Raw genomic sequence first — 72089 nt, 5'->3', positions numbered from 1 at the left:
GTTATGTCTAAAGTGTGCCAAGAATGAGACTAGTGAGGGTGGGCAATATATACCTCACCCATTCCTGGCACCAGAACAGGGACTTACTGTATATATTTGTATCACACAGAAGACAGGGCATAGTATATTTTATTAAAGAGTTACTGTATGTTTAATAGGTATATGTACTGATAACCTGTATATGAACTGTGGGATTGCCAAATCATGGATTCCATGCGATTCCATGCAAATCGGCATGCAATCCCAGCTGCGACCGCTACGTTCTCAAAAAGCTGGACTTAGAAACTATTCTGGCTCAAAATCTCTGAAGCCGGCTCACATCTATTCTTCACAGAGCATCTTTGAATTTGCCGCTGATGATTTGGCACATGGAATCTCCCGTCCTGATTGGCTGCAAGGTCCCTTATGGGTTTCAGGGTCCCATTTACAAACCTCTACAGCCTATCAGAGCATGGGAATTCTCCTACCAGCAAATTACCGATTTGCCGGTATTGTAAAGCCAGATGGGCACCTTTTCTCAGTCTGCTGGCACCAACCTGGCACCTCTGTCTCTTAGCATATTGAGCCCACCCGCTGTAAAGGCTCCACAGAGTCTTGGGTCTGGCAAATGGTGGCCGGATAGCCCTGTGTTAGCCCAGGATGCGGGTACTCAAGCAGAACTGCAGAACCACTCCTGTTCTAACACCTTGGCATCCCTGAGTCTTTCAAGTCAGTCCTCCGCATAGACCCATAGGCACCAAGCTTGGTAGCCACCTGGTCCCTCGGGACCCAGGACTCAGAAATCCCACAGTTTATTTACAGGATATCAGTACATATACGTATTAAACATAACTCTTTAATAAAATATACTGGTCCCTGTATCTTGTGTGTTACAAAGGTGTAAGTCACCGTTCTGGTGTAATGGATGGAGTAAGGGGGTACACTGCCTACACTTACTAGCCGCATCCTTGCCACACTCTAGAAATGGCTTTAAAACGTCTACACACAAAAAATCACTCACAGCTTCATCATATAGCTGGAGCATCCCCTGAACCCCTATACAAGATTCAGGGTACCTGGGCATGTACCTGGGCATCCCCCATTATACTAGGGGCCCCTGTATGTTGCAGAGATACATTAACCCCTTCATGTCCCATTTACCTTGTATGGATCATGCTGCACAGGAATCCTGGTGGTGAGTCGCAAGAATGTTTTCAGGGTAGGAGTTTGCCCAGAGCAATGTGCTTTGATATATCTGAGAATCTCAGTTGATTCCCGGATCCAGCGTTGGGGTATCTTGTAACTTTGGAACCTCGCTACATAGCCACATTTTGTAAAGACTTTCTCCGGCAAACCCGCCCGAAACTTACAGCCTAGAAATCTCCTGATCCCAGCACCCCGAGAAAGGCAAAACACAGGAAAATCTTTAATGTTGCATAATTTCCACACAGTCACAGTAATGCATCACCGACATCTAGGTCCTGACACTCTAGGACCTCAAAACTCGGGGCAGTGGTAACCAAGTGGGCTTAACCTTTATTAGTGAGCCTGGTTACCCCTTCACCGTCACAGAGTATTTTGTATCACAAGGAATATCCTGTCGGGAGCGTCCATCAGCATTGCCATGCTCGCTGCCTTTCCTGCATATAAAAAAAAACATGCTCCCAAATACATACAGATGCAGCGGCCGTTATTCAAATATTTTACGCGTTGTATACCTCAGAATACCTATGTCATGGCGCGTGATTTCTTCCAAACTTACCGAGTGTTGACTCGTTTTTATCAAGTGCAGAAAATGGCATTTTAGTGTTCTGGTTTTTAAACAACTGGAAATTCACACAGTAGCACAGTAGCACAGTACTGTACACATTGCAAATCATTCATTTCTGCCACGCATACGCAAAGAATTGCACCCAAAGAAATCATAATCCATGATCTTAAAACAAATCAACCGCGGTAAACACAGGCGCGAACACCGCTTGGAATACAGCAGAGCACACGAAAACGGCTCTGTGAAATGTTCGAATAACGGCAGCTGCTTCTGTATAAAAAAACCCACCCCCCAAATGCATATAAAATGCTCCACTCCCCAAATACATATAAAAGAAGACTCCCACCCCCCAAATATATAGAAAAGATGCCTCCCATCCTTAAATACAGTACATACAAAAGAAGTCCCCATCCCCAAATACATAGGAAAGACACCCAGCCCCCAAATGCATATTTTAAAAAACACCCCCAAACGCAATTAAAAAAACAAACCATGCTCAAAATACATATTTAATTAACACCCCCAAAATACATAGAAAAAAAGGCACCTACCCCCAAATACATAGAAAATACAATTATTATAGAAGTCTTGGAAGCGAAACAGTTGAAAAAAATGCATTTAATGATTTGATTTATTTTTAAGTGACAGGTAATTATGTAATTACCCAAATCTAATGAAATCAAATACATTATCAATCTACAGAATGTCTTAATTATATATTGAAAAAGAGGACACAAGATGATTTGAATAAAATTAAATAATAACGTTGTGATCTCTGTCTTCAACCAGCACATCTTAATCATAAGACACTCACAAGGCCAGAAATTAATTGAATTAATATCTACAGTTGAAGGTCAATTACATTTTCTAAATCAAACAACAGAAAATTAAATCAGATGCTTTTTCACTCTGTTTGTTCATTATATTCTGAAATAATCTTACCAAATTCTGTATTTAAAGCAGGCAACCTATACAGGTATACAGGAGAACGAGAAGCGAAATTCTAAAGTGCCCTGTATCATCTGGAATACCACGTAAGTATTAATCACATGAAATATATATGCTATTGATTGTGAATTGTATCCACATTAGGTCAAATGTAATCCATCTATACTTAAATGGTAAAATTGTGTATGACTATGCTCTAAAGCTGTTCAAAACTCTATCAAGCTGAATACATTACTGATGTTGCTATAGGCAGACACTATAAATTAGTATTACAGGCTAAATTAATTAAAGTCTCCCAGTTGCCAAATGTGGGAAATTTGGATGATAAATAAGAACCAAAAAAAGGAATATCATAGAAAGCAATGGGAATTTGTCCTAGCAGCGACTATACTGTATGAGAATATGGTACACAGTAATATAGAGTATTTAGGTGCTAATTCAATTTAGTCCAAAGCTGTATTTTGTACTAATAACCTACTCATGACTCTAGATTTAAAAAATCTGGGCAAATGTAGGAAAATGGACTAACAAGCAATTTCTTTTGATGTAGATGCCTGAATAGGGTATAGGAAATCGTTATAGTACATTGTGTGCATTATGGGATCTTAGTTAAGAAACCATGTGGCTTATTCTAAACAGATCAGACATCAATTTAATTTAATTTCTAAACTTAACATGTATGAAAAGAATATCTATTGACGCTATTGTAGAGAGCTCATCAAAATTGCCACAGGCTGTCTGGCGAAAATATCTGCTGATGTTTAAAAAAAATATTGTGTACTGTACTGTAGCATCCTAAATATTATATAAATGAGTAAAAACGATCACAAAACATTAATATTATTATTTTTTTAACAGATTTCAAGAACCAAAAGATGTTTCTAAAGGCTCTAGCTTTACTGGCTTTTGTATCTATTGCCTGCCTTGTACCACTTGGACAAGCTAAAAAGTAAGATTTTCTTTCCCTGATATAAATGCTAATTCCTTATTCTAGTTATTCTTTTTTTTGTTTGTTTTAGAGTGTACAGTATATATTGTTGTAGGGACGTGTTGAATTGATTTCATTAAATTGGTTACTCTGTGAAGTGTTTTACAATATACAGTAATAGTTTCCCAAATGCAACCAGTAAACACAAGCCAATATATATTTGTCATATACGGTATTTGGTTTGATTTACTTATATGTTCTCAGAACGTCCTCACAATGCATGGAATACTGTACATGTCACCAGGTGATAATGCATTTTCTGACAACTTTTCTCTCTTCATCTATAGTGAAGTTGAAAAACAGAATCAGTTAAAGAGGATGGTAGATTTACTTCATGAAATACAAGCTCTCAGTGAAAGAGACATCTCTGAGGAAGCCTATTTGAGGGAAATCAGAGGTTTCAGAGATGTTCTCAAAGGTGCTGCAAAAGAATTTGTTAAGACTGTTGCTGGTCAAATAGCCAATGGAAAGAGATCAACTGAAGAAGAGAAAGAGATGAAGAGAGTGGAAAATGTACTGCGTGATCTAAAATCTATGGATCTCTCACAACATGCATCTCAAAGGCAAATCAGAGGATTCATGGACTTGATAAAGGGTGCTGTTAAGGCACTAATTAAAACAGTGGTCTCAAACGTTGCTCATCAGTAAGAGAGAGTTTGAGATCAGAGATATGCAATAAAAAAGCCTTACATATTGAGCGTTTCTCTCCTTCCTGGTCCAAGTTAGACAGGTTATAATATGATGAGAGCAGTCTAACAAAATCAGTGCATCTCACCTTTCTCAGAATCCACATTATGATGTAATTTATTGCTTGTGAATCTTTTTGGAAATGGTTGGCTTTTATTTAGCATTTTCAAGAATTATCTTGAATTAGTAATATTGTCAAGTCCAAAAATTATACAGCTAGCAGTGAAATATTTTCATGTATGTATGATTCCAGAACAATAAAAACTAAATGCAATAAATCACCTGTGCTTGTGTTGTTTTTAACATGAATGAATAACAAGAAAGCTTTGCATGTTATATCTCTGTTTCTTGATTACAGTAAACGTATTACGAAAATTACTTGCATACAGTATACTTTAATAACAAATTTATGAATTTTCATAATTCATGACGGATATAGATTGTCAGAGGGGTCTATTTTACTGGTAGTGGTTAATTTAGACAAGTACTACAATTTTAACATAGATCTATGTATGTACAGTATATGTTTATATAGAGCCAACAGTGTACTAACAAATCAGATAATACAATACAGAGAATTATAATACAATAAGTGCCACAAACAAATTCAGTCAATTGGCTTGGAAATTCCTATACTGAGAGGCGGGTGAACTATTAAATCACATTCAAATTTGCTTCAAATATAGTGTTTATTAACAAACAAAACTCACAGATTGATTTGAAAAAATATATGACAAAAACATACTAGCAAATGTTATTAGCATACTGTGACGGGAGACCAGGTTCATTAACACCTTTTATACCGGGATCATATGATTGAGCAAAAAAAAGGAGATAAAATAAATTGTAATTTATTCCAGGAAAAGACATACACACAATGGATCACAATATGCAATAGAAAACACACTTGCTGGGGATCTGGGCTAACAAACTAAACTTTCCTAGTCTAAATGGCTACAAAATTCAGTCTGTACGAGCGCTCTTCAATGACCAGGAGGTACTCACAAATGTCCTGGAACTCAATTCAGCATGCAGTTCCAACCGCGACCGCTGCGTTCCGTTCTCAGAACTTGGCCCCTGAACAGCAGGACTTAGAAAATTTCTCGCCTTGAAATCTTTGAAGCCGGCTCGTGTCTATTTCTCTCAGAGCATCTTTTTGGGATCTTGAATTTGCCGTTGGTGGTTTGGTGCTTAAAATCTGAGGTCCTGATTGGCTGCTAGGTTTTTTATAAGTTTTGGAGTCCCATTCACAAAACACTAAAGCCAATCGGCGCGTGGGAAGTTCTCTGCCAGCCTATCACCGATTTGCTGGTATTCTGAAGCCGGATGGGCATCAATTTCAATTCTGCTAAGGGGCATGCACCAACCTGGCACCTCTGTCTCTTAGCATATTGAACCCACCACTGTGCCAGGCTCCTCAAAGTCTGGGGATGGGGAAATGGTGGCCGGATAGCCCATTGTTATACCAGAACAAGGGTACTGGAGTGTAACTCCAGTACCCCGCCTGTTCTAACACGTTGGCAACCCTGAGGCTTTCAAGTCCAGGAACGGAGCAGACACAGTTGCATCACGCCTGGTGACACACTGGTCTCTCGGAACCCGGGACTTGGAAATCCCACAGTTCATATACAGGTTACAAGCATATATGAAAAAAGGAAAAAGGTGCGCTACTAAAATTAATTCTTACAAGTGAAAAGGGAACACTCAGTCTATTTGAATGCACACACACTTACAAGTGAAAAGAAGTGATTATACAAATGTAAATACAACCAAAACCCACACAACATATGGAGCGTCTGCAGCCGTCACAGGGGGTGGCTCAGCACCCCTAAGCACTGAAGAAAAAAGAGAAAACACAGCGCACAACGCTCATCGTGAAGAGTGAAACACAAATGTATATTAATAACAGTTAAAGGTTCTGCGTACATCGGGTTAAAAACAAACAGGCATGGCATGTGGCATGGCAAGGATTACCGCACACTGGAAACACAGATCAAGATGTTGGCGTCTGGGTCACTTCTCGTCAGCGGCAAGATGATTAAATTCTACCGATAGTGAATAAAGAAAAGTCTCTCACAACATGGCACATCCAGTTCTCCGTGACTGTGTGCAAATTATGTGACATTAAAGATTTATGTGTATTTCGCCTTTCCTGGGAAGCTGGGACCGGGAGATTTCTAGGCTGTACGTTTCAGGTTGGGTTTGCCAGAGAAAGTCTTTACAGAATGTGTCTACGTATCAGGGTTACAGAGTTATGGGATACCCCAGGAGTTGGGACCGGGAATCGAGTGAGATTCTCGGATGCAGCCAAGCACATTGCTCCGGGCAAGTGCTAACTCTAAAAATGTTATTACGACTCACTGCCCGGATTCCTGCTGCAGCATCATCCAGACAGGGTAAATGGGCACGAAGGGGTTGATGTATTCCTGCAATCATACACGGGGTCCCTAGTATAAAGTGGGGTCCCAAGTATAAGGAAGGGTGCCCAGATATATGCCCAGGTACCCTGGACCTGGTATAGGGGTTCAGGAGGTGCTCCAGCTACTGTAAGTGACAAAGCTGAGAGTGATGTCTTGTGTGTAAAAGTTTATAGGTTATGTCTAAAGTGTGCCAAGAATGAGACTAGTGAGGGTGGGCAATATATACCTCACCCATTCCTGGCACCAGAACAGGGACTTACTGTATATATTTGTATCACACAGAAGACAGGGCATAGTATATTTTATTAAAGAGTTACTGTATGTTTAATAGGTATATGTACTGATAACCTGTATATGAACTGTGGGATTGCCAAATCATGGATTCCATGCAAATCGGCATGCAATCCCAGCTGCGACCGCTACGTTCTCAAAAAGCTGGACTTAGAAACTATTCTGGCTCAAAATCTCTGAAGCCGGCTCACATCTATTCTTCACAGAGCATCTTTGAATTTGCCGCTGATGATTTGGCACATGGAATCTCCCGTCCTGATTGGCTGCAAGGTCCCTTATGGGTTTCAGGGTCCCATTTACAAACCTCTACAGCCTATCAGAGCATGGGAATTCTCCTACCAGCAAATTACCGATTTGCCGGTATTGTAAAGCCAGATGGGCACCTTTTCTCAGTCTGCTGGCACCAACCTGGCACCTCTGTCTCTTAGCATATTGAGCCCACCCGCTGTAAAGGCTCCACAGAGTCTTGGGTCTGGCAAATGGTGGACGGATAGCCCTGTGTTAGCCCAGGATGCGGGTACTCAAGCAGAACTGCAGAACCACTCCTGTTCTAACACCTTGGCATCCCTGAGGCTTTCAAGTCAGTACTCCGCATAGACCCATAGGCACCAAGCTTGGTAGCCACCTGGTCCCTCGGGACCCAGAAATCCCACAGTTTATTTACAGGATATCAGTACATATACGTATTAAACATAACTCTTTAATAAAATATACTGGTCCCTGTATCTTGTGTGTTACAAAGGTGTAAGTCACCGTTCTGGTGTAATGGATGGAGTAAGGGGGTACACTGCCTACACTTACTAGCCGCATCCTTGCCACGCTCTAGAAATGGCTTTAAAACGTCTACACACAAAAAATCACTCACAGCTTCATCATATAGCTGGAGCATCCCCTGAACCCCTATACAAGATTCAGGGTACCTGGGCATGTACCTGGGCATCCCCCATTATACTAGGGGCCCCTGTATGTTGCAGAGATACATTAACCCCTTCATGTCCCATTTACCTTGTATGGATCATGCTGCACAGGAATCCTGGTGGTGAGTCGCAAGAATGTTTTCAGGGTAGGAGTTTGCCCAGAGCAATGTGCTTTGATATATCTGAGAATCTCAGTTGATTCCCGGATCCAGCGTTGGGGTATCTTGTAACTTTGGAACCTCGCTACATAGCCACATTTTGTAAAGACTTTCTCCGGCAAACCCGCCCGAAACTTACAGCCTAGAAATCTCCTGATCCCAGCACCCCGAGAAAGGCAAAACACAGGAAAATCTTTAATGTTGCATAATTTCCACACAGTCACAGTAATGCATCTCCGACATCTAGGTCCTGACACTCTAGGACCTCAAAACTCGGGGCAGTGGTAACCAAGTGGGCTTAACCTTTATTAGTGAGCCTGGTTACCCCTTCACCGTCACAGAGTATTTTGTATCACAAGGAATATCCTGTCGGGAGAGTCCATCAGCATTGCCATGCTCGCTGCCTTTCCTGCATATAAAAAAAAACATGCTCCCAAATACATACAGATGCAGCGGCTGTTATTCAAATATTTTACGCGTTGTATACCTCAGAATACCTATGTCATGGCGCGTGATTTCTTCCAAACTTACCGAGTGTTGACTCGTTTTTATCAAGTGCAGAAAATGGCATTTTAGTGTTCTGGTTTTTAAACAACTGGAAATTCACACAGTAGCACAGTAGCACAGTACTGTACACATTGCAAATCATTCATTTCTGCCACGCATACGCAAAGAATTGCACCCAAAGAAATCATAATCCATGATCTTAAAACAAATCAACCGCGGTAAACACAGGCGCGAATACCGCTTGGAATACAGCAGAGCACACGAAAACGGCTCTGTGAAATGTTCGAATAACGGCAGCTGCTTCTGTATAAAAAAACCCACCCCCCAAATGCATATAAAATGCTCCACTCCCCAAATACATATAAAAGAAGACTCCCACCCCACAAATATATAGAAAAGATGCCTCCCATCCTTAAATACATACAAAAGAAGTCCCCATCCCCAAATACATAGGAAAGACACCCAGCCCCCAAATGCATATTTTAAAAAACACCCCCAAACGCAATTAAAAAAACAAACCATGCTCAAAATACATATTTAATTAACACCCCCAAAATACATAGAAAAAAAGGCACCTACCCCCAAATACATAGAAAATACAATTATTATAGAAGTCTTGGAAGCGAAACAGTTGAAAAAAATGCATTTAATGATTTGATTTATTTTTAAGTGACAGGTAATTATGTAATTACCCAAATCTAATGAAATCAAATACATTATCAATCTACAGAATGTCTTAATTATATATTGAAAAAGAGGACACAAGATGGTTTGAATAAAATTAAATAATAACGTTGTGATCTCTGTCTTCAACCAGCACATCTTAATCATAAGACACTCACAAGGCCAGAAATTAATTGAATTAATATCTACAGTTGAAGGTCAATTACATTTTCTAAATCAAACAACAGAAAATTAAATCAGATGCTTTTTCACTCTGTTTGTTCATTATATTCTGAAATAATCTTACCAAATTCTGTATTTAAAGCAGGCAACCTATACAGGTATACAGGAGAACGAGAAGCGAAATTCTAAAGTGCCCTGTATCATCTGGAATACCACGTAAGTATTAATCACATGAAATATATATGCTATTGATTGTGAATTGTATCCACATTAGGTCAAATGTAATCCATCTATACTTAAATGGTAAAATTGTGTATGACTATGCTCTAAAGTTGTTCAAAACTCTATCAAGTTGAATACATTACTGATGTTGCTATAGGCAGACACTATAAATTAGTATTACAGGCTAAATTAATTAAAGTCTCCCAGTTGCCAAATGTGGGAAATTTGGATGATAAAAAAAGAACCAAAAAAAGGAATTTCATAGAAAGCAATGGGAATTTGTCCTAGCAGCGACTATACTGTATGAGAATATGGTACACAGTAATATAGAGTATTTAGGTGCTAATTCAATTTAGTCCAAAGCTGTATTTTGTACTAATAACCTACTCATGACTCTAGATTTAAAAAATCTGGGCAAATGTAGGAAAATGGACTAACAAGCAATTTCTTTTGATGTAGATGCCTGAATAGGGTATAGGAAATCGTTATAGTACATTGTGTGCATTATGGGATCTTAGTTAAGAAACCATGTGGCTTATTCTAAACAGATCAGACATCAATTTAATTTAATTTCTAAACTTAACATGTATGAAAAGAATATCTATTGACGCTATTGTAGAGAGCTCATCAAAATTGCCACAGGCTGTCTGGCGAAAATATCTGCTGATGTTTAAAAAAAATATTGTGTACTGTACTGTAGCATCCTAAATATTATATAAATGAGTAAAAACGATCACAAAACATTAATATTATTATTTTTTTAACAGATTTCAAGAACCAAAAGATGTTTCTAAAGGCTCTAGCTTTACTGGCTTTTGTATCTATTGCCTGCCTTGTACCACTTGGACAAGCTAAAAAGTAAGACTTTCTTTCCCTGATATAAATGCTAATTCCTTCTTCTAGTTATTCTTTTTTTTTGTTTGTTTTAGAGTGTACAGTATATATTGTTTTAGGGACGTGTTGAGTTTATTTCATTAAATTGGTTACTCTGTGAAGTGTTTGCAATATAATAGTTTCCCAAATGCAACCAGTAAACACAAGCCAATATATATTTGGCATATATTTGGTTTGATTTACTTATATGTTCTCAGAACGTCCTCACAATGCATGGAACACTGTACATGTCACCAGGTGATAATGCATTTTCTGACTTCAACTTTTCTCTCTTCATCTTTAGTGAAGTTGAAAAACAGAATCAGTTAAAGAGGATGGTAGATTTACTACATGGAATACAAACTCTCAGTGAAAGAGATATCTCTGAGGAAGCCTATTTGAGGGAAATCAGAGGTTTCAAAGATCTTCTCAAAGGTGCTGCAAAAGAATTTGTGAAAACTGTGGCTGGTCATATAGCCAATGGAAAGAGATCAACTGAAGAAGAGAAAGAGATGAAGAGAGTGGAAAATGTACTGCGTGATCTAGAATCTATGGATCTCTCACAACATGCATCTCAAAGGCAAATCAGAGGATTCAAAACCATACTAAAGGGTGCTGCTAAGACACTAATTAAAACAGTGGTCCCACTGCTACCACTGCTAATCGGTAAGAGAGTGATTGAGATCAGTGATATGCAATAAAAAAGCCTTACATATTGAGCTCTTGAACAGGCTTCTCTCCTTCCTGGTCCAAGTTAGACAGGTTATATGATGAGAGCAGTCTAGCAAATCAGTGCATCTCACCTTTCTCAGAATCCACATTATGATGTAATTTATTGCTTGTGAATCTTTTTGGAAATGGTTGGCTTTTATTTAGCATTTTCAAGAATTATCTTGAATTAGTAATATTGTCAAGTCCAAAAATTATACAGCTAGCAGTGAAATATTTTCATGTATGTATGATTCCAGAACAATAAAAACTAAATGCAATAAATCACCTGTGCTTGTGTTGTTTTTAACATGAATGGATAACAAGAAATCTTTGCATGTTATATCTCTGTTTCTTGATTACAGTAAACGTATTACGAAAATTACTTGCATACAGTATACTTTAATAACATATTTATGAATTTTCATAATTCATGACGGATATAGATTGTCAGAGGGGTCTATTTTACTGGTAGTGGTTAATTTAGACAAGTACTACAATTTTAACATAGATCTATGTATGTACAGTATATGTTTATATAGAGCCAACAGTGTACTAACAAATCAGATACACAATACAGAGAATTATAATACAATAAGTGCCACAAACAAATTCAGTCAATTGGCTTGGAAATTCCTATACTGGAGAGGCGGGTGAACTATTAAATCACATTCAAATTTGCTTCAAATATAGTGTTTATTAGCAAACAAAACTCACAGATTGATTTGAAAAAATATATGACAAAAACAAACTAGCAAATGTTATTAGCATACTGTGACGGGAGACCAGGTTCATTAACACCTTTTATACCGGGATCATATGATTGAGCAAAAAAAAGGAGATAAAATAAATTGTAATTTATTCCAGGAAAAGACATACACACAATGGATCACAATATGCAATAGAAAACACACTTGCTGGGGATCTGGGCTAACAAACTAAACTTTCCTAGTCTAAATGGCTACAAAACGCAGTCTGTACGAGCGCTCTTCAATGACCAGGAGGTACTCACAAATGTCCTGGAACTCAATTCAGCATGCAGTTCCAACCGCGACCGCTGCGTTCCGTTCTCAGAACTTGGCCCCTGAACAGCAGGACTTAGAAAATTTCTCGCCTTGAAATCTTTGAAGCCGGCTCGTGTCTATTTCTCTCAGATCTTCTTTTTGGGATCTTGAATTTGCCGTTGGTGGTTTGGTGCTTAAAATCTGAGGTCCTGATTGGCTGCTAGGTTTTTTATAAGTTTTGGAGTCCCATTCACAAAACACTAAAGCCAATCGGCGCGTGGGAAGTTCTCTGCCAGCCTATCACCGATTTGCTGGTATTCTGAAGCCGGATGGGCATCAATTTCAATTCTGCTAAGGGGCATGCACCAACCTGGCACCTCTGTCTCTTAGCATATTGAACCCACCACTGTGCCAGGCTCCTCAAAGTCTGGGGATGGGGAAATGGTGGCCGGATAGCCCTTTGTTATACCAGAACAAGGGTACTGGAGTGTAACTCCAGTACCCCGCCTGTTCTAACATCTTGGCAACCCTGAGGCTTTCAAGTCCAGGAACGGAGCAGACACAGTTGCATCACGCCTGGTGACACACTGGTCTCTCGGAACCCGGGACTTGGAAATCCCACAGTTCATATACAGGTTACAAGAATATATGAAAAAAGGAAAAAGGTGCGCTACTAAAATTAATTCTTACAGGTGAAAAGGGAACACTCAGTCTATTTGAATGCACACACACTTACAAGTGAAAAGAAGTGATTATACAAATGTAAATACAACCAAAACCCACACAACATATGGAGCGTCTGCAGCCGTCACAGGGGGTGGCTCAGCACCCCTAAGCACTGAAGAAAAAAGAGAAAACACAGCGCACAACGCTCATCGTGAAGAGTGAAACATAAATGTATATTAATAACAGTTAAAGGTTCTGCGTACATCAGGTTAAAAACAAACAGGCATGGCATGTGGCATGGCAAGGATTACCGCACACTGGAAACACAGATCAAGATGTTGGCGTCTGGGTCACTTCTCGTCAGCGGCAAGATGATTAAATTCTACCGATAGTGAATAAAGAAAAGTCTCTCACAACATGGCACATCCAGTTCTCCGTGACTGTGTGCAAATGATGTGACATTAAAGATTTATGTGTACTGTATTTCGCCTTTCCTGGGAAGCTGGGACCGGGAGATTTCTAGGCTGTACGTTTCAGGTTGGGTTTGCCAGAGAAAGTCTTTACAGAATGTGTCTACGTATCAGGGTTACAGAGTTATGGGATACCCCAGGAGTTGGGACCGGGAATCGAGTGAGATTTTTGTGAGTGAGAGACATTGCTCTGGGCAAGTGCTAACTCTAAAAATGTTATTACGACTCACTGCCCGGATTCCTGCTGCAGCATCATCCAGAGAGGGTAAATGGGCACGAAGGGGTTGATGTATTCCTGCAATCATACACGGGGTCCCTAGTATAAAGTGGGGTCCCAAGTATAAGGAAGGGTGCCCAGATATATGCCCAGGTACCCTGGACCTGGTATAGGGGTTCAGGAGGTGCTCCAGCTAAGTGACAAAGCTGAGAGTGATGTCTTGTGTGTAAAAGTTTATAGGTTATGTCTAAAGTGTGCCAAGAATGAGACTAGTGAGGGTGGGCAATATATACCTCACCCATTCCTGGCACCAGAACAGGGACTTACTGTATATATTTGTATCACACAGAAGACAGGGCATAGTATATTTTATTAAAGAGTTACTGTATGTTTAATAGGTATATGTACTGATAACCTGTATATGAACTGTGGGATTGCCAAGTCATGGATTCCATGCGATTCCATGCAAATCGGCATGCAATCCCAGCTGCGACCGCTACGTTCTCAAAAAGCTGGACTTAGAAACTATTCTGGCTCAAAATCTCTGAAGCCGGCTCACATCTATTCTTCACAGAGCATCTTTGAATTTGCCGCTGATGATTTGGCACATGGAATCTCCCGTCCTGATTGGCTGCAAGGTCCCTTATGGGTTTCAGGGTCCCATTTACAAACCTCTACAGCCTATCAGAGCATGGGAATTCTCCTACCAGCAAATTACCGATTTGCCGGTATTGTAAAGCCAGATGGGCACCTTTTCTCAGTCTGCTGGCACCAACCTGGCACCTCTGTCTCTTAGCATATTGAGCCCACCCGCTGTAAAGGCTCCACAGAGTCTTGGGTCTGGCAAATGGTGGCCGGATAGCCCTGTGTTAGCCCAGGATGCGGGTACTCAAGCAGAACTGCAGAACCACTCCTGTTCTAACACCTTGGCATCCCTGAGGCTTTCAAGTCAGTACTCCGCATAGACCCATAGGCACCAAGCTTGGTAGCCACCTGGTCCCTCGGGACCCAGGACTCAGAAATCCCACAGTTCATTGTCAGGATATCAGTACATATACGTATTAAACATAACTCTTTAATAAAATATACTGGTCCCTGTATCTTGTGTGTTACAAAGGTGTAAGTCACCGTTCTGGTGTAATGGATGGAGTAAGGGGGTACACTGCCTACACTTACTAGCCGCATCCTTGCCACACTCTAGAAATGGCTTTAAAACTTCTACACACAAAAAATCACTCACAGCTTCATCATATAGCTGGAGCATCCCCTGAACCCCTATACTAGATTCAGGGTACCTGGGCATGTACCTGGGCATCCCCCATTATACTAGGGGCCCCTGTATGTTGCAGAGATACATTAACCCCTTCATGTCCCATTTACCTTGTATGGATCATGCTGCACAGGAATCCTGGTGGTGAGTCGCAAGAATGTTTTCAGGGTAGGAGTTTGCCCAGAGCAATGTGCTTTGATATATCTGAGAATCTCAGTTGATTCCCGGATCCAGCGTTGGGGTATCTTGTAACTTTGGAACCTCGCTACATAGCCACATTTTGTAAAGACTTTCTCCGGCAAACCCGCCCGAAACTTACAGCCTAGAAATCTCCTGATCCCAGCACCCCGAGAAAGGCAAAACACAGGAAAATCTTTAATGTTGCATAATTTCCACACAGTCACAGTAATGCATCACCGACATCTAGGTCCTGACACTCTAGGACCTCAAAACTCGGGGCAGTGGTAACCAAGTGGGCTTAACCTTTATTAGTGAGCCTGGTTACCCCTTCACCGTCACAGAGTATTTTGTATCACAAGGAATATCCTGTCGGGAGCGTCCATCAGCATTGCCATGCTCGCTGCCTTTCCTGCATATAAAAAAAAACATGCTCCCAAATACATACAGATGCAGCGGCCGTTATTCAAATATTTTACGCGTTGTATACCTCAGAATACCTATGTCATGGCGCGTGATTTCTTCCAAACTTACCGAGTGTTGACTCGTTTTTATCAAGTGCAGAAAATGGCATTTTAGTGTTCTGGTTTTTAAACAACTGGAAATTCACACAGTAGCACAGTAGCACAGTACTGTACACATTGCAAATCATTCATTTCTGCCACGCATACGCAAAGAATTGCACCCAAAGAAATCATAATCCATGATCTTAAAACAAATCAACCGCGGTAAACACAGGCGCGAATACCGCTTGGAATACAGCAGAGCACACGAAAACGGCTCTGTGAAATGTTCGAATAACGGCAGCTGCTTCTGTATAAAAAAACCCACCCCCCAAATGCATATAAAATGCTCCACTCCCCAAATACATATAAAAGAAGACTCCCACCCCACAAATATATAGAAAAGATGCCTCCCATCCTTAAATACATACAAAAGAAGTCCCCATCCCCAAATACATAGGAAAGACACCCAGCCCCCAAATGCATATTTTAAAAAACACCCCCAAACGCAATTAAAAAAACAAACCATGCTCAAAATACATATTTAATTAACACCCCCAAAATACATAGAAAAAAAGGCACCTACCCCCAAATACATAGAAAATACAATTATTATAGAAGTCTTGGAAGCGAAACAGTTGAAAAAAATGCATTTAATGATTTGATTTATTTTTAAGTGACAGGTAATTATGTAATTACCCAAATCTAATGAAATCAAATACATTATCAATCTACAGAATGTCTTAATTATATATTGAAAAAGAGGACACAAGATGGTTTGAATAAAATTAAATAATAACGTTGTGATCTCTGTCTTCAACCAGCACATCTTAATCATAAGACACTCACAAGGCCAGAAATTAATTGAATTAATATCTACAGTTGAAGGTCAATTACATTTTCTAAATCAAACAACAGAAAATTAAATCAGATGCTTTTTCACTCTGTTTGTTCATTATATTCTGAAATAATCTTACCAAATTCTGTATTTAAAGCAGGCAACCTATACAGGTATACAGGAGAACGAGAAGCGAAATTCTAAAGTGCCCTGTATCATCTGGAATACCACGTAAGTATTAATCACATGAAATATATATGCTATTGATTGTGAATTGTATCCACATTAGGTCAAATGTAATCCATCTATACTTAAATGGTAAAATTGTGTATGACTATGCTCTAAAGTTGTTCAAAACTCTATCAAGTTGAATACATTACTGATGTTGCTATAGGCAGACACTATAAATTAGTATTACAGGCTAAATTAATTAAAGTCTCCCAGTTGCCAAATGTGGGAAATTTGGATGATAAAAAAAGAACCAAAAAAAGGAATTTCATAGAAAGCAATGGGAATTTGTCCTAGCAGCGACTATACTGTATGAGAATATGGTACACAGTAATATAGAGTATTTAGGTGCTAATTCAATTTAGTCCAAAGCTGTATTTTGTACTAATAACCTACTCATGACTCTAGATTTAAAAAATCTGGGCAAATGTAGGAAAATGGACTAACAAGCAATTTCTTTTGATGTAGATGCCTGAATAGGGTATAGGAAATCGTTATAGTACATTGTGTGCATTATGGGATCTTAGTTAAGAAACCATGTGGCTTATTCTAAACAGATCAGACATCAATTTAATTTAATTTCTAAACTTAACATGTATGAAAAGAATATCTATTGACGCTATTGTAGAGAGCTCATCAAAATTGCCACAGGCTGTCTGGCGAAAATATCTGCTGATGTTTAAAAAAAATATTGTGTACTGTACTGTAGCATCCTAAATATTATATAAATGAGTAAAAACGATCACAAAACATTAATATTATTATTTTTTTAACAGATTTCAAGAACCAAAAGATGTTTCTAAAGGCTCTAGCTTTACTGGCTTTTGTATCTATTGCCTGCCTTGTACCACTTGGACAAGCTAAAAAGTAAGACTTTCTTTCCCTGATATAAATGCTAATTCCTTCTTCTAGTTATTCTTTTTTTTTGTTTGTTTTAGAGTGTACAGTATATATTGTTTTAGGGACGTGTTGAGTTTATTTCATTAAATTGGTTACTCTGTGAAGTGTTTGCAATATAATAGTTTCCCAAATGCAACCAGTAAACACAAGCCAATATATATTTGGCATATATTTGGTTTGATTTACTTATATGTTCTCAGAACGTCCTCACAATGCATGGAACACTGTACATGTCACCAGGTGATAATGCATTTTCTGACTTCAACTTTTCTCTCTTCATCTTTAGTGAAGTTGAAAAACAGAATCAGTTAAAGAGGATGGTAGATTTACTACATGGAATACAAACTCTCAGTGAAAGAGATATCTCTGAGGAAGCCTATTTGAGGGAAATCAGAGGTTTCAAAGATCTTCTCAAAGGTGCTGCAAAAGAATTTGTGAAAACTGTGGCTGGTCATATAGCCAATGGAAAGAGATCAACTGAAGAAGAGAAAGAGATGAAGAGAGTGGAAAATGTACTGCGTGATCTAGAATCTATGGATCTCTCACAACATGCATCTCAAAGGCAAATCAGAGGATTCAAAACCATACTAAAGGGTGCTGCTAAGACACTAATTAAAACAGTGGTCCCACTGCTACCACTGCTAATCGGTAAGAGAGTGATTGAGATCAGTGATATGCAATAAAAAAGCCTTACATATTGAGCTCTTGAACAGGCTTCTCTCCTTCCTGGTCCAAGTTAGACAGGTTATATGATGAGAGCAGTCTAGCAAATCAGTGCATCTCACCTTTCTCAGAATCCACATTATGATGTAATTTATTGCTTGTGAATCTTTTTGGAAATGGTTGGCTTTTATTTAGCATTTTCAAGAATTATCTTGAATTAGTAATATTGTCAAGTCCAAAAATTATACAGCTAGCAGTGAAATATTTTCATGTATGTATGATTCCAGAACAATAAAAACTAAATGCAATAAATCACCTGTGCTTGTGTTGTTTTTAACATGAATGGATAACAAGAAATCTTTGCATGTTATATCTCTGTTTCTTGATTACAGTAAACGTATTACGAAAATTACTTGCATACAGTATACTTTAATAACATATTTATGAATTTTCATAATTCATGACGGATATAGATTGTCAGAGGGGTCTATTTTACTGGTAGTGGTTAATTTAGACAAGTACTACAATTTTAACATAGATCTATGTATGTACAGTATATGTTTATATAGAGCCAACAGTGTACTAACAAATCAGATACACAATACAGAGAATTATAATACAATAAGTGCCACAAACAAATTCAGTCAATTGGCTTGGAAATTCCTATACTGGAGAGGCGGGTGAACTATTAAATCACATTCAAATTTGCTTCAAATATAGTGTTTATTAGCAAACAAAACTCACAGATTGATTTGAAAAAATATATGACAAAAACAAACTAGCAAATGTTATTAGCATACTGTGACGGGAGACCAGGTTCATTAACACCTTTTATACCGGGATCATATGATTGAGCAAAAAAAAGGAGATAAAATAAATTGTAATTTATTCCAGGAAAAGACATACACACAATGGATCACAATATGCAATAGAAAACACACTTGCTGGGGATCTGGGCTAACAAACTAAACTTTCCTAGTCTAAATGGCTACAAAACGCAGTCTGTACGAGCGCTCTTCAATGACCAGGAGGTACTCACAAATGTCCTGGAACTCAATTCAGCATGCAGTTCCAACCGCGACCGCTGCGTTCCGTTCTCAGAACTTGGCCCCTGAACAGCAGGACTTAGAAAATTTCTCGCCTTGAAATCTTTGAAGCCGGCTCGTGTCTATTTCTCTCAGATCTTCTTTTTGGGATCTTGAATTTGCCGTTGGTGGTTTGGTGCTTAAAATCTGAGGTCCTGATTGGCTGCTAGGTTTTTTATAAGTTTTGGAGTCCCATTCACAAAACACTAAAGCCAATCGGCGCGTGGGAAGTTCTCTGCCAGCCTATCACCGATTTGCTGGTATTCTGAAGCCGGATGGGCATCAATTTCAATTCTGCTAAGGGGCATGCACCAACCTGGCACCTCTGTCTCTTAGCATATTGAACCCACCACTGTGCCAGGCTCCTCAAAGTCTGGGGATGGGGAAATGGTGGCCGGATAGCCCTTTGTTATACCAGAACAAGGGTACTGGAGTGTAACTCCAGTACCCCGCCTGTTCTAACATCTTGGCAACCCTGAGGCTTTCAAGTCCAGGAACGGAGCAGACACAGTTGCATCACGCCTGGTGACACACTGGTCTCTCGGAACCCGGGACTTGGAAATCCCACAGTTCATATACAGGTTACAAGAATATATGAAAAAAGGAAAAAGGTGCGCTACTAAAATTAATTCTTACAGGTGAAAAGGGAACACTCAGTCTATTTGAATGCACACACACTTACAAGTGAAAAGAAGTGATTATACAAATGTAAATACAACCAAAACCCACACAACATATGGAGCGTCTGCAGCCGTCACAGGGGGTGGCTCAGCACCCCTAAGCACTGAAGAAAAAAGAGAAAACACAGCGCACAACGCTCATCGTGAAGAGTGAAACATAAATGTATATTAATAACAGTTAAAGGTTCTGCGTACATCAGGTTAAAAACAAACAGGCATGGCATGTGGCATGGCAAGGATTACCGCACACTGGAAACACAGATCAAGATGTTGGCGTCTGGGTCACTTCTCGTCAGCGGCAAGATGATTAAATTCTACCGATAGTGAATAAAGAAAAGTCTCTCACAACATGGCACATCCAGTTCTCCGTGACTGTGTGCAAATGATGTGACATTAAAGATTTATGTGTACTGTATTTCGCCTTTCCTGGGAAGCTGGGACCGGGAGATTTCTAGGCTGTACGTTTCAGGTTGGGTTTGCCAGAGAAAGTCTTTACAGAATGTGTCTACGTATCAGGGTTACAGAGTTATGGGATACCCCAGGAGTTGGGACCGGGAATCGAGTGAGATTTTTGTGAGTGAGAGACATTGCTCTGGGCAAGTGCTAACTCTAAAAATGTTATTACGACTCACTGCCCGGATTCCTGCTGCAGCATCATCCAGAGAGGGTAAATGGGCACGAAGGGGTTGATGTATTCCTGCAATCATACACGGGGTCCCTAGTATAAAGTGGGGTCCCAAGTATAAGGAAGGGTGCCCAGATATATGCCCAGGTACCCTGGACCTGGTATAGGGGTTCAGGAGGTGCTCCAGCTAAGTGACAAAGCTGAGAGTGATGTCTTGTGTGTAAAAGTTTATAGGTTATGTCTAAAGTGTGCCAAGAATGAGACTAGTGAGGGTGGGCAATATATACCTCACCCATTCCTGGCACCAGAACAGGGACTTACTGTATATATTTGTATCACACAGAAGACAGGGCATAGTATATTTTATTAAAGAGTTACTGTATGTTTAATAGGTATATGTACTGATAACCTGTATATGAACTGTGGGATTGCCAAGTCATGGATTCCATGCGATTCCATGCAAATCGGCATGCAATCCCAGCTGCGACCGCTACGTTCTCAAAAAGCTGGACTTAGAAACTATTCTGGCTCAAAATCTCTGAAGCCGGCTCACATCTATTCTTCACAGAGCATCTTTGAATTTGCCGCTGATGATTTGGCACATGGAATCTCCCGTCCTGATTGGCTGCAAGGTCCCTTATGGGTTTCAGGGTCCCATTTACAAACCTCTACAGCCTATCAGAGCATGGGAATTCTCCTACCAGCAAATTACCGATTTGCCGGTATTGTAAAGCCAGATGGGCACCTTTTCTCAGTCTGCTGGCACCAACCTGGCACCTCTGTCTCTTAGCATATTGAGCCCACCCGCTGTAAAGGCTCCACAGAGTCTTGGGTCTGGCAAATGGTGGCCGGATAGCCCTGTGTTAGCCCAGGATGCGGGTACTCAAGCAGAACTGCAGAACCACTCCTGTTCTAACACCTTGGCATCCCTGAGGCTTTCAAGTCAGTACTCCGCATAGACCCATAGGCACCAAGCTTGGTAGCCACCTGGTCCCTCGGGACCCAGGACTCAGAAATCCCACAGTTCATTGTCAGGATATCAGTACATATACGTATTAAACATAACTCTTTAATAAAATATACTGGTCCCTGTATCTTGTGTGTTACAAAGGTGTAAGTCACCGTTCTGGTGTAATGGATGGAGTAAGGGGGTACACTGCCTACACTTACTAGCCGCATCCTTGCCACACTCTAGAAATGGCTTTAAAACTTCTACACACAAAAAATCACTCACAGCTTCATCATATAGCTGGAGCATCCCCTGAACCCCTATACTAGATTCAGGGTACCTGGGCATGTACCTGGGCATCCCCCATTATACTAGGGGCCCCTGTATGTTGCAGAGATACATTAACCCCTTCATGTCCCATTTACCTTGTATGGATCATGCTGCACAGGAATCCTGGTGGTGAGTCGCAAGAATGTTTTCAGGGTAGGAGTTTGCCCAGAGCAATGTGCTTTGATATATCTGAGAATCTCAGTTGATTCCCGGATCCAGCGTTGGGGTATCTTGTAACTTTGGAACCTCGCTACATAGCCACATTTTGTAAAGACTTTCTCCGGCAAACCCGCCCGAAACTTACAGCCTAGAAATCTCCTGATCCCAGCACCCCGAGAAAGGCAAAACACAGGAAAATCTTTAATGTTGCATAATTTCCACACAGTCACAGTAATGCATCTCCGACATCTAGGTCCTGACACTCTAGGACCTCAAAACTCGGGGCAGTGGTAACCAAGTGGGCTTAACCTTTATTAGTGAGCCTGGTTACCCCTTCACCGTCACAGAGTATTTTGTATCACAAGGAATATCCTGTCGGGAGCGTCCATCAGCATTGCCATGCTCGCTGCCTTTCCTGCATATAAAAAAAAACATGCTCCCAAATACATACAGATGCAGCGGCCGTTATTCAAATATTTTACGCGTTGTATACCTCAGAATACCCATGTCATGGCGCGTGATTTCTTCCAAACTTACCGAGTGTTGACTCGTTTTTATCAAGTGCAGAAAATGGCATTTTAGTGTTCTGGTTTTTAAACAACTGGAAATTCACACAGTAGCACAGTAGCACAGTACTGTACACATTGCAAATCATTCATTTCTGCCACGCATACGCAAAGAATTGCACCCAAAGAAATCATAATCCATGATCTTAAAACAAATCAACCGCGGTAAACACAGGCGCGAAAACCGCTTGGAATACAGCAGAGCACACGAAAACGGCTCTGTGAAATGTTCGAAAAACGGCAGCTGCTTCTGTATAAAAAAACCCACCCCCCAAATGCATATAAAATGCTCCACTCCCCAAATACATATAAAAGAAGACTCCCACCCCCCAAATATATAGAAAAGATGCCTCCCATCCTTAAATACATACAAAAGAAGTCCCCATCCCCAAATACATAGGAAAGACACCCAGCCCCCAAATGCATATTTTAAAAAACACCCCCAAACGCAATTAAAAAAACAAACCATGCTCAAAATACATATTTAATTAACACCCCCAAAATACATAGAAAAAAAGGCACCTACCCACAAATACATAGAAAATACAATTATTATAGAAGTCTTGGAAGTGAAACAGTTGAAAAAAATGCATTTAATGATTTGATTTATTTTTAAGTGACAGGTAATTATGTAATTACCCAAATCTAATGAAATCAAATACATTATCAATCTACAGAATGTCTTAATTATATATTGAAAAAGAGGACACAAGATGGTTTGAATAAAATTAAATAATAACTTTGTGATCTCTGTCTTCAACCAGCACATCTTAATCATAAGACACTCACAAGGCCAGAAATTAATTGAATTAATATCTACAGTTGAAGGTCAAATACATTTTCTAAATCAAACAACAGAAAATTAAATCAGATGCTTTTTCACTCTGTTTGTTCATTATATTCTGAAATAATCTTACCAAATTCTGTATTTAAAGCAGGCAACCTATACAGGTATACAGGAGAACGAGAAGCGAAATTCTAAAGTGCCCTGTATCATCTGGAATACCACGTAAGTATTAATCACATGAAATATATATGCTATTGATTGTGAATTGTATCCACATTAGGTCAAATGTATTCCATCTATACTTAAATGGTAAAATTGTGTATGACTATGCTCTAAAGCTGTTCAAAACTCTATCAAGCTGAATACATTACTGATGTTGCTATAGGCAGACACTATAAATTAGTATTACAGGCTAAATTAATTAAAGTCTCCCAGTTGCCAAATGTGGGAAATTTGGATGATAAAAAAAGGACCAAAAAAAGGAATTTCATAGAAAGCAATGGGAATTTGTCCTAGCAGCGACTATACTGTATGAGAATATGGTACACAGTAATATAGAGTATTTAGGTGCTAATTCAATTTAGTCCAAAGCTGTATTTTGTACTAATAACCTACTCATGACTCTAGATTTAAAAAATCTGGGCAAATGTAGGAAAATGGACTAACAAGCAATTTCTTTTGATGTAGATCCCTTAATAGGGTATAGGAAATCGTTATAGTACATTGTGTGCATTATGGGATCTTAGTTAAGAAACCATGTGGCTTATTCTAAACAGATCAGACATCAATTTAATTTAGTTTCTAAACTTAACATGTATGAAAAGAATATCTATTGACGCTATTGTAGAGAGCTCATCAAAATTGCCACAGGCTGTCTGGCGAAAATATCTACTGATCTATAAAAAAAATATTGTGTACTGTACTGTAGAATCCTATATAAATGAGTAAAAACGATCACAAAACATTATTATTATTTTTTTAACAGATTTCAAGAACCAAAAGATGTTTCTAAAGGCTCTAGCTTTACTGGCTTTTGTATCTATTGCCTGCCTTGTACCACTTGGACAAGCTAAAAAGTAAGACTTTCTTTCCCTGATATAAATGCTAATTCCTTATTCTAGTTATTCTTTTTTTTGTTTGTTTTAGAGTGTACAGTATATATTGTTGTAGGGACGTGTTGAATTGATTTAATTAAATTGGTTACTCTGTGAAGTGTTTTACAATATACAGTAATAGTTTCCCAAATGCAACCAGTAAACACAAGCCAATATATATTTGTCATATACGGTATTTGGTTTGATTTACTTATATGTTCTCAGAACGTCCTCACAATGCATGGAATACTGTACATGTCACCAGGTGATAATGCATTTTCTGACAACTTTTCTCTCTTCATCTATAGTGAAGTTGAAAAACAGAATCAGTTAAAGAGGATGGTACATTTACTTCATGGAATACAAGCTCTCAGTGAAAGAGACATCTCTGAGGAATCCTATTTGAGGGAAATCAGAGGATTCAGAGATGTTCTCAAAGGTGCTGCAAAAGAATTTGTTAAAACTGTAGCTGGCCAAATAGCCAATGGAAAGAGATCAACTGAAGAAGAGAAAGAGATGAAGAGAGTGGAAAATGTACTGCGTGATCTAGAATCTATGGATCTCTCACAACATGCATCTCAAAGGCAAATCAGAGGATTCATGGACTTGATAAAAGGTGCTCTTAAGGCACTAATTAAAACAGTGGTCTCAAGCATTGGTAATCATTAAGAGAGAGTTTGAGATCAGAGATATGCAATAAAAAAGCCTTACATATTGAGCTCTTGAACAGGCTTCTATCCTTCCTGGTCCAAGTTAGACAGGTTATATGATGAGAGCAGTCTAGCAAAATCAGTGCATCTCACCTTTCTCAGAATCCACATTATGATGTAATTTATTGCTTTTGAATCTTTTTGGAAATGGTTGGCTTTTATTTAGCATTTTCAAGAATTATCTTGAATTAGTAATATTGTCAAGTCCAAAAATTATACAGCTAGCAGTGAAATATTTTCATGTATGTATGATTCCAGAACAATAAAAACTAAATGCAATAAATCACCTGTGCTTGTGTTGTTTTTAACATGAATGAATAACAAGAAAGCTTTGCATGTTATATCTCTGTTTCTTGATTACAGTAAACGTATTACGAAAATTACTTGCATACAGTATACTATAATAACAAATTTATGAATTTTCATAATTCATGACGGATATAGATTGTCAGAGGGGTCTATTTTGCTGGTAGTAGTTAATTTAGACAAGTACTACAATTTTAACATAGATCTATGTCTGTACAGTATATGTTTATATAGTGCCAACAATGTACTAACAAATCAGATAATACAATACAGAGAATTATAATACAATAAGTGCCACAAACAAATTCAGTCAATTGGCTTGGAAATTCCTATACTGGAGAGGCGGGTGAACTATTAAACCACATTCAAATTTGCTGCAAATATAGTGTTTATTAGCAAACAAAACTCACAGATTGATTTGAAAAAATATATGACAAAAACAAATTAGCAAATGTTATTAGCATACTGTCACGGGAGACCAGGTTCATTAACACCTTTTATACCGGGATCATATGATTGAGCAAAAAAAAGGAGATAAAATAAATTGTAATTTATTCCAGGAAAAGACATACACACAATGGATCACAATATGCAATAGAAAACACACTTACTGGGGATCTGGGCTAACAAACTAAACTTTCCTAGTCTAAATGGCTACAAAATGCAGTCTGTATGAGCACTCTTCAATGTCCAGGAGGTATTCACAAATATCCTGGAACTCAATTCAGCATGCAGTTCCAACCACAACCGCTGCGTTCTGTTCTCAGAACTTGGCCCCTGAAAAGCAGGACTTAGAAAATTTCTCGCCTTGAAATCTTTGAAGCCAGCTCGTGTCTATTTCTCTCAGAGCATCTTTTTGGGATCTTGAATTTGCCGTTGGTGGTTTGGTGCTTAAAATCTGAGGTCCTGATTGGCTGCTAGGTTTCTTATAGGTTTTGGAGTCCCATTCACAAAACACTAAAGCCAATCAGCGCGTGGGAAGTTTTCTGCCAGCCTATCACCGATTTGCCAGTATTCTGAAGCCGGGTGGGCATCGATTTCAATTCTGCTAAGGGGCATGCACCAACCTGGCACCTCTGCCTCTTAGCATATTGGACCCACCGCTGTGCCAGGCTCCTCAAAGTCTGGGGATGGGAAAATGGTGGCCGGATAGCCCTTTGTTATACCAGAACATGGGTACTTGAGTGTAACTCCAGTACCCCGCCTGTTCAAACACCTTGGCAACCCTGAGGCTTTCAAGTTCAGGAACGGAGCAGACACAGTTGCATCACGCCTGGTGACATACTGGTCTCTCGAAACCCGGGACTTGGAAATCCCACAGTTCATATATAGGTTACAAGCATATATGAAAAAAGGAAAAAGGTGCGCTACTAAAATGAATTATTAAAAGTGAAAAGGGAACACTCAGTCTATTTGAATGCCCACTCACTTACAAGTGAAAAGATGTGATTATGCAAATGTAAATACAAGCACAACCCACACAACATATGGAGCGTCTGCAGCCATCACAGGGGTTGGCTCAGCACCCCTAAGCACTGAAGAAAAAAGAAAAAACACAGCGCACAACGCTCATCGTGAAGAGTGAAACACAAATGTATATTATTAACAGTTAAAGGTTCTGCGTACATCAGGTTAAAAACAAACAGGCATGGCATGTGGCATGGCAAGGATTACCGCACACTGGAAACACAGATCAAGATGTTGGCGTCTGGGTCACTTCTCGTCAGCGGCAAGATGATTAAATTCTCCCGATAGTGAATAAAGAAAAGTCTCTCACAACATGGCACATCCAGTTCACCGTGCCTGTGTGCAAATAAAGTGACATTAAAGATTTATATGTATTTCGCCTTTTCTGGGAAGCTGGGACTGGGAGATTTCTAGGCTGTACGCTTCAGGGTGGGTTTGCCAGAGAAAGTCTTTACAGAATGTGTCTACGTATCAGGGTTACAGAGTTATGGGATACCCCAGGAGTTGGGACCGGGAATCGAGTGAGATTCTCGGATGCAGCCAAGCACATTGCTCCGGGCAAGTGCTAACTCTAAAAATGTTATTACGACTCACTGCCTGGATTCATGCTGCAGCATCATCCAGACAGGGTAAATGGGCACGAAGGCATTGATGTATTCCTGCAATCATACACGGGGTCCCTAGTATAAAGAGGGGTCCCTAGTATAAAGAGGGGTCCCTAGTATAAGGAAGGGTGCCCAGATACATGCCCAGGTACCCTGGACCTGGTATAGGGGTTCAGGAGGTGCTCCAGCTAAGTGACAAAGCTGAGAGTGATGTCTTGTGTGTAAAAGTTTATAGGTTATGTCTAAAGTGTGCCAAGAATAAGGCTAGTGAGGGTAGGCAATATATACTTTCACCCATTCCTGGCACCAGAACAGGGACTTACTGTATATATTTGTATCACACAGAAGACAGGGCATAGTATATTTTATTAAAGAGTTACTGTATGTTTAAAAGGTATATGTACTGATACCCTGTAAATGAACTGTGGGATTGCCAAGTCATGGATTCCATGCGATTCCATGCAAATCGGCATGCAATCCCAGCTGCGACCGCTACGTTCTCAAAAAGCTGGACTTAGAAACTATTCTGACTCAAAATCTCTGAAGCCGGCTCACATCTATTCTTCACAGAGCATCTTTGAATTTGCCGCTGATGGTTTGGCGCATGGAATCTCCCGTCCTGATTTGCTGCAAGGTCTCCTATGGGTTTCAGGGTCCTATTTACAAACCTCTACAGCCTATCAGAGCATGGGAATTCTCCTACCTGCCAATTACCGATTTGCCGGTATTGTAAAGCCAGATGGGCACCTTTTCTCAGTTTGCTATGGGGCATGCGCCAACCTGGCACCTCTGTCTCTTAGCATATTGAGCCCACCCGCTGTAAAGGCTCCACAGAGTCTGGGGTATGGAAAATGGTGGCCAGATAGCCCTGTGTTAGCCCAGGATGCGGGTACTCAAGCAGAACTGCAGTACCACTCCTGTTCCAACACCTTGGCATCCCTGAGGCTTTCAAGTCAGTACTCCGCATAGACCCATAGGCACCAAGCTTGGTAGCCACCTGGTCCCTCGGGACCCAGGACTCAGAAATCCCACAGTTTATTTACAGGATATCAGTACATATACATATTAAACATAACTCTTTAATAAAATATACTGGTCCCTGTATCTTGTGTGTTACAAAGGTGTAAGTCACCGTTCTGGTGTAATGGATGGAGTAAGGGGGTACACTGCCTACACTTACTAGCTGCATCCTTGCCACACTCTAGAAATGACTTTAAAACTTCTACACACAAAAAATCACTCACAGCTTCATCATATAGCTGGAGCACCCCCTGAACCCCTATACTAGGTTAAGGGTACCTGGGCATGTACCTGGGCATCCCCCATTATACTAGGGGCCCCTGTATGTTGCAGGGATACAGCAACACCTTCATGTCCCATTTACCTTGTCTGGATCATGCTGCACAGGAATCCTGGCGGTGACAAGAATGTTTTCAGGGTAGGAGTTTGCCCAGAGCAATGTGCTTTGATATATCCGACAATCTCAGTTGATTCCCGGATCCAGCGTTGGGGTATCTTGGAACTTTGGAACCTCGCTACATAGCCACATTTTGTAAAGACTTTCCCCGGCAAACCCGCCCCGAAAATCTTTAATGTTGCATAATTTCCACACAGTCACAGTAATGCATCTCCGACATCTAGGTCCTGACACTCTAGGACCTGAAAACACGGGGCAGTGGTAACCAAGTGGGCTTAACCTTTATTAGTGAGCCTGGTTACCCCTTCACCGTCACAGAGGACTTTGGATCACAAAGAATATCCTGTCGGGAGCGTCCATCAGCATTGCCATGCTCGCTGCCTTTCCTGCATATAAAAAAAAACATGCTCCCAAATACATACAGATGCAGCGGCTGTTATTCAAATATTTTACGCGTTGTATACCTCAGAATACCCATGTCATGGCGCGTGATTTCTTCCAAACTTACCGAGTGTTGACTCGTTTTTATCGAGTGCAGAAAATGTCATTTTAGTGTTCTGGTTTTTAAACAACTGGAAATTGACACAGTAGCACAGTAGCACAGTACTGTACACATTGCAAATCATTCATTTCTGCCACGGATACGCGAAGAATTGCACCCAAAGAAATCATAATCCATGATCTTAAATCAAATCAACCACGGTAAACACAGGCGCGAATGCCGCGTGGAATACAGCAGAAAACACGAAAACGGCTCTGTGAAATGTTCGAATAATGGCCGCTGCTTCTGTATACAAAAACCCACCCCCCAAATACATATGTAGCCCCGAGGTGAATTTTCACTTTCTGGACCCCCTCCGCGAGTGCCGTGAGGTAGCGGATGCCGCCGGAGGCTGCGACGGACCCGCCGGCACTTCACAAGGGTGGGGGCCAGAGCAGGGAGTAGCGCGTTGCCCTGCGGTGCAGGCCCGTTGCCGGGGACGCGATCGGGCCGTCGCTAGGGCCGCGATCGCGTTGCCACCGGCCCGGCTTGCGAGGGAGAGGGCGCCGCCATTGCGCGTTAGCTCGCGCATGCGCAGTAGGTACGAAGTGCAGGGAAGGCCCCAGAGAGATCGCGCGAGGGCAGGACAGGGAGTAGTGAGGTTGAGGCGGCCATTAGGGGTTCGCGCATGCGCAGGGCAAGTGCGCCCGCGGCCCCAATGCTTTAGGCAGCCCCTGGGAACTACAACTCCCAGGAGGCTTAGGGAGACAGGCATCAGGTGCCTGAGTGTGGCCAATAGGGCTGCAGGAAGCTCAGCCCGGGAATATAGATACATTTCCCGGGCTTTGCAACAGTCAGTCAGGAAGAGGCAGAGGAAGGAGTAGGAAGGGTGCAGGGAGCGCGTGGCTCCTGTACCAGGTAAGGGTTCTCCCTAGATCCCCAGGCAGGCCCCAATTCCCGGTAAGGGCAGGGGGTAACTGAAGAGTGACGGCCTTAGCTAGGGAGGTGACCCTTAGGTGTGGAAGGTGCAGGTTTGGCAGTGCCACAGCGGAGAGGGCTGTGGGCACTGGCAAATAGGCACAGCGTGCGAGCGGTGTATTTGCTGCGGGATCCAGGTGGCTGTGTGTGATTGCAGCTGTCTGTGTGTGTGTCGCTGCATGTGCTGGGCGCAGTGCGTGCAGTGTGTGTGAAGTGTGTGTGAATCCCTGCAGGCTGACAGTGTGAGCTGTGTGTTGGCTGCAGGTGCGTTAGGCTGTTAGGATTAGCCAGATACAGATGAGACTGGGTAGCTAGGGGAAGGGGGGGCAGGTTATTGTCCACAGGCCCTAGGAGTTTTCCCCCAAGCCACCCCAGGTTGCGGTTCCTCAGGGACAGGCCCTAGGTTAGGGTTGCTGTCACTCTAGTAGTAGTTAGTGATAGGGATAGCGGCGGTTGCTGTTCCCATGCGGTTGGTGTTGCCGTGATTTGGTTGCAGTTCCCGGGAAGCGGTGGGACCCTCGTTGGGGTCCACGGCGGAAGTACCTGAATAGGATCAGATGGACGTCTGACCCTTTGAGAAGTGTGTTGCGGTCCCGAGCATCGGAGTGCTCGGAAGGTACTTCATTATTAAGTGCACCAACAGGCCTATTCACATAGTGACTGCGCAGTCACCCACGACCTCCGTAGGAGTACGGGACATTGGGGTGTGGGGGATCACAGGACACTGGGTGGGAACACCAGACATTGGGCTGAGGTGATGCGGATAGAGCATCTGGTTATGTTATGTTATGTAATGTGTTATGGTATGTGATATGTGTTCTTAAGTAAAGTGTTAGCTATTGTTTTATATCTACGTGTGTTATTGTATTTCTTACCCAGGGATATCTTTCCTAACGGGGGATCCTGGGTAAGTGGAGGCGCTGCACCAGGTAATGGTAAGGGTTTCCCCAGGCTCCCAGCTAGTGGAGGCTCAGATCTCCTGGAGCCACAGGTGTTATGCAGTACTAGTAGTCCCTTAGAGCAGGTGTGTTGCGGGAAAGGAACCGGTTAGACCACGAGGGGCCAATGTGAGATTGGGTGGGTCGGCCGGTTCACAAAAAGGGCTACATTTGGAGGCGCTGCTGAGATATATCAGACCTGGGGTGCCCTGTACATGTTTTTCTAAATTTGAGTCCTATTTTTGTTTCGCCATGGGGAAGCCCTCAAGGCGGAGGAAGCCACGTGCTAAGTTCCCGGCCGCGTGGGAAAATGTTGCCAACAGTTATCCAGGACTGGCGGGAAAACCCGAGCCCCGCCCCCACACTGTGAGTGACTCAGTACAGAGCTCGCAACACTCCCTGAAAGAGCGTGCTGCCCCTCCTTCAGATTCCACCAGGGGGAGCCAGCACAGTGAGCCTTCACCCGTAACGGCTGTATCCAGCAAAGAGAGTACTGGATACAGAGAAAATTGCTCGCCGTCGTATGGACTCTGGCAGACCCAGGCTGGGAGTGTATCCTTTTTGTTGTGTCCATGTACGATACAATCATTGAGTCTCTCGGGTAGTATGGACTTTAATATTTTGGCGTACATGATAAAATTTCGGTTGAAAGACGCGAACGAGGAGGGGTACCTAGACTGTTTCTGTAACCAAGGTGAATGCTCGTCTTGTAATTTGGCTTGGGGACGTATATGTGGCTACTGCAGGGTACAGACCCTGCAACCCGTGCCGTTGGTGGTTACAGGACCGTCCGAGGAAGAGGAGGAGGAGCCGGACCTCCCTCCTACAGTAAATGATATTTGTCCTCAAGTTGTCTTAATTACAGAGGCCTCCGGGGACCCATGTGTCCAGACCACTGTTGCAGACCCTCTCAAAGGGGACGTGCAAATGGAGGAGCAGGGACCTCTGATGGCGGAACCTGCGGAGAAAGAGGCGCCTGATGGTTCTACCGAGGTGGGTGAAGCCGCTACTGATTTGTCCACTTCAGCGATGGAGGTGGTGGAGGGCCCGTGTGCCCAAATGAACTTTCCAGACGCTGAGCCAGAGCCGCTGAAGGCGGAGCTCCAGATGTCGGAGCTCCAGATGTCGGAACCCCAGATGTCGGTTCCAGACCCGGTTCCCGAGCAGGAACCACCGAGACCAGAACCACAGATTCCGGAAGGCCAGGGTAAGGTGTTTGTACCCCCGCCCATGTGTGATGATTCTAGCGACCAACCGAGCGTGGTGATGCGCCTGCCGGCGGACCACTCCAGTGAGGTCACCGAGGCAACCACCTCAACTGATGCAGACCATGATGTGGGCCCGTGTGCCCTGCAACTGCCAGTCCGGCCTATCAACGAGGTACCAGCGGTCCCAGGCTTGGGATCAGTACCTGGCGACAACGATAGGGGTAAGTTGACTGCCCCAGGGGTGTTGGGTGTGAGTTCCCCGGTGATTGTGGAGCCTGGTGACTCCAAAGGTAGGGTCACCCGGGCGATGGGCTCACCCCGTCATCGCGTCCTGGTGGAGGTGTCTCCCCCAGAAGATCTCTGCAGATCATGGAACGAACTCGACCTTATCCAGGGAACCGGTGTAGCAGACCGGAGCGACACATACTCCTGTGAGAGGAGTCTCCAAACGGGCCTACCCGAAGAAGTGGTGCCGTCCGCGGAAGAAGTCACCGTTAAAGGGATTGTTGGAGCGGACAAAGACTCTGTTGAGACCGCTCTGGTAGTTGTGGCCTCTCCCATTTGCGCGATGGAGCGTTATGTTCGCCATGTGGTGGATCGGGGCAAGAGACTGAACCCCCCTGTCTCCCGTGAGACGAGACCGGAGGATCCGGCAAGGGTCAATACCCCGGACCCCGTACATTTTTTTCGGCGAGAGGGAGAAGGTGGGTTGGTGCAAGGGACAGGTCTTGAGCTCCAAAAGACTCACAGGCGTCAAGGTGGGATACCCTCACCCAGTCTGTTAGTGGCACTCCAATCTGAGACTCAGCTGGCCTCGGGTATCCATGCGGGGATGTTGGGTACAAATGGGAAATTGCTTGTGTATGATGTACTGTTTACAATGCATTTTCCATTATATAACTCACTGTATGGTTGCTACCCAAGCGAGGGCGTTGGGATTCTGCGAAGGGGAGAATGTAGCCCCGAGGTGAATTTTCACTTTCTGGCCCCCCTCCACGAGTGCCGTGAGGTAGAGGGTGCTGCCGGAGGCTGCAACGGACCCGCCGGCACTTTGCGAGGGTGGGGGCCAGAGCAGGGAGTAGCGCGTTGCCCTGCGGTGCAGGCCGGTTGCCGGGGACGCGATCGGGCCGTCGCTAGGGCCGCGATCGCGTTGCCACCGGCCCGGCTTGCGAGGGAGAGGGCGCCGCCATCGCGCATTAGCTTGCGCATGCGCAGTAGGTACGAAGTGCAGGGAAGGCCCCAGAGAGATCGCGCGAGGGCAGGACAGGGAGTAGTGAGGTTGAGGCGGCCATTAGGGGTTCGCGCATGTGCAGGGCAAGTGCGCCCGCTGCCCCAATGCTTTAGGCAGCCCCTGGGAACTACAACTCCCAGGAGGCTTAGGGAGACAGGCATCAGGTGCCTGAGTGTGGCCAATAGGGCTGCAGGAAGCTCAGCCCGGGAATATAGATACATTTCCCGGGCTTTGCAACAGTCAGTCAGGAAGAGGCAGAGGAAGGAGTAGGAAGGGTGCAGGGAGCGCGTGGCTCCTGTACCAGGTAAGGGTTCTCCCTAGATCCCCAGGCAGGCCCCAATTCCCGGTAAGGGCAGGGGGTAACTGAAGAGGGACGGCCTTAGCTAGGGAGGTGACCCTTAGGTGTGGAAGGTGCAGGTTTGGCAGTGCCACAGCGGAGAGGGCTGTGGGCACTGGCAAATAGGCACAGCGTGCGAGCGGTGTATTTGCTGCGGGATCCAGGTGGCTGTGTGTGATTGCAGCTGTCTGTGTGTGTGTCGCTGCATGTGCTGGGCGCAGTGCGTGCAGTGTGTGTGAAGTGTGTGTGAATCCCTGCAGGCTGACAGTTTGAGCTGTGTGTTGGCTGCAGGTGCGTTAGGCTGTTAGGATTAGCCAGATACAGATGAGACTGGGTAGCTAGGGGAAGGGGGGGGCAGGTTATTGTCCACAGGCCCTAGGAGTTTTCCCCCAAGCCACCCCAGGTTGCGGTTCCTCAGGGACAGGCCCTAGGTTAGGGTTGCTGTCACTCTAGTAGTAGTTAGTGATAGGGATAGCGGCGGTTGCTGTTCCCATGCGGTTGGTGTTGCCGTGATTTGGTTGCAGTTCCCGGGAAGCGGTGGGACCCTCGTTGGGGTCCACGGCGGAAGTACCTGAATAGGATCAGATGGACGTCTGACCCTTTGAGAAGTGTGTTGCGGTCCCGAGCATCGGAGTGCTCGGAATGTACTTCATTATTAAGTGCACCAACAGGCCTATTCACATAGTGACTGCGCAGTCACCCACGACCTCCGTAGGAGTACGGGACATTGGGGTGTGGGGGATCACAGGACACTGGGTGGGAACACCAGACATTGGGCTGAGGTGATGCGGATAGAGCATCTGGTTATGTTATGTTATGTAATGTGTTATGGTATGTGATATGTGTTCTTAAGTAAAGTGTTAGCTATTGTTTTATATCTACGTGTGTTATTGTATTTCTTACCCAGGGATATCTTTCCTAATGGGGGATCCTGGGTAAGTGGAGGCGCTGCACCAGGTAATGGTAAGGGTTTCCCCAGGCTCCCAGCTAGTGGAGGCTAAGATCTCCTGGAGCCACAGGTGTTATGCAGTACTAGTAGTCCCTTAGAGCAGGTGTGTTGCGGGGAAAGGAACCGGTTAGACCACGAGGGGCCAATGTGAGATTGGGTGGGTCGGCCGGTTCACAAAAAGGGCTACACATATAAAATGCCCCAGTCCCAAAATACATACAAAAGAAGACTCCCAACCCCCCAAATATATAGAAAAGTTGCCTCCCACCCTTAAATACATAGAAAAGAAGTCCCCATCCCCAAATACATAGGAAAGACCCCCAGCCCCCAAATGCATATTTTAAAAAAACACCCCCAAACGCATAAAAAAAAAAATCATGGTCAAAATACATATTTAATTAACACCCCCCACAATACATAGAAAAAAAGGCCCCTACCCCCAAATACATAGAAAATACAATTATTATAGAAGTCTTGGAAGCGAAACAGTTGAAAAAAATGCATTTAATGATTTGATTTATTTTTAAGTGACAAGTAATTATGTAATTAACCAAATCTAATGAAATCAAATACATTATCAATCTACAGAATGTCTTAATTATATTTTGAAAAAGAGGACACAAGATGGTTTGAATAAAATTAAATAATAACTTTGTGATCTCTGTCTTCAACCAGCACATCTTAATCATAAGACACTCACAAGGCCAGAAATTAATTGAATTAATATCTACAGTTGAAGGTCAATTAGATTTTCTAAATCAAACAACAGAAAATTAAATCAGATGCTTTTTCACTCTGTTTGTTCATTATATTCTGAAATAATCTTACCAAATTCTGTATTTAAAGCAGGCAACCTATACAGGTATACAGGAGAACCAGTAGCGAAATTCTAAAGTGCCCTGTATCATCTGGAATACCACGTAAGTATTAATCACATGAAATATATATGCTATTGATTGTGAATTGTATCCACATTAGGTCAAATGTATTCCATCTATACTTAAATGGCAAAATTAAAGCTGTTCAAACTCTATCAAGCTGAATACATTACTGATGTTGCTATAGGCAGACACTATAAATTAGTATTACAGGCTAAATTAATTAAAGTCTCCCAGTTGCCAAATGTGGGAAATTTGGATGATAAAAAAAGAACCAAAAAAAGGAATTTCATAGAAAGCAATGGGAATTTGTCCTAGCAGTGACTATACTGTATGAGAATATGGTAGACAGTAATATAGAGTATTTAGGTACTAATTCAATTTAGTCCAAAACTGTATTTTGACTAATAATCTACTCATGACTCTAGATTTAAAAAATCTGTGCAAATGTAGAAAAATGGACTAACAAGCCATTTCTTTTGATGTAGATGCCTGAATAGGGTATAGGAAATCGTTATAGTACATTGTGTGCATTATGGGATCTTAGTTAAGAAAACCTTGTGGCTTATTCTAAACAGATCAGACATCAATCTAATTTAATTTCTAAACTTAACATGTATAAAAAGAATATCTATTGACGCTATTGTAGAGAGCTCATCAAAATTGCCACAGGCTGTCTGGCGAAAATATCTGCTGATGTTTAAAAAAAAATATTGTGTACTATACTGTAGAATCCTAAATATTATATAAATGAGTAAAAACGATCACAAAACATTAATATTATTATTTTTTTTAACAGATTTCAAGAACCAAAAGATGTTTCTAAAGGCTCTAGCTTTACTGGCTTTTGTATCTATTGCCTGCCTTGTACCACTTGGACAAGCTAAAAAGTAAGACTTTCTTTCCCTGATATAAATGCTAATTCCTTCTTCTAGTTATTCTTTTTTTTGTTTGTTTTAGAGTGTACAGTATATATTGTTGTAGGGGCGTGTTGAATTGATTTCATTAAATTGGTTACTCTGTGAAGTGTTTGCAATATAATAGTTTCCCAAATGCAACCAGTAAACACAAGCCAATATATATTTGTCATATACTGTATTTGGTTTGATTTACTTATATGTTCTCAGAACGTCCTCACAATGCATGGAATACTGTACATGTCACCAGGTGATAATGCATTTTCTGACAACTTTTCTCTCTTCATCTTTAGTGAAGTTGAAAAACAGAATCAGTTAAAGAGGATGGTAGATTTACTTCATGGAATACAAGCTCTCAGTGAAAGAGACATCTCTGAGGAAGCCTATTTGAGGGAAATCAGAGGTTTCAGAGATGTTCTCAAAGGTGCTGCAAAAGAATTTGTTAAGACTGTTGCTGGTCAAATAGCCAATGGAAAGAGAGCAACTGAAGAAGAGAAAGAGATGAAGAGAGTGGAAAATGTACTGCGTGATCTAGAATCTATGGATCTCTCACAACATGCATCTCAAAGGCAAATCAGAGGATTCATGGACTTGATAAAGGGTGCTGCTAAGGCACTAATTAAAACAGTGGTCTCACACGTTGCTAATCAGTAAGAGAGAGTTTGAGATCAGAGATATGCAATAAAAAAGCCTTACATATTGAGCGCTTCTCTCCTTCCTGGTCCAAGTTAGACAGGTTATAATATGATGAGAGCAGTCTAACAAAATCAGTGCATCTCACCTTTCTCAGAATCCACATTATGATGTAATTTATTGCTTGTGAATCTTTTTGGAAATGGTTGGCTTTTATTTAGCATTTTCAAGAATTATCTTGAATTAGTAATATTGTCAAGTCCAAAAATTATACAGTTAGCAGTGAAATATTTTCATGTATGTATGATTCCAGAACAATAAAAACTAAATGCAATAAATCACCTGTGCTGGTGTTGTTTTTAGCATGAATGAATAACAAGAAAGCTTTGCATGTTATATCTCTGTTTCTTGATTACAGTAAACGTATTACGAAAATTACTTGCATACAGTATACTTTAATAACAAATTTATGAATTTTCTTAATTCATGACGGATATGGATGTTAGAGGGGTCTATTTTACTGGTAGTAGTTTATTTAGACAAGTACTACAATTTTAACATAGATCTATGTGTAGCCATGCTGTAAAATGGCTAACAGTCATCTCTCCTGCTGACAGTAAGGCCTGGTAAGTTATGGGCATGCCAGCAGTAATCATGGAAGTTTGCCCTCATACCCTGGTGAGGTGCCCTATGTATGGATGGGAGTGGTCACATGCTCTGAATCCATGATTAGTGATGTCAGAGTTGTGCCAGCCCCCAGAGGATACATAAGGCACAGCACTGTTAAAAAGTTAGGTTCTGTAAGGAGTGAAGTGGTTAGTGTGGTTAGAGGTTGCTGAATTATGAGACAAGGGACAAGTCTGAGTGCAGGCTTGTGAGGAGACAGATTATGAGACTGTGACCAGGGACCTGGCACAGGGAAGATATCCCTACGGGGATAGGGAACCCACCAATTAAGGGGATACATACCTTTCAAAGTGAAGTGCGGTGAACAATGGAAGGCTAAGAACATCCACTATGAAGGGCAGCTTGCCCACCGTACATCAATAAAGATGCTCCTGTTAAAATATACTATTGTGTGTAAGTGTGGAGTGATTACACAGAGAGGTGCACCACAGAGGAGTTCCTCACCAGGACCATCCACAAGCGGACGCTGGGATCCTGATGAGGTGGAGGCGCTGCACTGGATCTTGGTAGGACTCAGCACACTACCTCAGCTGCCTGTCTGGGTTGGCAATCCCCACACAACATCATGCGGGAGACTCAGGAGTCCTGTTGCCAACAGGTGCACCACCAGACATCACACTGTAATGGGGACTGGTTAGACCACAAGGGCCAATATGAGATTGGGTGGGTCAGGCCAGGTCAGAAAATCCATTACATTTGGAGGCGCTGCTGAGATAGTAGACCTGTCAACAGGACAGGCTTTTGCTAGGTCACTTGGAAACAGGGAGAGTGTCTGCTGCCACTTTGTGCTGCGTTGGGACGGAGCCTAGGGGTAGTCAGGGGGCTGATGGAGTTTGTCAGTTCGCAGGGACGACCTAGGGGCCTGAAAGGAGTTAGGGGGTTTGGAGCCGGGCTATAGCTGTTCTAGTCACCTTGAGGTAGTGCTAGTTGGTAGGATGCCTAAAAGGACAGCCTGTTAACGTGGTCAGGAATCCTGGAGAGGGTCTGCGCTAGGCTGACCAAGAGAGGTAGACGCCCAAGTACTGCATGGAAGCCCCAGAGTACTCTAGCCCATTCCAGACAACTTACCGAAGGGAGCACAGACTGGGAGGAAGGAGACACAGCAGACACTGAGAGAGTGAGCCTAGCCTGAGGTAGTGCAACACGAGTCCAGCCTACATTAGGTACACAAGGTGGTACATCAGGGCAATCTTTATTGTACCGGTGTGGTGGCTGCCTCGCAGAGGGGAGCCCCATGTACAATACTACTGAGTATAGTAACGACATGGCGACCGCAAGAATGGAGGATCCGCGCGGTGCGGATAGTCCAAGATGGCGGACGGAGGCAGATGGAGGAAGCGCACGTGGTGTGCGTTCCGGTGAAGAGCAAGCTAAGGAAATGACTTTCACGAGCCTGCTATGGAGTGGTGCTAAGGCAGTGGTCGCACCGTTTTGGTCCTGCCTAGGACCGCCGGGTACTACCCTGGAGGACAGTGTTGAGGACATTGCTGTGACATGTGGAGAACATAGTGAGAGTGACTGTCAGTCGCCATACAAACCGATGAGCGCTACCTCAATCATTGAACAGACTGATAGTGCAACCCAAGATTGCGGCTCCCGCTTCCCTGGGAGACCGCGTGGACCAGTTGTAGAAAATTCTGCAAGGGAGTATGGCGTGAAAAACTAAGACCGCTTCCCCATGGACAGTGACTAACTCAGCCCCAGTGCTGAGCCAGCCGATCAATTTGTGGGATCCTCCCCTAATCTCAACCGAGGGAATGGCCTTCAATTAAGCTTTTTGAGCGTGAATCTCGCGGAGCAAGGAGCTGGTGAAGCGGCGGTGCTCTTGCAAAAGGAAAAGAATGTTTCAAGAAGTTGGCCAGGATTGGCGCCAATTCAGAAACCCCACCCTGCTAGGGGTAATGGCGCGAAAGCTGTGGTTGCGCCCTCCAGGACTGTGAGAGGAGCTGGCTCAATTAAAGGACATCCTATCAAGCTGTGGGATCCACCCATAATTGCTACTAGTGGGGGTGGTTTCCAGCTGTGTCAGATGAGGGTGGAGCTGGTAAAGAGAGTGGCCGGCAATTCAACCCCTGCTTGTCATTCGCGCGGAGCCAGCTTACCGAACAGACCGTTGCTGCAAGTGGCTCCCACAAAGACAATGGCCTGTCCCCAAGACGTAACTACTATGGTTTCCACCCAGCCTTATTCGGTACCAGTGGGAGTGCTGGTGATTCGAGTGGCGGGCATAGAGACTGTAGTGGGCCTCTGCCTACAATGCCGACTACCAGGCAGTACCGTGGGTACAGCGCGCTGTCCAGAGTGTGGGACGCAGTATCTGTGGCCTATGCCCACCTTTGTGCCTATTCAAACTATTGACCCCGCGGGGAATACGGCTATGCTGACAGCCGAGCTCCCCGGTGCGCAGTGGCGGGAAGGCACGGATCCTGGAGAATGGGGATCGGAGCGGGTCATCCTGACGGAGAACAAGGCGAGAAGAGCGGTCGGTCAGCATACCGACCGGGAGACCAGAAGGCAGTCACCACGATCGGTGACCCCGAGCCCAGTAAAAGCGGATTCCTCCGATGAGGAACCTAGAGTGTTATCCGGGGCAGTGATCCGGCCTGTGGCAGTGTTCTGTGGAGGAAACGGGAGGAAGGTTCCACTTACCGGGAGTAACGGAGAAAGGAGTCGGGTGTCGCCCGTGGAGCGGAAGGTCGAGAGGCGGAGCCCTTCCATTCTGGGGACCGGCGGGTCCAGTGGTGACGGGCGATCCACGCCCACCCTGCGGAGTGGTAAGAACAGCCCTTGTGTTTACCTGGCTCCGGTGACAGCAGTTGCAGAGGAAAGGCCATGCCAGGCCCAGACGGTGCACGAGCAGGCGGTGGGACTTCCGGACGTCGTCGTGAAAGAAGAAATCCCGCATGAGGATCCATCGCAAGATGGCGGAGCATCCGGTTCCGGTGAGGGCGTCACTTCCAGCAGAGACAGCGGAACCACCGGAGAGATGTCCACAACGTTTCGGCGATCGGGCAGTGGCTCCCGATCACCCAGGAAGGCCAAGAGCTGGCAGGCGGCGAGGAGAGCTGAGAAGGGTGAGGCCCAGCCAGCGGACCGTCCGTGCAGTGATCCGGGACAGTCCGAAGGTAGAGAGCGGGTCGGAACCCCGCGGATACCTATTGCCCGTCCATATGCCCAACCCCATGCCCTAGATAAAGCCCCTGTCCCAGTCACCTTTTCCCGTGGGTCCACGTCCAGTTTGGGGATGTCGGGAGGGTCCCAGGGAATCGGTGAGGAATGGACTGGGGAGAGACTGGCAAGTTAAACCTCTGATGATGAGTCGGTGGGTGGAGGGTATTCGGGGGAGGCATCTATGTCAAGTTGGGGCTCTAATGTGGCTATTGTAAAGTCCGAGGTGAGGCCAAAATCTGAGCGGTGGTCTAAGTCCCGATCTACCGGGACATCAGGAGTGTCCTCCTTGGGAGATGTAGGAGAGGGAGATTCTTTAGAATCAGAACCCGAGAAAGTTAGGGAAACCCGGTGGTGGGCCCCCTTATTCGAAGGATATGTAGTATGGATGGACCGTACTCGGTTCCTCCTAAGGAGGGAAGATGTGGTTGATCATTGGTGGGCTAATGGGGAATTTACGCCAGAGAAACATCAACAGGAGATGCAGGAGCGGTGGTTTCGCATTTGCCAAGGTAGTGTAAAGCCCCAGGGTCCTAGTACACTAGCAGATCCCGTGGATCCAGACAAGCCCCTGTCTTGGGTATTACCAGGGAGAGCGGGGAATGCGAACCTAACCCGGTGCAGCCGGGCTGAAAGGGCCATTACTGCCAAATACAAGTACTCCCACGGCTTGGAGTATCCATATGTCCCTGAGCCCCTCATGCAGGAGATTGAGGACAATAGGGACAGATGGCTGAGAGAGACCATTGAGGAATATATGGTCCTGAAAGGGGGTGCCATTAAGGGTAGCAGAGCTGAAGAGCGAATAGCGCACCTTATTCGGGTGTGGAGCATAGGCCGGAGTGTTTACAAACACAAAGTAGTATATCGGCCTGAGAGGGGGTCGTCGCGCGACTACAGCGTGACTGCCCTGGACATGGGGGGTCGGGAGGTTAAGAAACCTGATCCTCGCCACTACTATTAGGAAGCCCTGGATAGCTGTTACGCGGGTTCGTGACTGCTGGTCGGGGCGTGCTTGGCGGAATGTGTTACCCTTGAATCTGTTTTGTTACAGTAATTATGTATGTGTGTTTTTCATTTTACAGTGCTTCCTGAAGAAAGGTACTTCAAATTTAGGTCTCAGCCGGGGACGGTGGGATTCACCAGGGGGAGAATATAGCCATGCTGTAAAATGGCTAACAATCATCTCTCCTACTGACAGTAAGGCCTGGTAAGTTATGGGCATGCCAGCAGTAATCATGGAGGTTTGCCCTCATACCCTGGTGAGGTGCCCTATGTATGGATGGGAGTGGTCACATGCTCTGAATCCATGATTAGTGATGTCAGAGTTGTGCCAGCCCCCAGAGGATACATAAGGCACAGCACTGTTAAAAAGTTAGGTTCTGTAAGGAGTGAAGTGGTTAGTGTGGTTAGAGGTTGCTGAATTATGAGACAAGGGACAAGTCTGAGTGCAGGCTTGTGAGGAGACAGATTATGAGACTGTGACCAGGGACCTGGCACAGGGAAGATATCCCTACAGGGATAGGGAACCCACCAATTAAGGGGATACATACCTTTCAAAGGGAAGTGCGGTGAACAATGGAAGACTAAGAACATCCACTGTGAAGGGCAGCTGGCCCACCGTACATCAATAAAGATGCTCCTGTTAAAATATACTCTCATGTGTAAGTGTGGAGTGATTACCCAGAGACGTGCACTACAGAGGAGTTCCTCACCAGGACCATCCACAAGCGGATGCTGGGATCCTGATGAGGTGGAGGCGCTGCACTGGATCTAGGTAGGACTCAGCACACTACCTACATCAGCTGCCTGTCTGGGTTGGAAATCCCCACACAACATCATGCGGGAGACTCAGGAGTCCTGTTGCCAACAGGTGCACCACCAGATATCACATTGTAATGATGACTCGTTAGACCACAGGGGCCAATATGAGATTGGGTGGGTCAGGCCAGGTCAGAAAATCCGTTACATATGTATGTACAGTATATGTTTATATAGTGCCAACAGTGTACTAACAAATCAAATAATACAATACAGAGAATTATAATACAATACGTGCCACAAACAAATTCAGTCAATTGGCTTGGAAATTCCTATACTGGAGAGGCGGGTGAACTATTACACCACATTCAAATTTGCTGCAAATATAGTGTTTATTAGCAAACAAAACTCACAGATTGATTTGAAAAAATATATGACAAAAAAAACCTAGCAAATGTTATTAGCATACTGTCACGGGAGACCAGGTTCATTAACACCTTTTATACCGGGATCATATGATTGAGCAAAAAAAAGGAGATAAAATAAATTGTAATTTATTCCAGGAAAAGACATACACACAATGGATCACAATATGCAATAGAAAACACACTTACTGGGGATTTGGGCTAACAAACTAAACTTTCCTAGTCTAAATGGCTACAAAATGCAGTCTGTGCGAGCGCTCTTCAATGAACGGGAGGTACTCACAGATATCCTGGAACTCAATTCAGCATGCAGTTCCAACCGTGACCGCTGCGTTCCGTTCTCAGAACTTGGCCCCTGAAAAGCAGGACTTAGAAAATGTTTCGCTTTGAAATCTTTGAAGCCGGCTCGTGTCTATTTCTCTCAGAGCATCTTTTTGGGATCTTGAATTTGCCGTTGGTGGTTTGGTGCTTAAAATCTGAGGTCCTGATTGGCTGCTAGGTTTCTTATAAGTTTTGGAGTCCCATTCACAAAACACTAAAGCCAATCAGCGCGAGGGAAGTTCTCTGCCAGCCTATCACCGATTTGCCGGTATTCTGAAGCCGGTTGGGCATCGATTTCAATTCTGCTAAGGGGCATGCACCAACCTGGCACCTCTGCCTCTTAGCATATTGAACCCACCGCTGTGCCAGGCTCCTCAAAGTCTGGGGATGGGAAAATGGTGGCCGGATAGCCCTTTGTTATACCAGAACATGGGTACTTGAGTGTAACCCCAGTACCCCGCCTGTTCAAACACCTTGGTAAACCTGAGGCTTTCAAGTCCAGGAACGGAGCAGACACAGTTGCATCACGCCTGGTGACACACTGGTCTCTCGGAACCCAGGACTTGGAAATCCCACAGTTCATATACAGGTTACAAGCATATATGAATAAAGGAAAAAGGTGCGCTACTAAAATTAATTCTTACAAGTGAAAAGGGAACATTCAGTTTATTTGAATGCCCACACACTTACAAGTGAAAAGAAGTGAGAATGCAAATGTAAATACAACCACAACCCACACAACATATGGAGCGTCTGCTGCCGTCACAGGGGGTGGCTCAGCACCCCTAAGCACTGAAGAAAAAAGAGAAAACACAGCGCACAACGCTCATCGTGAAGAGTGAAACACAAATGTATATTAATAACAGTTAAAGGTTCTGCGTACATAAGGTTAAAAACAAACAGGCATGGCATGTGGCATGGCAAGGATTACCGCACACTGGAAACACAGATCAAGATGTTGGCGTCTGGGTCACTTCTCGTCAGCGGCAAGATGACTAAATTCTACAGATAGTGAATAAAGAAAAGTCTCTCACAACATGGCACATCCAGTCCTCCGTGACTGTGTGCAAATTATGGGACATTAAAGATGTATGTGTATTTCACCTTTCCTGGGAGCTGGTACCGGGAGATTTCTAGGCTGTACGTTTCAGGTTGGGTTTGCCAAAGAAAGTCTTTACAGAATGTGTCTACATATCAGGGTTACAGAGTTATGGGATACCCCAGGAGTTGGGACCGGGAATCGAGTGAGATTCTCGGATGCAGCCAAGCACATTGCTCCGGGCAAGTGCTAACTCTGAAAACGTTATTACGACTCACTGCCTTGATTCCTGCTGCAGAATCATCCAGACAAGGTAAATGGGCACGAAGGGGTTGATGTATTCCTGCAATAATACACGGGGTCCTTAGTATAATGTGGGGTCCCTAGTATAAGGAAGGGTGCCCAGATACATGCCCAGGTACCCTGGACCTGATATAGGGGTTCAGGAGGTGCTCCAGCTAAGTGATAAAGCTGAGAGTGATGTCTTCTGTGTAAAAGTTTATAGGTTATGTCTAAAATGTGCCAACAATGAGGCTAGTGAGGGTAGGCAATATATACTCTCACCCGTTCCTGGCACCAGAAAAGGGACTTACTGTATATATTTGTATCACACAGAAGACAGGGCATAGTATAATTTATTAAAGAGTTACTGTATGTTTAATAGGTATATGTACTGATAACCTGTAACTGAACTGTGGGATTGCCAAGTCATGGATTCCATGCGATTCCATGCAAATCGGCATGCAATCCCAGCCGCGACCGCTACGTTCTCAAAATGCTGGACTTAGAAACTATTCTGGCTCAAAATCTCTGAAGCCGGCTCACATCTATTCTTCACAGAGCATCTTTGAATTTGCCGCTGATGGTTTGGCGCATGGAATCTCCCATCCTGATTTGCTGCAAGGTCTCTTATGGGTTTCAGGGTCCCATTTACAACCCTCTACAGCAGGGGTGGGGAACCTTTTTTCTCCCAAGGGCCATTTTGATATTTATAAAATCATTCGAGGGCCATCCAAAATGATCAACTTAAAAATTAGCCTGCTGTATTTGGTGAAACATTTAATGACTCACCACTAATGTGATGGCTGGAACTGCTTCTCTTTGGGTGACTGACTGACTCTTGGGTGGTGGGTGACTATGACTGACTGTGGGTTGGTGTCTGTGTACACGCAAATGCACACGCACACACACACACACACACAGAAATCGGGCAGGGGGTAGGGAAATCAGACCCTCAGACCCACTCTCTCTCTCAGACCCTCAGACCCACTCTCTCTCTCAGACCCTCAGACCCACTCTCTCTCTCAGACCCTCAGACCCACTCTCCCTCAGACCCTCAGACCCACCCTCCCTCAGACCCACTCTCTCTCTCAGACCCTCAGACCCACTCTCTCTCTCAGACCCTCAGACCCAATCTCTCTCTCAGACCCTCAGACCCACTCTCTCAGACCCTCAGCCCCACTCTCTCAGACCCTCAGACCCACTCTCTCTCAGACACACTCTATCTCTCTCAGACACTCTCTCTCAGACACACACTCTCTCCCTCTCCTTCTCAGACACACTCTCCCCCTCTCCCCCTCAGACATACTCTCCCCCCTCAGACACACACTCTCCTCCTCTCCCCCTCAGACACACACTCTCCCCCTCAGACACACACTCTCCCCCTCTCCCCCTCAGACACACACTCTCCCCCGCTCCCCCTGAGACACACACTCTCCCCCGCTCCCCCTCAGACACACACTCTCCCCCTCTCCCCCTCTGACACACACTCTCCCCCTCTCCCCCTCAGACACACACTCTCCCCCTCTCCCCCTCAGACACACACTCTCCCCCTACCCCCTCAGACACACTCTCCCCCTCAAACACACACTCTCCCCCTCAGACACACACTCTCCCCCTCAGACACACACTCTCCCCCTCTCCCCCTCAGACACACACTCTCCCCCTCTCCCCCTCAGACACACACTCTCCCCCTCGGACACACACTCTCCCCCTCTCCCCCCTCAGACACACACTCTCCCCCTCTCCCCCCTCAGACACACACTCTCCCCCTCTCCCCCTCAGACACACACTCTCCCCCTCTCCCCCTCAGACACACTCTCCCCCTCTCCCCCTCAGACACACACTCTCCCCCTCAGACACACACTCTCCCCCTCTCCCCCTTAGACACACACTCTCCCCCTCAGACACACACTCTCCCACTCTCCCCCTCAGACACACACTCTCCCACTCTCCCCCTCAGACACACACTCTCCCCCTCAGACACACACTCTCCCACTCTCCCCCTCAGACACACACTCTCCCACTCTCCCCCTCAGACACACACTCTCCCACTCTCCCCCTCAGACACACACTCTCCCACTCTCCCCCTCAGACACACACTCTCCCACTCTCCCCCTCAGACACACACTCTCCCACTCTCCCCCTCAGACACACACTCTCCCACTCTCCCCCTCACACACACACTCTCCCACTCTCCCCCTCACACACACACTCTCCCACTCTCCCCCTCAGACACACACTCTCCCACTCTTCCCCTCAGACACACACTCTCCCACTCTCCCCCTCAGACACACACTCTTCCACTTTCCCCCTCAGACACACACTCTCCCACTTTCCCCCTCAGACACACACTCTCCCACTCTCCCCCTCAGACACACAATCTCCCCCCTCACACACACTCTCCCCCTCTCCCCCCTCACACACACACTCTCCCCCTCTCCCCCTCAGACACACACTCTCCCCCTCTCCCCCTCAGACACACACTCTCCCCCTCTCCCCCTCAGACACACACTCTCCCCCTCAGACACACACTCTCCCCCTCAGACACACACTCTCCCCCTCTCCCCCTCAGACACACACTCTCCCCCTCAGACACACACTCTCCCACTCTCCCCCTCAGACACACACTCTCCCACTCTCCCCCTCAGACACGCACTCTCCCACTCTCCCCCTCAGACACACTTTCCCACTCTCCCCCTCAGACACACACTCTCCCACTCTTCCCCTCAGACACACACTCTCCCACTCTCCCCCTCAGACACACACTCTCCCACTCTCCCCCTCAGACACACACTCTCCCCCTCTCCCCCTTCAGACACACACTCTCCCCCTCTCCCCCCTCAGACACACACTCTCCCCCTCTCCCCCCTCAGACACACACTCTCCCCCTCTCCCCCTCAGACACACACTCTCCCCCTCTCCCCCTCAGACACACTCTCCCCCTCTCCCCCTCAGACACACACTCTCCCCCTCAGACACACACTCTCCCCCTCTCCCCCTCAGACACACACTCTCCCCCTCAGACACACACTCTCCCCCTCTCCCCCTCAGACACACACTCTCCCCCTCTCCCCCTCAGACACACACTCTCCCACTTTCCCCCTCAGACACACACTCTCCCACTCTCCCCCTCAGACACACACTCTCCCCCTCAGACACACACTCTCCCCCTCAGACACACACTCTCCCCTTCAGACACACACTCTCTCCCTCTCCCCCCTCAGACACACACTCTCCCCCTCTCCCCCTCAGACACACACTCTCCCCCTCTCCCCCTCAGACACACACTCTCCCCCTCAGACACACACTCTCCCCCTCAGACACACACTCTCCCACTCTCCCCCTCAGACACACACTCTCCCACTCTCCCCCTCAGACACACACTCTCCCCCTCTCCCCCTCAGACACACACTCTCCCACTCTCCCACTCTCCCCCTCAGACACACACTCTCCCACTCTCCCCCTCAGACACACACTCTCCCACTCTCCCCCTCAGACACACACTCTCCCACTCTCCCCCTCAGACACACACTCTCCCACTCTCATCCTCAGACAAACACTCTCCCACTCTCCCCCTCAGACACACACTCTCCCACTCTCCCCCTCAGACACACACTCTCCCACTCTCCCCCTCAGACACACACTCTCCCACTCTCCCCCTCAGACACACACTCTCCCACTCTCCCCCTCAGACACACACTCTCCCACTCTCCCCCTCAGACACACACTCTCCCACTCTTCCCCTCAGACACACACTCTCCCACTCTCCCCCTCAGACACACACTCTTCCACTTTCCCCCTCAGACACACACTCTCCCACTTTCCCCCTCAGACACACACTCTCCCACTCTCCCCCTCAGACACACACTCTCCCCCCTCACACACACTCTCCCCCTCTCCCCCCTCACACACACACTCTCCCCCTCTCCCCCTCAGACACACACTCTCCCCCTCTCCCCCTCAGACACACACTCTCCCCCTCTCCCCCTCAGACACACACTCTCCCCCCAGACACACACTCTCCCCCTCTCCCCCTCAGACACACACTCTCCCCCTCAGACACACACTCTCCCACTCTCCCCCTCAGACACACACTCTCCCACTCTCCCCCTCAGACACACACTCTCCCACTCTCCCCCTCAGACACACTTTCCCACTCTCCCCCTCAGACACACACTCTCCCACTCTTCCCCTCAGACACACACTCTCCCACTCTCCCCCTCAGACACACACTCTTCCACTTTCCCCCTCAGACACACACTCTCCCACTATCCCCCTCAGACACACACTCTCCCACTCTCCCCCTCAGACACACACTCTCCCCCTCTCCCCCCTCAGACACACACTCTCCCCCTCTCCCCCCTCAGACACACACTCTCCCCCTCTCCCCCTCAGACACACACTCTCCCCCTCTCCCCCTCAGACACACTCTCCCCCTCTCCCCCTCAGACACACACTCTCCCCCTCAGACACACACTCTCCCCCTCTCCCCCTCAGACACACACTCTCCCCCTCAGACACACACTCTCCCCCTCAGACACACACACTCTCCCACTTTCCCCCTCAGACACACACTCTCCCACTCTCCCCCTCAGACACACACTCTCCCCCTCAGACACACACTCTCCCCCTCAGACACACACTCTCCCCCTCAGACACACACTCTCCCCCTCTCCCCCCTCAGACAAACACTCTCCCCCTCTCCCCCCTCAGACACACACTCTCCCCCTCTCCCCCCAGACACACACTCTCCCCTTCTCCTTCTCAGACACACTCTCCCCCTCTCCTCCTCAGACACACTCTCCCCCTCAGACACACACTCTCCTCCTCTCCCCCTCAGACACACACTCTCCCCCTCAGACACACACTCTCCTCCTCTCCCCCTCAGACACACACTCTCCCACTTGCCCCCTCAGACACACACTCTCCCACTCTCCCCCTCAGACACACACTCTCCCCCTCAGACACACACTCTCCCCCTCAGACACACAATCTCCCCCTCAGACACACACTCTCCCCCTCAGACACACACTCTCCCTCAGACACACACTCTCCCTCAGACACACACTTTCCCTCTCTCTCTCTCAGACACACACTCGCTCAGACGTACACACACACTCTCTCTGACACACACAGGGGGAGGGAAATCTGATTGGGGGGGATCGGAGTAGGTGCCCTCCGCAACTGCTGCTCGGTGTGGGGAGAAGGAGGACCGTGTAAGTGCGCAAAGGGGGGGGGGTGTCTGAGCAGGGGGGATCGGAGCAGGTGCCCTCCTCTGCAACTGCTACCCGGTATGGGGAGGAGGGGCCGGAGCAGGTACCCTCCGCAACTGCTACCCGGTGTGGGGAGGGGGGCCGTGTAAGTGCACGGGGGGGGGAAGAAGGGGCGGAGCAGGGCGGGATCGGAGCAGGTACCCTCCACAACTGCTGCCCGGTGTGGGGAGGAGGAGGAGAGGCAGTAGTGAGGTGTCTCTCCCACCGCAGACTTGTTCTTCTATCCCCCAAGCCTCTTATACCCCCTCCCCCCCCATCCCCCACTCCTCTTATACCCCTTCCCCTACTCCTCTTATACCCTCTCCCCCCGGAGCGCTGTTTACCCGAGCCGCCCTGGTGATACTCAGGTCCTTCATCACCTCAGGTGGCTGCTGCCACACACAGACAGTGACACACAAACACAGTGACCGTGACACAGACAGTGACAAACACACACACACACACACACACACACACACACAGTGACAGTGAGACAGTGACACACACAGAGACAGTGACACACACACACACAGTGAGAGTGACACACACACAGTGAGAGTGACACAAACACAGTGTGAGTGACACACACACACAGTGAGAGTGACACACACACACAGTGAGAGTGACACACACACACAGTGAGAGTGACACACACACACACACACAGTGAGAGTGACACACACACACACACAGTGATAGTGACACACACACACACACACACACAGTGACATTGACACACACACACAGTGACATTGACACACACACAGTGACATTGACACACACACACACAGTGACATTGACACACACACACACACACAGTGACATTGACACACACACAGTGACATTGACACACACACACACACACACACACACACACACACACACACACACACACACACACACACACACACACACACAGTGACAGATAGACACACACACACACACACACACACACAATAAGCCCACCTCTGTAAAGACACACACACACACACACACACACACACACACACACACACAGTGACATTGACACACACACACACACACAGTGACAGATACACACACACACACACACACACAATAAGCCCACCTCTGTAAAGACACACACACACACACACACACACACACACACACACACACACACACACACACACACACACACACACACACACACACACACACACACACACACACACACACACACACACACACACACAATAAGCCCACCTCTGCAAACAGAAACAATATTCAGGCCTCTCCCCCCTTGGGGTGGGTAAGGTGCCTGGGAGGGGGTATGTGGGTTACCTGGGGCCCGGGGATGGGCTGCTGGAGCAGCATAGCCAGTGCAGCCGAGAGTGACAGGCCCGCGGAGCCTAAAGGGAGGGACAGGGGGGCGGAGCCTAAGGAGCCCGGCATTACTGGAGGAGAGAAGGGAGGGGGGCAGTGTTGAGGGAAGAGGCGGGCCAAAAAAAAAATAATCTTGACAGAGTGACAGCACGGGCAGCCAATCAGGAGAGGGGGAGTTTTTAAAAAACCATTCTTTTTTAAACCATTCTTGCAGGCTTCCCGGGGGCCGGACCAAATGACTTCGGGGGCCTTATACGGCCCGCGGGCCGGAGGTTCCCCACCCCTGCTCTACAGCCTATCAGAGCATGGGAATTCTCCTACCAGCCAATTACTGATTTGCCGGTATTGTAAAGCCGGATGGGCACCTTTTCTCAGTCTGCTATGGGGCATGCCCCAACCTGGCACCTCTGTCTCTTAGCATATTGAGCCCACCCGCTGTAAAGGCTCCACAGAGTCTGGGTTCTGCCAAATGGTAGCCGGATAGACCTGTGTTAGCCCAGGATGCGGGTACTCAAGCAGAAGTGCAGTACCACTCCTGTTCTAACACCGTGGCATCCCTGAGGCTTTCAAGCCAGGACTCCGCATAGACCCATAGGCACCAAGCTTGGTAGCCATCTGGTCCCTCGGAATCCAGGAGTCAGAAATCCCACAGTTCATTGACAGGATATCAGTACATATACGTATTAAACATAACTCTTTAATAAAATATACTGGTCCCTGTATCTTGTGTGTTACAAAGGTGTAAGTCACCGTTCTGGTGTAATGGATGGAGTAAGGGGGTACACTGCCTACACTTACTAGCCGCATCCTTGCCACACTCTAGAAATGACTTTAAAACTTCTACGCACAAAAAATCACTCACAGCTTCATCATATAGCTGGAGCATCCCCTGAACCCCTATACTAGGTTCAGGGTACCTGGGCATGTACCTGGTCATCCCCCATTATACTAGGGGCCCCTGTATGTTGCAGGGATACATTAACCCCTTCATGTCCCATTTACCTTGTCTGGATCATGCTGCACAGGAATCCTGGTGGTGAGTCGCAAGAATGTTTTCAGGGTAGGAGTTTGCCCAGAGCAATGTGCTTTGATATATCCGACAATCTCAGTTGATTCCCGGATCCAGCGTTGGGGTATCTTGGAACTTTGGAACCTCGCTACATAGCCACATTTTGTAAAGACTTTCTCCGGCAAACCCGCCCCGAAACTTACAGCCTAGAAATCTCCTGATCCCAGCACCCCGAGAAAGGCAAAACACAGGAAAATCTTTAATGTTGCATAATTTCCACACAGTCACAGTAATGCATCTCCGACATCTAGGTCCTGACACTCTAGGACCTGAAAACACGGGGCAGTGGTAACCAAGTGGGCTTAACCTTTATTAGTGAGCCTGGTTACCCCTTCACCGTCACAGAGTATTTTGGATCACAAGGAATATCCTGTCGGGAGAGTCCATCAGCATTGCCATGCTCGCTGCCTTTCCTGCATATAAAAAAAAACATGCTCCCAAATACATACAGATGCAGCGGCCGTTATTCAAATATTTTACGCGTTGTATACCTCAGAATACCCATGTCATGGCGCGTGATTTCTTCCAAACTTACCGAGTGTTGACTCGTTTTTATCAAGTGCATAAAATGGCATTTTAGTGTTCTGGTTTTTAAACAACTGGAAATTGACACAGTAGCACAGTAGCACAGTACTGTACACATTGCAAATCATTCATTTCTGCCACGCATACGCAATGAATTGCACCCAAAGAAATCATAATCCATGATCTTAAAAATAATCAACCGCGGTAAACACAGGCGCGAATGCCGCGTGGAATACAGCAGAGCACACGAAAACGGCTCTGTGAAATGTTCGAATAACGGCCGCTGCTTCTGTATACAAAAACCCACCCCCCAAATGCATATAAAATGCCCCACTTCCCAAATACATATAAAAGAAGACTCCCACCCCCAAAATATATAGAAAAGATACCTCCCACCCTTAAATACATAGAAAAGAAGTCCCCATCCCCAAATACATAGGAAAGACCCCCAGCACCCAAATGCATATTTAAAAAAAACACCCCAAACGCATTTAAAAAAAAAACATACTCAAAATACATATTTAATTAACACCCCCCAAATACATAGAAAATACAATTATTATAGAAGTCTTGGAAGCGAAACAGTTGAAAAAAATGCATTTAATGATTTGATTTATTTTTAAGTGATAGGTAATTATGTATTTACCCAAATCTAATGAAATCAAATACATTATCAATCTACAGAATGTCTTAATTATATTTTGAAAAAGAGGACACAAGATGGTTTGAATAAAATTAAATAAAAACTTAGTGATCTCTGTCTTCAACCAGCACATCTTAATCATAAGACACTCACAAGGCCAGAAATTAGTTGAATTAATATCTACAGTTGAAGGTCAATTACATTTTCTAAAGCAAACAACAGAAAATTAAATCAGATGCTTTTTCACTCTGTTTGTTCATTATATTCTGAAATAATCTTACCAAATTCTGTATTTAAAGCAGGCAACCTATACAGGTATACAGGAGAACCAGTAGCGAAATTCTAAAGTGCCCTGTATCATCTGGAATACCACGTAAGTATTAATCACATGAAATATATATGCTATTGATTGTGAATTGTATCCACATTTTGTCAAATGTATTCCATCTATACTTAAATGGTAAAATTGTGTATGACTATGCTCTAAAGCTGTTCAAAACTCTATCAAGCTGAATACATTACTGATTTTGCTATAGGCAGACACTATAAATTAGTACTACAGGCTAAATTAATTAAAGTCTCCCAGTGGCCAAATGTGGGAAATTTGGATGATAAAAAAAGAACCAAAAAAAAGGAATTTCATAGAAAGCAATGGGAATTTGTCCTAGCAGTGACTATACTGTATGAGAGTATGGTAGACAGTAATATAGAGTATTTAGGTGCTAATTCAATTTAGTCCAAAGCTGTATTTTGTACTAATAATCTACTCATGACTCTAGATTTAAAAAATCTGTGCAAATGTAGGAAAATGGACTAACAAGCAATTTCTTTTGATGTAGATGCCTTAATAGGGTATAGAAAATCGTTATAGTACATTGTGTGCATTATGGGATCTTAGTTAAGAAAACCATGTGGCTTATTCTAAACAGATCAGACATCAACTTAATTTAATTTCTAAACTTAACATTGTATAAAAAGAATATCTATTGACGCTATTGTAGAGAGCTCATCAAAATTGCCACAGGCTGTCTGGCGAAAATATCTGCTGATCTTTAAAAAAAAAATTGTGTACTGTACTGTAGAATCCTAAATATTATATAAATGTGTAAAAACGATCACAAAACATTATTATTATTATTTTAACAGATTTCAAGAACCAAAAGATGTTTCTAAAGGCTCTAGCTTTACTGGCTTTTGTATCTATTGCCTGCCTTGTACCACTTGGACAAGCTAAAAAGTAAGACTTTCTTTCCTTGATATAAATGCTAACTCCTTCTTCTAGTTATTCTTTTTTTTGTTTGTTTTAGAGTGTACAGTATATATTGTTGTGGGGACGTGTTGAATTGATTTCATTAAATTGGTTACTCTGTGAAGTGTTTGCAATATAATAGTTTCCCAAATGCAACCAGTAAATACAAGCCAATATATATTTGTCATATATTTGGGTTGATTTACTTATATGTTCTCAGAACGTCCTCACAATGCATGTAATACTGTACATGTCACCAAGTGATAATGCATTTTCTGACTAACTTTTCTCTCTTCATCTTTAGTGAAGTTGAAAAACAGAATCAGTTAAAGAGGATGGTAGATTTACTTCATGGAATACAAGCTCTCAGTGAAAGAGACATCTCTGAGGAAGCCTATTTGAGGGAAATCAGAGGTTTCAGAGATGTTCTCAAAGGTGCTGCAAAAGAATTTGTTAAAACTGTAGCTGGTCAAATAGCCAATGGAAAGAGATCAACTGAAGAAGAGAAAGAGATGAAGAGAGTGGAAAATGTACTGCGTGATCTAGAATCTATGGATCTCTCACAACATGCATCTCAAAGGCAAATCAGAGGATTCATGGACTTGATAAAGGGTGCTGCTAAGGCACTAATTAAAACAGTGGTCTCACACGTTGCTAATCAGTAAGAGAGAGTTTGAGATCAGAGATATGCAATGAAAAAGCCTTACATATTGAGCTCTTGAACAGGCTTCTCTCCTTCCTGGTCCAAGTTAGACAGGTTATATGATGAGAGCAGTCTAGCAAAATCAGTGCATCTCACCTTTCTCAGAATCCACATTATGATGTAATTTATTGCTTGTGAATCTTTTTGGAAATGTTGGCTTTTATTTAGCATTTTCAAGAATTATCTTGAATTAGTAATATTGTCAAGTCCAAAAATTATACAGCTAACAGTGAAATATTTTCATGTATGTATGATTCCAGAACAATAAAAACTAAATGCAATAAATCACCTGTGCTGGTGTTGTTTTTAACATGAATGAATAACAAGAAAGCTTTGCATGTTATATCTCTGTTTCTTGATTACAGTAAACGTATTACGAAAATTACTTGCATACAGTATACTTTAATAACAAATGTATGAATTTTCTTAATTCATGACGGATAGGGATTGTCAGAGGGGTCTATTTTACTGGTAGTAGTTAATTTAGACAAGTACTACAATTTTAACATTGATCTATGTATGTACAGTATATGTTTATATAGTGCCAACAGTGTACTAACAAATCAGATAATACAATACAGAGAATTATAATACAATAAGTGCCACAAACAAATTCAGTCAATTGGCTTGGAAATTCCTATACTGGAGAGGCGGGTGAACTATTAAACCACATTCAAATTTGCTGCAAATATAGTGTTTATTAGCAAACAAAACTCACAGATTGATTTGAAAAAATATATGACAAAAACAAACTAGCAAATGTTATTAGCATACTGTCACGGGAGACCAGGTTCATTAACACCTTTTATACTGGGATCATATGATTGAGCAAAAAAAAGGAGATAAAATAAATTGTAATTTATTCCAGGAAAAGACATACACACAATGGATCACAATATGCAATAGAAAACACACTTACTGGGGATCTGGGCTAACAAACTAAACTTTCCTAGTCGAAATGGCTACAAAATGCAGTCTGTACGAGCGCTCTTCAATGACCAGGAGGTACTCACAAATGTCCTGGAACTCAATTCAGCATGCAGTTCCAACCGCGACCGCTGCATTCCGTTCTCAGAACTTGGCCCCTGAAAAGCAGTACTTAGAAAATGTCTCGCCTTGAAATCTTTGAAGCCGGCTCGTGTCTATTTCTCTCAGAGCATCTTTTTGGGATCTTGAATTTGCCGTTGGGGGTTTGGTGCTTAAAATCTGAGGTCCTGATTGGCTGCTAGGTTTCTTATAAGTTTTGGAGTCCCATTCACAAAACACTAAAGCCTATCAGCGCGTGGGAAGTTCTCTGCCAGCCTATCACCAATTCGCCGGTATTCTGAAGCCGGGTGGGCATCGATATCAATTCTGCTAAGGGGCATGCACCAACCTGGCACCTCTGCCTCTTAGCATATTGAACCCACCACTGTGCCAGGCTCCTCAAAGTCTGGGGATGGGGAAATGGTGGCCGGATAGCCCTTTGTTATACCAGAACATGGGTACTTGAGTGTAACTCCAGTACCCCGCCTGTTCAAACACCTTGGCAACCCTGAGGCTTTCAAGTTCAGGAACGGAGCAGACACAGTTGCATCACGCCTGGTGACACACTGGTATCTCGAAACCCGGGACTTGGAAATCCCACAGTTCGTATACAGGTTACAAGCATATATGAAAAAAGGAAAAAGGTGCGCTACTAAAATTAATTCTTACAAGTGAAAAGGGAACACTCAGTTTATTTGAATGCCCACACACATACAAGTGAAAAGAAGTGAGTATGCAAATGTAAATACAACTACAACCCACCCAACATATGGAGCGTCTGCAGCCGTCACAGGGGGTGGCTCAGCACCCCTAAGCACTGAAGATAAAAGAGAAAACACAGCGCACAACGCTCATCGTGAAGAGTGAAACACAAATGTATATTAATAACAGTTAAAGGTTCTGCGTACATCAGGTTAAAAACAAACAGGCATGGCATGTGGCATGGCAAGGATTACCGCACACTGGAAACACAGATCAAAATGTTGGCGTCTGGGTCATTTCTCGTCAGCAGCAAGATGATTAAATTCTACCGATAGTGAATAAAGAAAAGTCTCTCACAACATAGCACATCCAGTCCTCCGTGACTGTGTGCAAATTATGTGACATTAAAGATTTATATGTATTTCGCCTTTCCTGGGAAGCTGGGATCGGGAGATTTGTAGGCTGTACATTTCAGGGTGGGTTTGCCAGAGGAAGTCTTTACAGAATGTGTCTACGTGTCAGGGTTACAGAGTTATGGGATACCCCAGGAGTTGGGACCGGGAATCGAGTGAGATTCTCGGATGCAGCCAAGCACATTGCTCCGGGCAAGTTCTAACTCTGAAAACGTTATTACGACTCACTGCCTGGATTCATGCTGCAGCATCATCCAGACAAGGTAAATGGGCATGAAGGGGTTGATATATTCCTGCAATCATACACGGGGTCCCTAGTATAAAGAGGGGTCCCTAGTATAAGGAAGGGTGCCCAGATACATGCCCAGGTACCCTGGGCCTGGTATAGGGGTTCAGGAGGTGCACCAGCTATGTGACAAAGCTGAGAGTGATGTCTTCTGTGTAAAAGTTTATAGGTTATGTCTAAAGTGTGCCAACAATGAGGCTAGTGAGGTAGGCAATATATACTCTCACCCATTTCTGGCACCAGAACAGGGACTTACTGTATATATTTGTATCACACAGAAGACAGGGCATAGTATATTTTATTAAAGAGTTACTGTATGTTTAATAGGTATATGTACTGATAACCTGTAACTGAACTGTGGGATTGCCAAGTCATGGATTCCATGCGATTCCATGCAAATCGGCATGCAATCCCAGCCGCGACCGCTACGTTCTCAAAATGCAAAATCTCTGAAGACTGCTCACATCTATTCTTCACAAAGCATCTTTGAATTTGCCGCTGATGGTTTGGCGCATGGAATCTCCCATCCTGATTTGCTGCAAGGTCTCTTATGGGTTTTAGGGTCCCATTTACAAACCTCTACAGCCTTTCAGAGCATGGGAATTATCCTACCAGCCAATTACCAATTTACCGGTATTGTAAAGCCGGATGGGCACCTTTTCTCAGTCTGCTATGGGGCATGCGCCAACCTGGCACCTCTGTCTCTTAGCATATTGAGCCCACCCACTGAAAAGGCTCTACAGAATCTGGGTTCTGGCAAATGGTGGCCGGATAGCCCTGTGTTAGCCCAGGATGCGGGTACTCAAGCAGAACTGCAGTACCACTCCTGTTCTAACACCTTGGCATCCCTGAGGCTTTCAAGTCAGGACTCCGCATAGACCCATAGGCACCAAGCTTGGTAGCCATCTGGTCCCTCGGAACCCAGGACTCAGAAATCCCACAGTTCATTGACAGAATATCAGTACATGTACCTGGTCATCCCCCATTATACTAGGGGCCCTTGTATGTTGCAGGGATACATTAACTCCTTCATGTCCCATTTACCTTGTCTGGACCATGCTACACAGGAATCCTGGTGGTGAGTCGCAAGAATGTTTTCAGGGTAGGAGTTTGCCCAGAGCAATGTGCTTTGATATATCCGAAAATCTCAGTTGATTCCCGGATCCAGCGTTGGGTATCTTGGAACTTTGGAACCTCACTACATAGCCACATTTTGTAAAGACTTTCTCCGGCAAACCCGCCCCGAAACTTACAGCCTAGAAATCTCCTGATTCCAGCACCCCGAGAAAGGCAAAACACAGGAAAATCTTTAATGTTGCTTAATTTCCACACAGTCACAGTAATGTATCTCCGACATCTAGGTCCTGACACTCGAGGACCTCAAAACACGGGGCAGTTGTAACCAAGTGGGCTTAACCTTTATTAGTGAGCCTGGTTGCCCCTTCACCGTCACAGAGGACTTTGGATCACAAGGAATATCCTGTCGGGAGCGTCCATCAGCATTGCCATGCTCGCTGCCTTTCCTGCATATAAAAAAAAACATGCTCCCAAATACATACAGATGCAGCGGCCGTTATTAAAATATTTTACGCGTTGTATACCTCAGAATACCCATGTCATGGCGCGTGATTTCTTCCAAACTTACCGAGTGTAGCACAGTACAGTACACATTGCAAATCATTCATTTCTGCCACGGATACGCGAAGAATTGCACCCAAAGTAATCATAATCCATGATCTTAAAAATAATCAACCGCGGTAAACACAGGCACGAATGCCGCGTTGAATACAGCAGAGAATACGAAAACGGCTCTGTGAAATGTTCGAATAACGGCTGTTGCTTCTGTATACAAAAACCCACCCCCCAAATACATATAAAATGCCCCACTCCCCAAATACATATAAAAGAAGACGCCCACCCCCCAAATATATAGAAAAGATACCTCCCACCCTTAAATACATAGAAAAGAAGTCCCCATCCCCAAATACATAGGAAAGACCCCCAGCCCCCAAATGCATATTTAAAAAAAACACCCCCAAACGCATTTTTTAAAAAAAACATGCTCAAAATACATATTTAATTAACTCCCCCCAAAATACATAGAAAAAAGGCCCCTACCCCCAAATACATAAAAAATACCATTTTTATAGAAGTCTTGGAAGCGAAACAGTTGAAAAAAATGCATTTAATTTGTCCTAGCAGTGACTATACTGTATGAGAATATGGTACACAGTAATATAGAGTATTTAGGTGCTAATTCAATTTAGTCCAAAGCTGTATTTTGTACTAATAATCTATTCATGACTCTAGATTTAAAAAATCTGTGTAAATGTAGGAAAATGGACTAACAAGCAATTTCTTTTGATGTTGATGCCTTAATAGGGTATAGAAAATCGTTATAGTACATTGTGTGCATTATGGGATCTTAGTTAAGAAAACCATGTGGCTTATTCTAAACAGATCAGACATTAATTTAATTTAATTTCTAAACTTAACATTGTATAAAAAGAATATCTATTGACGCTATTGTAGAGAGCTCATCAAAATTGCCACAGGCTGTCTGGCGAAAATATCTGCTGATCTTTAAAAAAAAAATTGTGTACTGTACTGTAGAATCCTAAATATTATATAAATGAGTAAAAACGATCACAAAACATTATTATTATTATTTTTAACAAATTTCAAGAACCAAAAGATGTTTCTAAAGGCTCTAGCTTTACTGGCTTTTGTATCTATTGCCTGCCTTGTACCACTTGGACAAGCTAAAAAGTAAGACTTTCTTTCCTTGATATAAATGCTAATTCCTTCTTCTAGTTATTCTTTTTTTTGTTTGTTTTAGAGTGTACAGTATATAATGTTGTAGGGACGTGTTGAATTGATTTCATTAAATTGGTTACTCTGTGAAGTGTTTGCAATATAATAGTTTCCCAAATGCAACCAGTAAACACAAGCCAATATATATTTGTCATATATTTGGGTTGATTTACTTATATGTTCTCAGAACGTCCTTACAATGCATGGAATACTGTACATGTCACCAAGTGATAATGCATTTTCTGACTAAGGGCCTCATGCAGTAAGCCCCGATAAGGCTTTTTTGGCATTTTATAGCCGTTTTTTGCCCTCCTGATTCAGTAAGTCCCGATAAGTGGGAATTATCGGCAACTTTTCTTCCGAAAAAATTTTTTTCGCCACCCGGCTGCCGATAAGCCACTTATTGGGACTTTTTTTTCCCGCCTGAATTCAGTAAGCCCCGATCAGCTTTTCGGTGCTGATCGGCAGGCCAGATTGGAGATTTTATGGCCAATCCAGCCCGCCAACTAAAGTTGGCAACTTGCTGAAGGAGAAGCATCGGCAAGGGCGACACTTAGGAAAAATCAGCCCTTTTTCCTGCCTGTGATTGATGCTGGGGGTCTCCGGAGCTGATACCCGCACCGGAGCCCCCCGGCATGCATCCGAGGCAGGAAAAAGGCATTTAAAAGCCACTTCATTACCTTAGCGGCTAACCGCTAAGGCAATGAAGGGGTTAACCCACCGTGCCAGCGTTATTGTGGGTAGCGGAGATGGGTGAGGGGGGTATTTGGCCCTGGGTGTGAGTTTAAGACTTGCGGGGGGGATGCGGGGGCACTTAACCCCTTCACGACCGTAGCGGTTAATACCGCTATGGTCCTGAAGGGGTTAAGGCCTCCCGCTACCCACCCGCAAGCCCTAAACAACCACCGTTGGGGCTAATGACCCCTTCACCCATCCCCACTACCCACAATAATAAAAAAAAACACCCCAGCCCCACAATAACTAAATAAATAAATAATTAAATAATTAAATAATTATATATATATATATATATATATATATATATATATATATATATATATATATATATATATATATATACCCAACAACACCTATACCCCCCTAACATACAGTATAGTAATGGGCAGAATGACTATTATCCACAAATGGATAATAGTGCAGTTGTCCATTTAAAATACATACACAACAAAAAAAACATTAAATACATATAGCACTCACCCATGTCCCACTGCCACGATGAAGGCCATCCTCATCTTCATCCTGCCCATGCCCCATCCGCTTCTGCAAAACAAACACAAGAATTACAACATCCAAATTAATGTCCCCTAACCCCTTAATCACCATAGCGGTTATTAACCGCTACAGTTATTAAGGGGTTAAGCCACCATCACCCACATACCCTCCCCCACAAAGCCCCCCAACCACCCTCACCCAATACCCACAGGGGAGTCCTACCAAATACCCTTGGGCCTAATACCCCCTCCCCCAGCACATACAGTACAATAATGTGCCAAATAACTATTATCCACATAGGGATAATACATTATTTGGCCATTATTAAACACATTCAATACCGTTAAAATGTAAAGAAAATTGTACTAATCTCATCAATAAGAAGTCTCCGTCGCCAGCATCATCCTTGGGGTCCGTTGCCAACATTATAAATAGCCACAACATTTGAATATCATTAACATAACACTGAACCCCTTAATCACCTTATCGGGTACTAACCTGAAAGGTAATTAAGGGGTGAAGCCATCCTGCAATGCCTACAACAGTTATGCATAACATCCTCAGTGAAATAAATACCCATTGCCTAACCAAATTCCATTTAATCATTCAATCTGTAGGCTCACATGCCTCATAAAACATTGCATTTACAGTGTATACATGTAGCATAACATGTAAACTGCATGTACACGCTGCAAATCAATGTTAACAATACAATAATCCCACTCAAATCGCCATACATCACAAGAAGTATATTATTTAATCCAATAAACTCACCATCAATGAATTACCACACATCACTTACATCCCTAAACAATTAAAATACCATCCATACCAATTACACAATGAACTAAAGCTATCCTAACAGAGAACAACTTCAAAACATAGAAAAAAGTACACCAACAATTACAATATAGTAAAGCAAGGCTTTCCATATCCTACTGTACGGCCTAGAAGCCCAAAACTTACATCTGTCTAAAAATAAAATACATTTAGCACACATCAATGCATAGCCACAATGATTAACAATACAGAATAAGAAGCTTTAACAACACTATCATTTCTTACCCTGTATATATATCTGTACACATACATACAGACATACATACAGTGGGAAGAAATGATATGCATTATAAAAAATGAAAACATGAAAAAGCAACAAAAACACAGTTACATTAAGTACATTTCTTTATTTAACTTACCATTACTTGCCCCCACCGACTCCCGTTGATCAGCTAACTCACGAACCAATCCACGACACCATCCACGAAACAATCCAGGAACAAATCCACGAACCAAACCAGGAACCAATCCAAGAACAAGTGCAGGAACCAATCCAGGAACCAAGCCACGAAGAAATCCACGAACCAAACCAGGAACCAATCCAAGAACAAGTGCAGGAACCAATCCAGGAAGCAAGCCACGAAGAAATCCACGAAACAATCCACGACACGATCCAGGAACAGGAAACCATAAAAGAAAAAAACATAACAAATTAAACATTAAAATAATAAAACATGACAATCAAGGTTAGTACTAGTTTTATTCTTAGTGAATCTGTATTAAAATACCTTGTTCCGGGGTCTTCTTGACGTCCGGTGCCACGCCCTGGTCTTCAATCTTCAGGAGGAGGTCCTTCCTACTCGGCGTTTGCCTTCAAAATGAGACGACATAGGCTTTTAAAGGCCTATGACGTCACATTTGTCGTCATATGGTTCCCACGGCCCTGATTGGGCCGTGAAAACCATGTGTTTTGGCCGATGTACAAAAATTTGATGACGTCACTTAAAGGCAATGCCAGCACAGCCAATCAGAATGGCTTTGCTGCAATTGCCTTTAAGAAAACGTCATGAAATGACACATGGCCGGACTCACATGGTACGGCAGCCAATCAGAGCGTGGGAACTCCATCCCTACTCTGATTGGTTCAAGTACCATGTGAGTCCGGCCATGTGTCATTTCATGACGTTTTCTTAAAGGCAATTGCAGCAAAGCCATTCTGATTGGCTGTGCTGGCATTGCCTTTAAGTGACGTCATCAAATTTTTGTACATCGGCCAAAACACATGGTTTTCACGGCCCAATCAGGGCCGTGGGAACCATATGACGACAAATGTGACGTCATAGGCCTTTAAAAGCCTATGTCGTCTCATTTTGAAGGCAGACGCCGAGGAGGAAGGACCTCCTCCTGAAGATTGAAGACCAGGGCGTGGCACCGGACGTCAAGAAGACCCCGGAACAAGGTATTTTAATACAGATTCACTAAGAATAAAACTAGTACAACCCTTGATTGTCATGTTTTATTATTTTAATGTTTAATTTGTTATGTTTTTTTCTTTTATGGTTTCCTGTTCCTGGATCGTGTCGTGGATTGTTTCGTGGATTTCTTCGTGGCTTGCTTCCTGGATTGGTTCCTGCACTTGTTCTTGGATTGGTTCCTGGTTTGGTTCGTGGATTTGTTCCTGGATTGTTTCGTGGATGGTGTCGTGGATTGGTACGTGAGTTAGCTGATCAACGGGAGTCGGTGGGGGCAAGTAATGGTAAGTTAAATAAAGAAATGTACTTAATGTAACTGTTTTTTTGTTGCTTTTTCATGTTTTCATTTTTTATAATGCATATCATTTCTTCCCACTGTATGTATGTCTGTATGTATGTGTACAGATATATATACAGGGTAAGAAATGATAGTGTTGTTAAAGCTTCTTATTCTGTATTGTTAATCATTGTGGCTATGCATTGATGTGTGCTAAATGTATTTTATTTTTAGACAGATGTAAGTTTTGGGCTTCTAGGCCGTACAGTAGGATATGGAAAGCCTTGCTTTACTATATTGTAATTGTTGGTGTACTTTTTTCTATGTTTTGAAGTTGTTCTCTGTTAGGATAGCTTTAGTTCATTGTGTAATTGGTATGGATGGTATTTTAATTGTTTAGGGATGTAAGTGATGTGTGGTAATTCATTGATGGTGAGTTTATTGGATTAAATAATATACTTCTTGTGATGTATGGCGATTTGAGTGGGATTATTGTATTGTTAACATTGATTTGCAGCGTGTACATGCAGTTTACATGTTATGCTACATGTATACACTGTAAATGCAATGTTTTATGAGGCATGTGAGCCTACAGATTGAATGATTAAATGGAATTTGGTTAGGCAATGGGTATTTATGTCACTGAGGATGTTATGCATAACTGTTGTAGGCATTGCAGGATGGCTTCACCCCTTAATTACCTTTCAGGTTAGTACCCGATAAGGTGATTAAGGGGTTCAGTGTTATGTTAATGATATTCAAATGTTGTGGCTATTTATAATGTTGGCAACGGACCCCAAGGATGATGCTGGCGACGGAGACTTCTTATTGATGAGATTAGTACAATTTTCTTTACATTTTAACGGTATTGAATGTGTTTAATAATGGCCAAATAATGTATTATCCCTATGTGGATAATAGTTATTTGGCACATTATTGTACTGTATGTGCTGGGGGAGGGGGTATTAGGCCCAAGGGTATTTGGTAGGACTCCCCTGTGGGTATTGGGTGAGGGTGGTTGGGGGGCTTTGTGTGGGAGGGTATGTGGGTGATGGTGGCTTAACCCCTTAATAACTGTAGCGGTTAATAACCGCTATGGTGATTAAGGGGTTAGGGGACATTAATTTGGATGTTGTAATTTTTGTGTTTGTTTTGCAGAAGCGGATGGGGCATGGGCAGGATGAAGATGAGGATGGCCTTCATCGTGGCAGTGGGACATGGGTGAGTGCTATATGTATTTAATGTTTTTATTGTTGTGTATGTATTTTAAATGGACAACTGCACTATTATCCATTTGTGGATAATAGTCATTCTGCCCATTACTATACTGTATGTTGTGTATTGCTGCTATGTTTATTGGGGGCATTTGTCCCCAATAAACATGCTACTATGCGTTAACCCCTTCATTGCCTTAGCGGCTATCCGCTATGGTAATGAAGTGGCATTAATGTATTTTAATAATATTGTGCGGAAGCAGGAGGCCCCCTGAGCTGAAGCGCATTTATTTGTGGCTCAGAGAACCCCTGCCTCCCGAGTTACAGGCCCCGGTTTGGGCCATCGGTTACAGTGTGGACGCCATGTTTATTGCGGGGACGCTATAAACATGGCGGCGACACTGCCACCCGATGACACATACCGGGGCCTGTAACTCGGGAAGCAGGGGGTCCCTGCTCCACAAAGCAATGCGGTTCAGCTCAGGGGATCCCCTGCTCACTGTACAGTATAATTAAAAAGACATTCATGCTGCTTCATTACCGTTGCACATAGCCGCCAAGGTAAGGAATGAGTCTTTATTGATGTGTGTGTGTTTTATTTATACTGTACATGTGCAGAGGGTCTCCGGAGCAGAACCGCGTTGGTTTGAGGTCCGGGGACCCCCTGCCCCCCGAGATACAGGCCCCTTTATGGGGTGCCGGTATCCCTCTGGTTTGTTTACATGTCGCGGTCACGTGATCGGGACCTTTAAACGCCGAGGGATACCGGCACCTCATAAAGGGGCCTGTATCTCGGGGGGCAGGGGGTCCCCGGACCTCAAACCAACGCGGTTCAGCTCCGAAGACCCCCTGCACATGTACACTATGAGTAAAAGTTGTTTTTAAATACTTTTTTTGTTGCAGATGTTTGCGCTGAGAGAGCGGCTTGTCTCTCTCAGCTGCAAACATCTATCGGCACCAAAGGCCTATCGGGAGCCTTATCGGGAGCCAGGCTGTGTCACCACAGGTCATCGGCAGCTTTGCTTTCGCAGTGTTTCGGCAGGGATCGGAAGGATTCGGCCCTTACTGAATACTGCGAGGGCAAATCGCCAAAAAATGGCCTGTTAGCCACCAATCCGCAACCCTTACCGAAAATGTTGGATCGGGGCTTACTGCATGAGGCCCTAACTTTTCTCTCTTCATCTTTAGTGAAGTTGAAAAACAGAATCAGTTAAAGAGGATGGTAGATTTACTCCATGGAATACAAGCTCTCAGTGAAAGAGACATCTCTGAAGAAGCCTATTTGAGGGAAATCAGAGAATTCAGAGATGTTCTAAAAGGTGCTGCAAAAGAATTTGTTAAAACTGTAGCTGGTCAAATAGTCAATGGAAAGAGTACAACTGAAGAAGAGAAAGAGATGAAGAGAGTGGAAAATGTACTGCGTGATCTAGAATCTATGGATCTCTCACAACATGCATCTCAAAGGCGAATCAGAGGATTCATGGACATGATAAAGGGTGCTGCTAAGGCACTAATTAAAACAGTGGTCTCACACGTTGCTAATCAGTAAGAGAGAGTTTGAGATCAGAGATATGCAATAAAAAAGCCTTACATCAACATTTCACAGAGCCGTTTTCGTGTGCTCTGCTGTATTCCACGCGGCATTCGCGCCTGTGTTTACCGCGGTTGATTTGTTTTAAGATCATGGATTATGATTTCTTTGGGTGCAATTCTTTGCGTATCCGTGGTAGAAATGAATGATTTGCAATGTGTACAGTACTGTGCTACTGTGCTACTGTGTCAATTTCCAGTTGTTTAAAAACCAGAACACTAAAATGCCATTTTCTGCACTCGATAAAAACGAGTCAACACTCGGTAAGTTTGGAAGAAATCACGCGCCATGACATGGATATTCTGAGGTATACATGCATAACATATTTGAATAACGGCTGCTGCATCTGTATGTATTTGGGAGCATGTTTTTTTTATATGCAGGAAAGGCAGCGAGCATGGAAATGCTGATGGACTCTCCCGACAGGATATTCCTTGTGATCCAAAATACTCTGTGACGGTGAAGGGGTAACCAGGCTCACTAATAAAGGTTAAGCCCACTTGGTTACCACTTCCCCGAGTTTTGAGGTCCTAGAGTGTCAGGACCTAGATGTCGGATGATGTCGGAGATGCATTACTGTGAACGCTGGATCCGGGAATCAACTGAGATTGTCGGATATATCAAAGCACATTGCTCTGGGCAAACTCCTACCCTGAAAACATTCTTGCGACTCACCACCAGGATTCCTGTGCAGCATGATCCAGACAAGGTAAATGGGACATGAAGGGGTTAATGTATCCCTGCAACATACAGGGGCCCCTAGTATAATGGGGGATGACCAGGTACATGCCCAGGTACCCTGAACCTAGTATAGGGGTTCAGGGGATGCTCCAGCTATATGATGTAGCTGTGAGTGATTTTTTGTGTGTAGAAATTTTAAAGTCATTTCTAGAGTGTGGCAAGGATGCGGTTAGTAAGTGTAGGCAGTGTACCCCCTTACTCCATCCATTACACCAGAACGGTGACATACAACTTTGTAACACACAAGATACAGGGACCAGTATATTCTATTAAAGAGTTATGTTTAATACGTATATGTACTGATATCCTGACAATGAACTGTGGGATTTGTGAGTCCTGGGTTCCGAGGGACCAGATGGCTACCAAGCTTGGTGCCTATGGGTCTATGCAGAGTCCTGACTTCAAAGCCTCAGGGATGCCAAGGTGTTGGAACAGGAGCGGTACTTCAGATCTGCTTGAGTACCCGCATCCTGGGCTAACACAGGGCTATCTGGCCACCATTTTCCAGACCCCAGACTCTGTGCAGCCTTTACAGCGGGTGGGCTCAATATGCTAAGAGACAGAGGTGCCAGGTTGGCGCATGCCCCATAGCAGACTGAGAAAAGGTGCCCATCTGGCTTTACAATACCGGCAAATCGGTAATTGGCTGGTAGGAGAATTCCCATGCTCTGATAGGCTGTAGAGGTTTGTAAATGGGACCCTGAAACCCATAAGAGACCTTGCAGCAAATCAGGACGGGAGATTCCATGCGCCAAACCATCAGCGGCAAATTCAAAGATGCTCTGTGAAGAATAGATGTGAGCCGGCTTCAGAGATTTTGAGCCAGAATAGTTTCTAAGTCCAGCTTTTTGAGAACGTAGCGGTCGCGGCTGGGATTGCATGCCGATTTGCATGGAATCGCATGGAATCCATGACTTGGCAATCCCACAGTTCAGTTACAGGTTATCAGTACATATATATATATTAAACATACATTAACTCTCTAATAAAATATACTATGCCCTGTCTTCTGTGTGATACAAATATATACAGTAAGTCCCTGTTCTGGTACCAGGAATGGGTGAGAGTATATATTGCCTACCCTCACTAGCCTTAATATTGGCACACTTTAGACATAACCTATAAACTTTTACACACAAGACATCACTCTCAGCTTTGTCACTTAGCTGGAGCACCTCATGAACCCCTATACAAGGTCCAGGGTACCTGGGCATGTATCTGGGCACCCTTCCTTATACTAGGGACCCCTCTTTATACTAGGGACCCCGTGTATGATTGCAGGAATACATCAATCCCTTCGTGCCCATTTATCTTGTCTGGATGATGCTGCAGCAGGAATCCGGGCAGTGAGTCGTAATAACGTTTTCAGAGTTAGCACTTGCCCGGAGCAATGTGCTTGGCTGCATCCGAGAATCTCACTCGATTCCTGTTCCCAACTCCTGGGGTATCCCATAACTCTGTAGCCCTAATACGTAAACACATTCTGTAAAGACTTTCTCTGGCAAACCCAACCTGAAACGTACAGCCTAGAAATCTCCCGGTCCCAGCATCCCAGGAAAGGCGAAATACACATAAATCTTTAATGTCACATAATTTGCACACAGTCACGGAGGACTGGATGTGCCATGTTGTGAGAGACTTTTCTTTATTCACTATCGGGAGAATTTAATCATCTTGCCGCTGACGAGAAGTGACTCAGACGCCAACATCTTGATCTGTGTTTCCAGTGTGCGGTAATCCTTGCCATGCCACATGCCATGCCTGTTTATTTTTAACCTGATGTATACAGAACCTTTAACTGTTAATAATATACATTTGTGTTTCACTCTTCACGATGAGCGTTGTGCGCTGTGTTTTCTCTTTTTTCTTCAGTGCTTAGGGGTGCTGAGCCACCCCTGTGACGGCTGCAGACGCTCCATATGTTGTGTGGGTTGTGGTTGTATTTACATTTGTATAATCACTTCTTTTCACTTGTAAGTGTGTGGGCATTCAAATAGACTGAGTGTTCCCTTTTCACTTTTAATAATTCATTTTAGTAGCACACCTTTTTCCTTTTTTCATATATGCTTGTAACCTGTATATGAACTGTGGGATTTCCAAGTCCCGGGTTTCGAGAGACCAGTGTGTCACCAGGCGTGATGCAACTGTGTCTGCTCCGTTCCTGAACTTGAAAGCCTCAGGGTTGCCAAGGTGTTAGAACAGGCGGGGTACTGGAGTTACACTCAAGTACCCATGTTCTGGTATAACAATGGGCTATCCGGCCACCATTTCCCCATCCCCAGACTTTGAGGAGCCTGGCACAGCGGTGGGTTCAATATGCTAAGAGGCAGAGGTGCCAGGTTAGTGCATGCCCCTTAGCAGAATTGATATTGATGCCCACCCGGCTTCAGAATACCGGAAATCGGTGATAGGCAGGCAGAGAACTTCCCACGCGCTGATTGGCTTTAGTGTTTTGTGAATGGGACTCCAAAACCTATAAGAAACCTAGCAGCCAATCAGGATCTCAGATTTTAAGCACCAAACCCCCAACGGCAAATTCAAGATCCCAAAAAGATGCTCTGAGAGAAATAGACATGAGCCGGCTTCAAAGATTTCAAGGCGACAAATTTTCTAAGTCCTGCTTTTCAGGGCCCAAGTTCTGATAACGGAACGGAACGCAGCGGTCGCGGTTGGAACTGCATGCTGAATTGAGTTCCAGGACATTTGTGAGTACCTCCCGGTCATTGAAGAGCGCTCGTACATACTGCATTTTGTTGCCATTTAGACTAGGAAAGTTTAGTTTGTTAGCCCAGATCCCAAGTAAGTGTGTTTTCTATTGCATATTGTGATCCATTGTGTGTATGTCTTTTCCTGGAATAAATTACAATTTATTTTATCTCCTTTTTTTGGCTTAATCATATGATGCCGGTATAAAAGGTGTTAATGAACCTGGTCTCCCGTCACAGTATGCTAATAACATTTGCTACTGTAGTTTTGTTTTGTCAGAATCCACATTATGATGTAATTTATTGCTTGTGAATCTTTTTGGAAATGGTTGGTTTTTATTTAGCATTTTCAAGAATTATCTTGAATTTGTAATATTGTCAAGTCCAAAAATTATACAGCTAGCAGTGAAATATTTTCATGTACTGCACCGACACACTTTATTCGAGCAAATACCCAGTATGTACCTGGCAGATACCTGGAATGCGCCGCTCCTCACCTCTGACAAGCCCCATTGCGTTTGCCTTCCCAGCCTGGGTTCATGCCTGGCTGACGGGCGGCTGATCTGTTAAATGATAATGATTAGGATTTAATAGGCTGCAATGCTTCGCGTGTCTACCAGATGGCATAAATTCATGAATTGTAATGCAGTATATATATATATACTGTGCAGTATTGCAGCCAGCGGGAATAAAATGCTTCAATCCCTGGATGGAAAATAACCCAATGCACTCGGGCAGAAAACAGTCACAAACCTCTATACACCCGGGTATACCCGAATTCGTGGG

Source organism: Ascaphus truei, chromosome 9 (assembly GCF_040206685.1).
Source record: "Ascaphus truei isolate aAscTru1 chromosome 9, aAscTru1.hap1, whole genome shotgun sequence".
NCBI classification, from domain to species: domain Eukaryota; kingdom Metazoa; phylum Chordata; class Amphibia; order Anura; family Ascaphidae; genus Ascaphus; species Ascaphus truei.
Note: the sequence above shows the minus strand (reverse complement) of the source record.